Below are 72,089 nucleotides of genomic sequence, written 5' to 3'. Positions count from 1 at the left end.
GCTGGACCCAGCTGAGTGCACATGTGCACACACACTCTCACTAGATCCTATCTGACAGGATGCCCCTTGTTCGTCTTGGTGCTACATAACCAAGCTCAGAGCCTGACCCAGTAGACTCTGCTGGACACATGAATCATTCTGACTTCTAATACTGCTAATAGGTAAGCACACCCAGACTGTGCACCAGCCTTTGTCTTAATCTCCCATAAAGCACCATTTATGTATTACATGTGCAGAATGCAAGAAAATGAATGTGAAGTTAACGAGTATTACAGTTTCTCATTAAAATTTACAGTCAGCTGTTATAGTAACACCCTCACGTCTGGTGTGTGGTTAGGAAAGAACCTGTATTTGGACCAAAACAAGAGCCCCTCAAGAAGGTTCCATTATATCAGAAACATCCTGGGGCATTGTGGGAATTTTTTGAACAGGCCAAGCCAGGAAAGCATAGTGAAACCCATACTGAGGATGTTTTGGGGGAATCTTAGAGCTTTCATGGACACCTGAAGTTATTCCTCTTATCAACAAGCTATGTTACAGACAGAAAGTAATCCATTGAGGAAGTGGGATTTCATGGTTTCCAAGTTAGTGTTCACTTTGATATCCTGGTGCTGGGGGTTACTGGTCTGTTTTTGGTTTGAATTCATCTACCACCTGACCTGCCTCTTGAGAAACCTATATGCAGGTCAGGAAGCAACAGTTAGAACTGAACATGGAACAACAGACTGGTTTCGAATAGGAAAAGGAGTACATCAAGGCTGTATATTGTCACCCTGCTTATTTAACTTCTATGCAGAAACTCTGGGCTGGAAGAAGCACAAGCTGGAATCAAGATTACCGGGAGAAATATCAATAACCTCAGATATGCAGATGACACCACCCTTATGGCAGAAAGTGAAGAGGAACTAAAAAGCCCCTTGATGAAAGTGAAAGAGGAGAGTGAAAAAGTTGGCTTAAAGCTCAATCTTCAGAAAACGAAGATCATGGCATCTGGTCCCATCACTTCATGGGAAATAGATGGGGAAACAGTGTAAACAGTGTCAGACTTTATTTTTTGGGCTCCAAAATCACTGCAGATGGTGACTGCAGCCATGAAATTAAAAGATGCTTACTCTTTGGAAGGAAAGTTATGACCAACCTAGATAGCATATTGAAAAGCAGAGACATTACTTTGCCAACGAAGGTCCATGTAGTTAAGGCTATGGTTTTTCCAGTAGTCATGTATGGATGTGACAGTTGGACTGTGAAGAAAGCTAAGCACTGTAAGAATTGATGCTTTTGAACTGCAGTGTTGGAGAAGACTCTTGAGAGTCCCTTAGACTGCAAGGAGATCCAACCAGTCCATCCTAAAGGAGATCAGTCCTGGGTGTTCTTTGGAAGGACTGATGCTAAAGCTGAAACTCCAGTACTTTGGCCACCTCATGCGAAGAGTTGACTCATTGGAAAAGACTCTGATGCTGGGAGGGATTGAGGGCAGGAGGAGAAGGGGATGACAGAGGATAATATGGCTGGATGGCATCACCCACTCGATGGACGTGAGTTTGAGTGAACTCCGGGAGTTGGTGATGGACAGGGAGACCTGGCATGCTGCAGTTCATGGGGTCACAAAGAGTCGGACATGGCTGAGCGACTGAACTGAACTGACTGAACCTACTTTATGGCTCTAATAAGGAATTGTTGGTCTGGAGAGTTCCTATCAATATCAAGGGGAATTCACATACATGGCTTTGTTGTTTGTAACTCTCACGTACTCCCAAGAGTATGAGAGGCAAAGATGGGGTGGCCAGGAATGTCAAGAAACTCTGATAATGGCATATTAGTAAGAATTGTATAACACTGAGCTAGTTAGTTAGGAGGAGAGATGCTCATTAGGAAGGAAGAATTATTTTTCAGACTCCTGTAGAGCCAATTATTCAATGATAATCAAAATGTTCAGTTTTATATAAGATTTAATGGGAGGAGATGACCATGTGGAAAGAGATTTTACCCAGACTGAAAGCGTGTTTATGACAGAGGGCCAAGTCTATGCCATACTCTCCATGCATAGCACTGTGTCAACCACACCATCCAATATCAACAACTGTTTGTTGATAAACGGAACACAGTGATTATTCAAGAAGGGACTTTACAGGAGTCAGAACTGTCTGAAAAGTATAAGGGGCTCCTGGGGGGTGGTTATCAGTTCTGTCACTATATATTTATTATCAGAGTTGGACTAGTCACCTGTCAGGTGATCTGTTCATGTGAGAAATGCCTAGATACATAATTTTCTGAGATGCCGCAATGATGTGCCAGAAAGATGTCTGCTATGATGGACACACTATAATATAAATCACTAATCATATATCAGTCCTTGGAGACCATTGTGTTAGTGAAATGGATTTGGGATTGGAATGGCAAAGACCCTGAAGTGAGAAAGCGAGCTCTGACTGGGGAGGAGAACATAGTAGGGGAATAGAGATCCTTGATGAAAAATGTACCTTTAGAACTGACCAATTATAATGTTGCCCAGAAACCAAATCTCTTTCCCCACAGGACCTGTAGGCTGCTCTGCCAAAGTCTTAGTAGAGTACCTTCTGCCGAGTCTGGTGGGACTAGAGAGGAACTTCTACCCCTATCAATTGAACACATTAGTTGTCATTTTTCTATTATCAGGCTTTCCCCACACCTTTATCTGTCAAGAGTTTGACAGATATCTACTTACAGTGTACACATTCATCTATCCCTCACTCTTTTCCCCATTACTGGAAAGTACACTGTAGTGGATTTCAAGTGATGTGCTATAAACAATCTCTGTAAAAGAAGGGGTCTGATGACTTTCCTCTTAGAGTCTTTCCCTTTTATAAGGTATCATTACACAATGTGCAGCACAGGCATAGTGCAGGATAAAGATATAAGACCTATTTTCTAATCTAAGGGAACTTTGGATCCTGATGTGGAGAGTAACACAGGTAATAACACAAGACAACAACCAAAGCCACTTGACTGGGCAGAATATGGTTGTGTTGAAAGACAAGAGGAACCAGTAAGTTTTACTAAGATTTAGGAGAGGGAGAAATCCCAGGGAGGGATTCCAGGAAAAGTTGGGTTCTTATTGATAGAAATTGTTACAATGGCCATACTACCCAAAGCCATCTACAGATTTTAATGTGACCCCTATCATATTACCCATGAGGTTTTTCACAGAACTAGAACAAATAATCCTAAAATTTACTGGGAACCATAAAAGACCCAGAATTGCCAAACCAATCCCGAGGAGGGAGACACAAGCAGGAGGCATGACCCTTCCAGACAATATCACAAAACTACAGTAATCAAAACAGTGTGGCACTGGTACAAAAGCAGGCATACAGATCAATGGAACTGAACAGAGAACCCAGAAATAAACCCACACACCTATGGTCAATTAATCTTTGACACAGGAGGCAAGAATATTGTTGTTCAGTCACTCAACAGTGTCTGACTCTGCAACCCCATGGACTGCAGCATGCCGGGCTTCCCTGTTCTTCACCATCTCCTGGAGTTTGCCCAAAATCATGTCCATTGAGTCGGTGATGCCATCCAACCATCTCATCCTCTGTCGTCTTCTTCTCTTCCTGCCTTCGATCTTTCCCAGCATCAGGGTCTTTTCTAATGAGTTGGCTCTTTGCATCAAGTGGCTAAAGTATTGGAGCTTCAGCTTCAGCATCAGTCCTTCCAATGAATATTCAGGGATGATTTCCTTTAGGATGGAATGGTTTGATCTCTTTGCAGTCCAAGAGACTCTCAAGAGTCTTCTCCAACACCACAGTTCAAAAACATTAATTCTTTGGTGCTCAGCCTTTTTTATGGTCCAACTCTCACATCCATACAAGACTACTGAAAAAACCATACCTTTGTTGGCACAAAGGAATGTCTCTGCTTTTTAATATGCCGTCTCAGTTCAGTTCAGTCACTCAGTCATGTCTGACTCTTTGTGACCCCATGAATCACAGCACACCAGGCCTCCCTGTCCATCACCAACTTCCAGAGTTCACCCAAATTCATGTGCATCGAGTCGGTGATGCTAGGTTGGTCATAAATATCAGATATCCAGATGACACCACCCTTATGGCAGAAAGTGAAGAAGAACTAAAGAGCCTCTTGATGAAAGTGAAAGAGGAGAGTGAAAAAGTTGGCTTAAAACTCAACATTCAGAAAACTAAAATCATGGCATCCGGTCCCATCACTTCATGGCAGATAGATGGGGAACAGTGGAAACAGTGGCTGACTTTATTATTCTGGGCTCCAAAATCACTGCAGATGGTGATTGCAGCCATGAAATTAAAAGACGCTTACTCCTTGGAAGGAAAGTTATGACCAACCTAGACAGCATATTAAAAAGAGAGACATTACTCTGCCAACAAAGGTCCATCTAGTCAAGGCTATGGTTTTTCCAGTAGTCGTGTATGGATGTGAGAGTTGGACTATAAAGAAAGCTGAGTGCCAAAGAATTGATGCTTTTGAACTGTGGTGTTGGAGAAGACTCTTGAGAGTCCCTTGGACTGCAAGGAGATCCAACCAGTCCATCCTAAAGGAGACTAGTCCTGGGTGTTCATTGGAAAGACTGATGTTGAAGCTTAAACTCCAGTACTTTAGCCACCTGATGCAAAGAGCTGTCTCATTTGTAAAGACCCTGATGCTGGGAAAGATCAAGGGCAGGAGGAGAAGGGGATGACAGCGGATGAGATGGTTGGATGGCATCACTGACTCAATGGACGTGGGTTTGGGTGGATTCCAGGAGTTGGTGATGGAGAGGGAGGCCTGGCATGTGTGGGGTTGCAAAGAGTCAGACATGACTGAGCAACTGAACTAGGTTGGTCAAAACTTTTCTTCCAAGGAGCAAGTGTCTTTTCTGCAATCACGATCTGCAGTGATTTTGGAGCCCAAGAAAATACACTGTCACTGCTTCCATAGTTTGCCTATCTATTTGCCATGAGGTGATGGGACCAGATGCCATGATCTTAGTTTTTTGAATGTTGAGTTTCAAGCTAGCTTTTTCACTCTCCTCTTTCACCTTCATTAAAAGGCTCATAAGTTCCTCTTCACTTTCAGTGGTTAGGGTGGTGTCTGTCATCTTTGTATCTGAGGTTATTGATATTTCTTCCAGCAATCTTGATTCCAGCTTGTGCTTCATCTAGCCCAGCATTTCTCATGATGTACTCTGCATATAAGTTAAATAAGCAGGGTGACAATACACAGCCTTGACGTACTCCTTTCCCAATTTGGAACCAGTCCATTTTTCCATGTCTGGTTCTAACTGTTGCTTCTTGACCTGCATACAGGTTTCTCAAGAGGCAGGTAAAGTGGTCTGGTATTCCCATCTGTAAGAATTTTCCAGTTTGTTGTGATCCACATAGTCAAAGGCTTTAGTGTAGTCAATGAAGCAGAAGTAAATGTTTTTCTGGAATTCTCTTGCTTTTTTTATGATCCAACAATATATAATGAGAAAAAAGATGATCTCTTTAGCAAGTGGTGCTGGGATAGTTGGACAACTGCATGTAAATCAATGAATTTAGAACACACGTTCATACTATGCACAAAAATAAACTCAAAATTGCTTAACGATCACAAAATTCCTAGAAGAGAACATAAGCAAAATATCCTCTGACTTAAATCATACCAATATTTTCTTGGATCAGTCTCCCAAGCAAAAGAAATAAAAATAAAAATAAGCAAATGGGACCTAATCAAACTTATAAACTTTTGCACAGCAAAGGAAACCATTAAAAAAGCAAGAAGACAACCTATAGAATAGGAGAAAATATTTTCAAATGATGTGTCAAACAAGGGTTTAATCTCCAAAATATACATACAACTCAACAGCAACAAAACAAAACACAACCCAACAAAAAAATGGGCAGAAGACACAAATAGAAATTTCCAGTGAAGACATATACAGATTGCCAATAAGCATATGAAAATACGCTGAATATCACCAATTATTAGAGATATGTAAGTCAAAATAACAATGAGGTACCACCTCATGCTGGCCATCATTAAGAAATCTACAAATAATAAATGCTGAAGAGGGTGTGGAGAAAAGGGTTCCCCCCCCCCCCACACACACACACATACTGTTAGTGGGAACATAAGCTGGTGCAGCCACCATGGAAAACAGTATGGAAGTTTCTCAAAAAACTAAACATGGAGTTGCCATCTGATCCAGCAACCCTACTCCTGGGCATATACCCAAATAGCTACAATTCGAAAAGAAACATGCTCCCCTATGTTCATATTCACAATAGCCAAGAAATGGAAATAACCTAAATGTCCATCAACAGATGAATGGATAAAGATGGAATATATGGAAAGATGAATGGATATATACAATGGAATATTATTCAGACATCAAAATAACAAAATAATGCCATTTGTAGCAGCATGGATGCACCTAGAGATTATCATAACATGAAGTCAGAAAGAGAAAGACAGACAGACAGATACCATGTGTTATAGCTTATATGTGGAATCTAAAAATATGGCACAAATGAACCTATCTGCAAAGCAGAAACAGACTCAGAGACATAGAAAACAGATTTGTGGTTGCCAAGGGGTCGGGGAGAGAGAGGGATGGACTGGGAGTTTGGGATTGGTAGACACAAACTATTACATTTAGAATGGGTAACCAACAAATACTGCATAACACAGGGAACTATGTCCAATCTCCTGGGATTAAACCATAATGGAAAATAATTTTAAAAAGAATTTATATATGTGTATAACTATTTCACTTTGCTGTACAGCAGAAATTAGCACATTATAAATGGACTATGCTTTAGTTTAAATATGGACAAACAGAAAGAAGAAAGGCACAAGAGCTTCCCAGAATTGGTGGAGAAAGCACATTGTGTACGAAACCATGAGTACTGAAGAAGGTGAAGAGCAATCTTGGTGTTTTATTTTATATGGGTGAGTTATGTGGCCAGATACCAGATATCTTTAAAAGTCAGGCTAAGGACATAGGGCCTTCCCATCAGTGTAATGGTGATCCTTTGAAGGTTAAGCAGGGTAATGCCATATAAATAGCTTTTGGGGGAAAATAATCTGGTAGCCTTGAGCAATATGGACTTACTGTGTGGGACAGAGTTATAAGGCAGAGAAGCTAGACAGAAATGTCTTATTCCAAGTTGGCTATTTTTCTGCTGGAAAATAACCCCTCAGCTTCCAACAAACTGCCTTTTATTATGACACAAAAGCCATAAAAGTAGTGATGTATATAAAAGCAGTACAGGATGTTTTTAGTGGCTTTATGAAATAAAAACAGCAGTAGATAGTTAAAATCGGAATGCCCTGCATCAGGTTATAACCATCTGAGTTTGGGAAGTTGCAACAGCAATGCAATCATATTTTTATAGCTCTAGCTTCATCTTTTCACTCAGGTAACTGAACTATGAGTGGGTGAGAAGGGAAAATCCAGCCAATCAATGCCATTAAAGAGCAGAGGATGAGAGTTGTTGAATTTCAGCGGTCATAGAATTTACCAGATTGATAAAAGAATCATTATGTTCCCAAATGAGAAATATATGTGCTATGAATAAGGCTAAGATTGACACTTGGGAAAACAGGGTCCCTAACGAAATAATACCATTGGTAGAAAAGCAGTCACATCAGGCCTTTGTTTCATACCTATCTCAATTCTGAGGAGGGTGATTTTCACAAATTCATTGCTGCAGACTCTGGGGTTCAGACAATTTGAGAAACTTGCCCATGACCAAACAGTGAAGACATGGTATCCCAGGATATATCCCAAGATGGGTGCCATCTCTCATGTTGTACATTTGAATGCCACATGAAGTTTTTCATAGATTTTGATTTTTCTTTGCTGGTCTGTGAGGGTTCAGTATCTTTTTGAAGCAACCACTGTGGGTCTCAGACTGGAGTGTCTCATTTGTTCACCTGAGACAATCCTGCTGGGGAGTTTTAGAAAAGACTGCTTTCTGTGGGCAAAGCTGACAGTTTAGGGTCTTCCGTAGGATGGGGATGGAAGTAGACACCTTTGATGATTACACAATCAGCTGAAGAATGGTTCGCTCAAGAAAGTGATTTGCTTGGTGCAGGGCGTTCTGACAGATATGGGTATTAGTGGATATCATCACATAATCCATACCATGAAGACTTTGATTTTGCCCCCTACTTCACCCAAGTTTGAGGTCATAAAATGGTATGCTAACTTAAATATTACTATATCAAGGAATAAAGGATAGATAGGTATTTGAATATACAAAATGCTTCTAAAACTAGTTAATTTATTTTGCTACCATCATGACCCACAGAGGAATCTGAGGCCTGGAGTGTTACAGAATCTGAAAGGCAGCTCACAGGTTGAAAGCTCGATCAGGCTAACTCTTACACCTGCTCTTAAATGACCTCATAACCCTTGCTATACACATTCTCTACTTGCACAAATGCACAAAGATGGTTTTGATTCAGTAGCATTCAATTCTATGAAGGGGGGAAATATTTATATTTCTTTATGGGTTATGTTAATAAATAAAATCATGTAGTTGAAGTCAGCTACCATGTTGAAGTACTTCCGAAAAGCTATAAGAAAGAGAAGGAAATACGAGAGTAGAAGTGTTGGGATTGAAAGTATAGGCTCCATGATGAGCCAGGGTTGACCTCTTCACTCTATGATTTCCTAACTGTGTGGGTGAGAGTTGTACTTGCCTGTAAGGTGGTTGTGGGGATGAAATGACATGGTGCCTATGTGCTGCTCAGCTCTGGGCTTCAGTTCAGTTCAGTCGCTCAGTCACGTCCGACTCTTTGTGACCCCATAAATCGCAGCACACCAGGCCTCCCTGTCCATCACCAACTCCCGGAGTTCACTCAAACTCACGTCCATCGAGTGGGTGATGCCATCCAGCTATCTCATCCTCTGTCGTCCCCTTCTCCTCCTGCCCCCAATCCCTCCCAGCATCAGAGTCTTTTCCAATGAGTCAACTCTTCGCATGAGGGGGCCAAAGTACTGGAGTTTCAGCTTTAGCATCAGCCCTTCCAATGAACACCCAAGAACTGATCTCCTTTAGGATGGACTAGTTGGATTTCCTTGTAGTCCAAGGGACTCTCAAGAGTCTTCTCCAACACCACACTTCAAAAACATCAGTTCTTCAGTGCTCAGCTTTCTTCACAGTCCAACTCTCACATCCATACATGACCACTGAACAAATCATAGCCTTGACTAGATGGACCTTAGTCAGCAAAGTAATGTCTCTGCTTTTCAATATGCTATCTAGGTTGGTCATAACTTTTCTTCCAAGGAGTAAGCGTCTTTCAATTTCATGGCTGCAGTCACCATCTGCAGTGATTTTGGAGCCCCCCCAAAATAGTTTGACACTATTTACACTGTTTCCCCATCTATTTCCCATGAAGTGATGGGACCAGATGCCATGATCTTCGTTTTCTGAATGTTGAGCTTTAAGCCAGCTTTTTCACTCTCCTCTTTCACTTTCATCAAGAGGCTTTTTAGTTCCTCTTCACTTTCTGCCATAAGGGTTGTGTCATCTGCATATCTGAGGTTATTGATATTTCTCCCAGCAATCTTGATTCCAGCTTGTGTTTCTTCCAGTCCAGAATTTCTCATGATGTACTCTGCGTATAAGTTAAATAAGCAGGGTGACAATATACAGCCTTGACGTACTCCTTTTCCTATTTGGAACCAGTCTGTTGTTCCATGTTTAGTTCTAACTGTTGCTTCCTAACCAGCACATAGGTTTCTCAAGAGGCAGGTCAGGTGGTCTGGTATTCCCATCTCTTTCAGAATTTTCTACAGTTTATTGTGATCCACATAGTCAAAAGCTTTGGCATAGTCAATAAAGCAGAAATAGATGTTTTTCTGGAACTCTCTTGCTTTTTCCATGATCCAGCAGATGTTGGCAATTTGATCTCTGGTTCCTCTGCTTTTCCTAAAACCAGCTTGAACATCTGGAAGTTCACGGTTCATGTATTGCTGAAGCCTGGCTTGGAGAATTTTGAGCATTACTTTACTAGCGTGTGAGTTGAGTGCAACTGTGCGGTAGTTTGAACATTCTTTGGCATTGCCTTTCTTTGGGATTGGAATGAAAACAGACCTTTTCCAGTCCTGTGGCCACTGCTGAGTTTTCCAAATTTGCTGGCATATTGGGCTTGGAACCTACTAAAAGTCCCCATCATGATAGATATCACAGTAGTCATAGAGACAGTATAATATGAACTGAACACTTATTATGTGCCAGGCATTTTTGTAAGTGACTTATGCACATTTACTCATTTGGCCCTCATGACAACAATAGGTATTCTTATTTTCATCTCTTTTGTAAAGATAAGGTGACTGAGGCACAGAGATGTTATGCAATTTGTCTAAGGCCTCACAGCCAATAAGTGGTACCCAGTAGTGGGACACAATAGCCTATATTCTTAGCCACTATGCTATGTGTCTTCTCTAGTTGTGCAAGACCCTTAATAAAGTCCAGAGTGGGCAAGGAAGTGCCCAGTTCCTACAATTAGAGACCAAATGTGTAGGCCACTGGAAAACAAGCCAGGGAAAACTTTAGGGTGCAAAGGAAGGGCCACATCCCACTGAAAGCATCAACATGGCTCATGAAAGACAGGATTTGAGATAGGCCTTGAAGGATGAGTCAAGACAGATACAGTTGGACACACAGAGAGAATATTCAGGTAGCATGATATACAAAAGGAACATTCTTTTATGTGGGAATACTCAGTAAAACTCTATAAAATTGTGAACATTGGGTTATAGAGCACCTGACTTCCCCTGAACTATTCAGCATGATGCTGGTGTAGGGTTCAGACAGACCTACGTGAAATTCAGCTCTGCTGCTCATGAGCTGCGGCTTTGACCCCTCTCTCTCAATATAGCTCTAGCTCAGTCATTTAGTTGTGTCTGACTCTTTTGCGACCCCATGGACTGTAGCCCACCAGGCTCCTCTGTCCATGGGATTCTCCAGGCAAGAATACTGGAGTGGGTTGCCATTTCCTTCTCCAGGGGATATTCCTGACCCAGGAATCGAACCCTCATCTTCTGCATTCACAGGCAGATTCTTTACCACTGAGCCACCTGGGAAGCTCCCTATCTCAGTATATCAGTTAGTAAATGGGATTATCATACCTCAGAGCACCGCTATGATTCTCCATGACATGCTGTAGATAAAGGGCCAGTGGTGGGTTTCAGTAGTAAAACTGGCTTCCAGGTCAGGTCCTTGCCGTGGCTTACAGGTGAGACTTGGGAGCATTCAGAGTGAGAGCTGCTGGGTAAACTTGAGTTTTCCCAATCAAGTGTTCTATCCACTGTGTATATCAGTTTGATTCGGAATTCTTTCTCTGCACACCTTTGGAGTATCTAGACCCACATCAAGTTTGTCTAGGAAACACAACCTAAATCACTTCTGGAGATTTTCTTCCCCTTTATTTTTCTAAAACTTTTACAACTTCTATCATGGAAGACTGTTTATTATTTCTGAAGGGTCCATTTCTGAGAATAGCCTTATGTGCCTAGGGAAAGGCTGGGGCACACCACTTCTGACCTGCTCACATGACATGAGCCTCCTAAGGAGATTTGCCAAATAAAATACAAGATGCCCAACAAAACTTGCATTTAACATAAATTTAACAAATATTTTAAGTAATACTGAGGATATACTAAAATGTTTTGGATATGCTTATACTAAAAAATATGTTCATTATCTAAAACGCAAATTTAACTGGGTGTCATACGTTTTTATTTGTTATGTTTGATAACTCTAACCCTAAGGTCCAGGGAGCCTAGTAGGGTGGGATATCAGTTTTGGAAATCAGATCTGGGTGTTCAGATCCTCGTTCACTTATTGGTTATATAATCTTTCACTTGGGCTCTCCAGATGGTGCAGTGGTAAAGAATCTGCCTGCCAGTGCAGGAGATGCAAGAGACATGAGCTCAATCCATGGGTTGGGAAGATTTCCCTGGAGTAGGAAATGGCAACCCTTTCCAGTATTTTGCCTGGGAAATCCCATAGACAGAAGAACTAGATGTGCTGCAGTCCATGGGGTTGTGAGAGAGTCAGACATAACTGAGCACATGCACACACACATACACACAATCTTTCACTTAATCTCTCTCAAGTGAAAGCCCTTATATTAACCATGATGATTATTGGTGAAGATATTCCTCTTAGAAACACTGAAAAGATAAAGTGAAGTAGCATAGGCCAGTACAACTGGTATACTTCCCAGTGCATAACAGAAGTGCCATACATGTGAGAGTAACTTTATGTGTTGTTTGCAAAGTTTTCTGTCAACAGTGCTATTCCCTGAAATTGTTCAGACTAATTATGGCTATAAAGAAAGCTGAGTGCCGAAGAATTGATGCTTTTGAACTGTGGTGTTAGAGAAGACTCTTGAGAGTCCCTTGGACTGCAAGGAGATCCAGCCAGTCCATCCTATAGGAGATCAGTCCTGGGTGTTCTTTGGAAGGACTGATGTTGAAGCTGAAACTCCAATACTTTGGCCACCTGATGCAAAGACCTGATTCATTGGAAAAGACCCTGATGCTGGGAAGGATTGAGGGCAGGAGGAGAAGGGGACGACAGAGGATGAGATGGTTGGATGTCATCACAGACTCAATGGACATGGGTTTGGGTGAACTCCAGGAGTTGGTAATGGACAGGGAGGCCTGGCATGCTGTGGTTCGTGGGGTTGCAAAGAGTCAGACATGACTGAGCAACTGAACTGAACTGAATTATGGCTACCTTTTCTCCAAGGCCATCCAATGGGTAGGTTGTAGATCTGAGGTTATAACTCAGATGTCCAAACTCCCACTCCAGGGCTTTCTCTAATGTCTCTGGTAGCCTCTCTCACATGAGTAATTGTTGTCTTCAGTCAACTGAAGGAAGACTCAGAATGAAATCAAATCCCAACATTTGCAGAATGGTTCATTGCCATGGCTTGCTTTAGAGTCTGTGAGAGCAGGATTCCTTAGGAAAGTATTTTTCTCTTATGATTGTGTTCCCAAAGATGGGAAATCCATTTTAAGTGAAGGAATGAGGGGTATGGTGATGGAGCCAGGATCACTCTCACCCAGCACATACAATGTACAGCAGTGCTATCAGAGAACATGAACTATGAAGACACGAACTCCAGAACTCAACACCAAACCCTCAAAATTTTTGCTATACCCAGTTTACAAAGGATGAAATTGAGGCTTGTTGGAGTTATCTAACCTTCCCCAAATCACATAGGCTGTAAGTGGCATAGCTGGGATTCAAACCCAAGTTTGACTCCCACCAAAGCCATTTCTTTTCTTTTCCTTTTTTTAGCCATTTCTTATCTACTGCCCAAGGGTATTTCTTGTTTTTCCCAGTTTTTCTGAACAATCATTAAAAAAAAAAAAGTATCTGTTTCATGAACCAAGAACATGCCTCTCCTGGCTCCTTTTCCTCCCATTCCAACCCATGAAGAGGGAAAAAGAAACAGGGTCTTGTGAAATTTCTACTGTATCCTTAGGGACTGCAGCTACAATGCTTAGATTGCTCAGAATTTTGCCTTCCACATTTCCTCAGCCACGAAAGTCATTTCATTGCCATCACAACCCCAGCATAGCTGGTCCCTTGTTCTAAGCCTGAGAAATCCCCTCAGGATCTTATTTCATGCAGAGGGACAGTGCCAGGCCCCGGAGGTACTAGTGATCAAGAGGAACAGAATCTGAGACAGGCCTGTCTCATTTATTACCATGTGGCCTGGAAAGGGAAACCTTATCTTACTGATGATGACGATCTGCCTCTCCAGCTAAAGGCTACCTGTTCTGACATGATCCATACTCAGAGCATAGGGTGACCTGATGCAGCCACAGAAACATAGGAAAGGTCTACCAGCTGAGTGCACCTGGATAACTATTATCAGTGTCATGGTACAGTGAGTTCCAGGCACTAGGCGGCTGCTTAATCAAGAGGGAAAAACATTAATTGCCCTCTTCCTCTTTAACCCCCTCCACACCATAATCTAGTGAGAGAGACGGACAAATAGAGAGTATGAGAGGTTCTGCGTGAGAACACAGGGAGCCTGGAGGGAAAGTTGGCTGTGAGAGAGCAACCTCAGGGTCGCTTTCTAGAGGGGATACCACTTAAGTCGATCCTTGAGGAATAAGAAACCATGTTCCAAGTATAGAAACTAGACAGCATGTTCTGAAGAACAGATACAGAGTGACATCATCAAGATAGTGATGTCATCAAGATGGTGACATAGGGTGCTTTGGACTTTAGAGAACCTATGAGAAGACCACTGACCACTATCTATGGACAGGACAGTAGTGTAAAAATCCTAGAACATGGAGGTGAGGCTGAAGTTTGTCCCCACAGAGAAGGAGATAGGGCACATTAGAAGATTATGGAGTGCCTACACTCTGAGCGCACTGCCTCTCCCTCAGGCTGGTGCAGCACCACACTGAGAGGGCCCACCTCCCTGTGCACCAAGCCTACAGTTCCTCCAGTTTTGTGAAAGCACCAAGGGTGGATGTTCAGCTACCCTGGCATTGTAGAATGCTTCTCAGGAGGCCGACTTGCATCTCATTTTATATAGATTGTGGGTCAGTCTGTGAAATCTGAACACTGGGCATCAGGTAGTGATGGAAAACAATGAGGCTTATAGCAACCAGTGCTCAAATTTTGGCAAACCAAGTGCCTACTGCAACAGTGCCTCAGTATAACCCAGAGGCACCGCTTATCTGGCCATTGGTGGCCCAGTCTGAGCAGAGAATTGCATCAGGGAGTTGGTCTGCCTGATTCAAGAATCCAAATAATAAGCTGTGTTGGTCCTAAAGCCAGTTCAGCCATGCCTTTTAAGCAGGGAAGTTGATTCATAGACCCTCCTACTGCTGAGTGTAGCTCCTATTCCTGCCTGAGCTGGAAACCTGGCCAGTGCACATGGAAAGAAGCTTAGCCCAGTAGCACTTTAGTAGAGAGTGTTGCCAGTGACTCTGCCTATCTGCAGACCCAAGTCAGTGGCTTGTTCCAGCCAGAGGGCTTCGTCCATAGTCATACCTAATTTGGCCCCCAAACAAAATTCCTAGCCAGTCCTGGGGTCTGTTCTGTGGCCCCATCTGGACAGGGAATCAAATTTACAGCCTTACCCACAGTTGAATATATCCTCCCACTCACCTAGCCCAGGAAGCTTAACCAGAGTTACTGGAAATCTGTAACACATCCTGCAACCCTGAATAGAGTGGAGTCTGGCTAGTGGCCTTGCCTATCTGCATAGTCAGGTGCATAGAACGTGTCTGCATAGTTCTGTCTAATTTGGTCCCAAACAAGGACCTTAAGGGCTATATGGTGGTCCTGCACAAGTAGGAAAACTAATTCAAAGCCCTGACACTGCTGAAAATAGCCTTCAGCCTGCTCGACCAGAAAACCTAGCCAGAGCACATGGAAAGCTGTGTAGCCCATCCTATGGCTTTCCATACAGTAGCACATGAACAGAGAGCACAGCCAGTGCCTCACCCAGTCTGAAGGGCAAAGCCTGTGGTACCTTCTGCCTGGGGAATTCTGTGTGTAGTCCTGCCAAATATGGGTTCTTTAACAATCAACTGTGATGATCATGGTTCCCATTCTGGTCCTCCACCTGACAACAGAGGATTGTTGAAGCTAATTCATAACCCTACCTACTGGCTGAGTATAGTACCCAGTCTTACCATCTAGAAAGCCTGACCAGAGAATCTAGGCCACTGCAGAGCACATCCTACAGCTGCACTAAACAAGAAGTCAAGCAAACAGTCTTATCCAAATGTTCTTAGCCAGCAGCACCCCCATCCAACTTTAGATCTGTTTGCCCCAAATAGACCCAGATAGCAAGCCCCACTGCCCAAGGATGCTACCAGCTGACATGTCCAGAGGCCTAAGCTGAGCTGACTATAAGAACTGTCTTGCCAAAGTGAAAATGTGAAGTCTAGAAAAGGGGACGACTTATCTCAAAGGCAGATACCACTTTAAAGAATCAAGAGTCATGAAAAATCAGGTTTACATGACAACAAAAAGAAACCAATAAAACACCAGTAACTGACTCAAGGAATGAATATCTATGAACTTTAAACTGTGAGACAAAAATTTCAGAATAATCTTCTTAAAGAAATTTAAGGACTACAAGAACAGACAGACAGTGTAAAGAAATTAAGGAAACAATGCATGAACAAAACAAGAAGTTCAACAAAGAGATATAAACCATCAAAAAAAGAAAAAAAAACACTCAAAACATTAATTTCTACAGATGAAGGACACAAATATTGAACTGAAGAATTCATAAGAGCTTCAACAGTGGACTCAGTCATGCAGAAGAAATAATCAGTGATCTAGAAGACAAGGCATTTGGAATTACCCAGCCAGAGAAGCATAGAAGAAAAAGACATGAGAAACCATTAAAGGAAAAAAAATAAGCACAACATGGGAATTCCAGAGGGAGAAGACAAAGAGAAAGAGACAAAGCACTCTTAAAGCAAGATCTGAAAACTTCCCAAACTTGAGGGGGGACAGTCATACAGATTCATGAGGCCCAAAGGACTCCAAACAGGTTAAACATGAGTAGGGTAACACCATACATTAAACTGTCAAATGTCAAAGTAAAAAAAAAAATCATAATAATTCTGAAAGCAGCAAACATATAAAGTGAAGAAAGTTACAGACAAGGAAACCCCATAAGATTATCAGCAAATTTCTTGATAGAAACTCTTCAGACTAGGAGAGAATGGAATGATATAATCAAAATATTGAAAGAAAAAAGTTGTCAACCAAGAATTATCTACCCAGCAAAGTTCTCCTTCAGGAATAAAAGACACATAACAATTTTCTCTAACAAACAAAAGGTGAAGGGGTTCATTACAATTAAACTGGCCATAAAAGATATGCTAAAGGGAGTTCTTTGAGTGGAGTTAAAAGACATTTATTAACATTATTAAAAATATATGAAGGTAGTGTAAAATTCACTAGCAATGGTAAATATATAGTCAAATCAGATTCTCTAATATGGAAAGAGTGGTATGCAGTTCACTTACAACTCTACTTTAAAAATGAAAAAAAACAATGTATTAAATATTTCTGGAACTATAATAGTCTGTTATTAGATGTGTAATATAAAGTGTGTAAATTATAATATCAGTAAACTAAAATGAGGAGGGAAGTAAAAATGTAAAGTTTAGAAGTGCTATTTAAGGTAAGTTATCAGTTTAAAATAGGGTGTTATAATTATATGTATAATGTATTATAGGTAAGCCTCATGGTAACCACAAATTAAAAAGTGTAGTACCTACACAAAAGATCATGAAGTCAAAGCATACCTACCAAAAACAGTCATCATATCAGAAAAGACAACAGCAGGAAAAAAGGGAACAAAGGAACTAAAAACAGAAAATGTTTAATAAGATGGCAGTATTAAGTCCTTATGTGTCAATCACTACTGTAAGTAAATGAATTTAATAAATTAAATGAATAAATGAATTTAATAAATTTAACTTATTAAACTTAAGAAATTTAATTCTCAAGTCAAAAGACTTATAATGACTGAATGAATTAAAAGTAAGATGCAACAATATCCTGCCTACAAGAGACTTTCATTAGCTTCAAAGACATACCTAGACAGAGAATGAAAGAATCAAGAAAGGTATGTCACGCAATAGTAACAACATAAAGGTGGGACTAGCTATGCCTTTATCAGACTTTAAACTACTAATGGTTACAAATACAAAACAGGTCATTATATAATGATAAAAGAGTCTAGCTTTCAAGAAGGTAAAGTAACTAAATATTCACGGACTCAACATTGGAGCCTCAAAATATATCATGCTATACTAACAAGACTAAAATAATGGGCAATAATAATAGTTGTGGATGTTAATATGCCACTCTCAACAATGGATTCTTCATCCAGACAGAGAATCAATAAGAACACAGAGAATTTGAACAACACGGTAGACAAAATAAATCTAACAGACACAGAAAACATTCTGAAAACAAGAATATACATTTTTTTTCAAACATACAAAAGACATTTTCTAGGATAGATCATATGTTAGACAATAAGACAAGTATTAGCAAATTGAGTAAGACAGAAATCATATGGAGTGTCTTCTCTGACTTATATAAATGATACATGATATAAAACTTGAAGTCAGTAACAGAAGGAAAATTGGAAGATTTACAAATACATGTAAACACTTTTTCTGAAAAACCTATGGATCAAACATTAAGTTAAAAAGGAAATTAAAACATATCTTAAGAGAAATAAAGATAAAAAAATCAAAACCCATGGGATGCATAAATAAGAGATATTTATAGCTGTAAGTGCATATTTGAAGTAAATAGAAAGATCTGAAAAAAAAAAAAACATAACCTAACTTTATACCTCAAAGGACTAAAAAAGAAGAACGAAGTTAGCTCAAAGTTAGCAGAAGGAAGGGAATAATAATGATTATAACAGAAATAAACTAAGAACAGAAAAACAACAGAAAAGACTAAGAAAACTAAGGGTTGGTTCCTTGAAAAGATCAACAAAATTGACAAACCTTTACATAGACTTATGAGGAAAAACCAGAGAGGACCAATATTAACAAAATTATAAATGAAAGAAGAAACATAACTGATACCTCAGAAATAGAAAAGGGTCATAAGAGGGTACTATGAACATCTATATGACAACCAACTGGACAGCCTAGTTGTCTGACCCAAGAATTGAACCAGGGTCTCCTGCATTGCAGGTGGATTCTTTACCAACTGAACTATCAGGGAAGCAAAGCAACTGGAAAACCTAAAAGAAAGAGATAAATTTCTAGAAATTAGAGCCTACCAAGGCTGAATTAGGAACAAAGAGCAAGTCTAAACAGACCAATTACTAGTTAGGAGTTTGGATCAGTAATAAAACAAAAAAAACAAAGTTACTGTCAACAAATCAACATCTAGCCAGGGCTAGATGGCTTCACTGATGAATTTACCAAACATTTAAAGAAGAATTCATTCCAATCCTTCTCAAACCTTCCCAAAAAGTTAGAGGAAGAAACACTACCAAACTCAGTTTACAAGGCTAGAGGAGCCTTGTGGGCTATAGTCCATGGGATCACACAGTTGGACCAACAACAACAAATTACATTGATACTAAAGCTACATGAGAACACAACAAGAAAACTCCAGACAAGTATCTCTGATGAACATAGATGCAAAAATTCAACAAAATACATGGAAACCAAATTCAGCAGCACGTTTAAAAGGATCATATACCATGACTGAATAGGATTCACACCCAAGATACAAGGGTGCTTCAACAGACACACATGAATATATGTGGTACATCACAATGATATAATGAAAGATAAAAATCATATGGCTGCCTAAATAAACACAGAAAAAACATTTGACAAAATACAATAACCTTTTATGAAAACTTTCAACAAATTAAGTATAGGAGCAATGTACGTAAGTGTAGTAAAGGTCATATATGACAAACCCATAGCAACATCATACTCAGTGGTGAAAGGCTGAAAACTTTTCTCTAAAATCAGAAATAAGACAAAGGCTCTCATTTTCACCACTCCTATTCACCATAGTAGTGGAAGTCTTAGCCAGGGCATCAGACAAAGGAGAGAGGGAAGAGAGGAAAGGAAAGAAGTCATAGAATTAAGAAGGAAGAATTAAAATTGTCTCTATTTGCATTCTATATTTATATATAGAAAATCCTAAAGACTACTAAAAACCCATTTGATCTAATCAACATAATCAGTAAGTTGCAGGATACAGTCAACTTATAAACTTATTAGCATTTGTATACATTAACAATGAATTACTTGAAAAATAAAGAAAACAATCCTATTCACAGTAGCATGTAAAAGAATATAATACCTAGGAATAAATTTAAAGAGGTGAAATGTCTCTGCACTGAAAACTATAAGACATTGATGAAAAAAATTGAAGTCAAATAAATGATAATGTGTTTACAGATAGGAAAAATTAGTATTTTTAAGATATCTATACTATCCAAAGCCCAGTATTGACTCAGTGCAATTACTGTCAGTGTTCTGATACCAATTTTATAGAAGTAGAAAAAATATAGATCCATAAAAGATGCCCAATAGCCACATCAGTCATTAAAAGTCAATGCTAGAGGCATCACAATTTCTGATTTCATGGTAATTATAAAGTAATAGTAATCAAAACAGAATGGTATTGAAATAAAAAACAGACACTTAGACTACTGGAACAGAATCAAGAACCCAGAAATAAATCATGCATATACAATTAATTACTACTTCACAAAGGAGTCAAGAATATTCCATGTAGAAAAGTCAGTCTCTTCAATAAATAGTGCTGGGAAAAAAATGGACATTCACTTGTAGAAGAATGAAACTAGACCCCTATCTTCCACCAGTCACAAAAATTAACTCAAAGTGGGTTAAATACTTAAATGTAAGACATAAAACCATAAAATGCTAGAAGAAAGCATAAGGGAAAAACTTCTTGAATCCTGGCAATGATCTTAGGATATGATAGCTAAAGTGCAAGCAGCAAAATAAAAATCAAGTTGGGTTACACTGAACTAAAAAGCTCCCACACAGCAAAAGAAATAATCAACATGATGAAAAGGAAGAAGTATTTACAAATAATGTATCTGTTTCAAAGTTAGTGTCTGAAAGAGATCAGAAACTCAGAAAACTCAATAGTTAAAAAAAAAAAAAACTCAACCCATTTTTAAAGTGGAGATATTTTTCCAAAGAAAATACTCAAATGGCTAACAAATACACAAAAGTGCTCAACACCACTAATATTACAGAAATGCGAGTCAAAATCACAATGAGACATCACCTTGTGCCTGTCAGAATGGCTACTATCAAAAAGGCAAGAGGTCGTAACAAATGCTGGTGAGGTGGTGGAGAAAAGAGAACCCTTGCGCACTGTTGGGGGGAATGTAAATTGGCATCAGCTCTACGGAAAACTGCATGGAAGTTCTTAAAAAAAAAAGTCAAAAATAGTAATTTCAAATCACCTAGCAATCCCACTTCTGGGATATGTCCAAAGAAAATGAAATAACTATGTCAAAGAGATATCTGCCCCTCAGTGTTCACTGCAGTATTATTTACAATAGCCAAGACTTGGAAACATCCTAAGCGCCAATCCACAGATGAGTAGATAAAGTATATGAGGTGTGTGTGCATATGTATACATACAGACTACACCTAAATAATATTCAGCCGTAAAAAAGAAGGAAGTCCTGCCAGTTGTGAAAACCTAGGTGGACCTTGAGGACATTCTGCTGAGTGACATAAGCCAGGGAAAGACAAATACTATATGATCTCAGTCGTAGAATCAAAAAGAAAAATCCTAAATGAGTAGAATGAGATCAGATTTATAGTTACCAGAGGCAGGGGGAATTGGGTGAAAGTATCCAAAACACACAGACTTCCTCTAATAAATGCTGGTGATGTAATGTACAACATTATAAATATAGTTAACAGGGCTGTATGATATATTGGAAAGTTACTAAGAGTAAATCTTAAACGTTCTCATCACAAGGAAAAAAGATCTGTAACTATATACAATGATGAATGCTAACTAAACTCACTCTGGTAATCATTTTACAATATGGACATGTCAAGTCATTTTGCTCTACACCTTAGACCACTTTGCATGTCAATTATATCTATAATACTGAGGGGGGAAAAGAGAATACATGCGAAGATCTAGGGTTCAAAGAGACATTTTAAAACCTTTTCACATTCAAGTCTCTCCTGATGATAGGAGCCCCGCCTCATTTCGTATCAAACAAATACACCCACACAGCTCATATTACACTCTCAATTTTCACTTTTGGCAAAATAAGGTTATTTCTATAACTTCATCTTTTGTATTTATATAGAATTCTGTAACTTGAATTATCTTTGACTAGTTACAATGTATCGGTTTGTGGATGTGTAATTAAATGTTTATTCCTTTTGATTTGTTTCCAAATATATAATCCAATCCATCTATATTTCCAGACCTTGAACACTTTTGCAGGCTCTTGACATCCCTGGGTATCAAGGGCCTCCTGTTTACAAGGCTGAGAGGATGAGTCAGTTCTGAGAAGGAATGGGACATTTTCAGGGAATTGTTTGGGATTGTTTGCCCAAGGAGCAGACAGTGAAGAGGGGTGGCGAGGGTGGATACTTCTTGAAAGATGAGGGGAGGTAAGCAAGGGCAAGGACATTTAAGTGCTTATATTTCAAAATGAAGACTTTAGTCCAAAATAAATGGAGAGCCACGGAAGCTTTTTAAGCCTGGGAAGACAACTCCCAGTTGCATATGGGTTGGTGGTTTAGAGGATGCCCTGAAGATGGGGGACGGTGAGGAGGCTGCTGCTCACCTCTGATCTTGGAAGCAGCAAAGAGACATCCTAGAGCACAAGGTGAGGACGGCCAGAAGCCAACAAAAAGCAGGTGGAGAAGCAGAGGCCTGGAGAGGAGGTGGGTCTGGGAGCCCAGTGTGGCCACGCTGAGGGTGGGACTGTTGGTGTGAGCAGCTGTGTGACACATGGGATCTTTTAGCAGCCAGGCTGCTGGAACCTCTCATGGTTCCCAGGCTGTAACCAGAGGCTGAAGGTAGCCCATTATCACCATGGGGCTTTTCCTTTTGGAGGAAGGCAACTGTGAGAACCAGGAATCTGACCTATGACCCTGGCTGATCCTAAGGCCTGCTGAGTGTACTGGTTAAAATGTCAGCAGCCATCTCCTCCATGGGAAACATCTTTCTTTCTCAGCCCCTGGCCTGTGCAGACCCCAGGAGGGAGCCAAGAGCTCATGGCTGATGCCAGTGTCCTCATTCCCTGCAGTTCCTAAGTCTAAGCTCCACAATTGATGGTTGACATGAACAGCACTAAATGAGCCCAGCAGATGTGTAAAGAGAGCATCTTACTCTCAGGCAAAGAGGTCTGTCATCCTGTGTATAGCAGAAATAATCATGCGGATGATACTGACACCAGTGAATATTTATCATGCATTCACTATGGACCGGACGTTGTGCTGAGCACCTTATGTGTGGCTTCTCATTTAATTCTCATGACTTTATGAGGTAGGTTCAGGGAGGAATAGATAAAGCTAGGATTCTTAGCCAGCTGCCAACTCTAGGGCCCATTCATGTGATGTCTCTCAACTCTCATCCTTTTGATTCATCTAATTCAGTGACTTTTTAACTGGGAATGATTTCTGTGCTCCTTAATCCCCTATCCCGTGGATATCTGGCAAGATCTGAGACATTTTGGATGGTCACAACTGGGGTTGGGGTGTTGCTACCGGCATCTCATAGGTGGAGGCAGAGATGCCCAGAATAGCCCGTAGAACAAAGGATTATCCAGTCCCAGATGTCAGGAGTTGAGATACCCTGACCCAGCACCAGGGGCTAGATAAACATTCAGTAATGTCTGCACAGCTTTGGGGTAAACACTTTGCTTCACCCTCTTCCTTTCTTCTACCTTCAGCTGTTTACTCATTTGTTCCTTCATTCAAGAAACTGCAGCCCTCTTCTGAAGATTTTCATAGCTTCCCTGATATAAACAGGTGGCTTGTCTTGGCTCAGTGTGCCTTTTAATTGGAAAGGAAATCACACTTTTTTCTCTTCACCTGGCTGATAACTAAACTTGGGTTGAGAAGGTATTCTCCCTGGAAAAACATTGTACGTCAGTGCTTCTTTAAAAAAAGAAAAAAAAAAATCACAGGTTGGGGTAATTAGCTGGAAGTCTAAGGACAGTGTTGATCCCAAAGCTGTGTGTGTGAGAGAGAGAGAGATGCCCTAAGAAAATCAGTCTGATCCCAGAGAAAACAATTAGAACCACGTGGTTTTTCATTCACCACTGTCTTCTGAAGCACTGCCAAAACATTTGAGATGAAGACAAAGGGATCATTCATGCTCAGCAACCCACCCTGGGGGACAGCAGAGTGCCCCGGATGGAGAAGGGCAGGCGGTCTGCTGGCTCCCACCATTAGGGCTTTATTAGTGGGGCAAACACAATTTAGAGAATCAATGAGGGGTCCAAACACTGCTCCTGGTCTGAGAGGAAGCTTTCCAAACAGCACCTGCTGTGCCCAGGGAGCTTGCATACAAGGGCTCCCCACCTAATTAGTGTCCTCCTGAACGTGCAAAAGCAGAAACCCACAAGGATTTCCTGTGACTATTTAATTACAGTTGGGTGTCTTTTGTCTTAAAACTGGCTGGAGTCTGCTAGTCCACTGCAGTACCAGGGGGGAAGATGTACAAAACCTCCTAATGAGTTGGCCTCTCTGTGTTTCTGTCCTTCTCTGAGGGTGAGAGAATTGTCTGCTTCGAAAACTGACCAAGTGGAAGTAGCGACCTATTGAACTTGAGGAAGCTCTGGAAGTAATGAGCTCTCATCAGCAGAACAATTCAGACCTGGGTGGAAGAGTCTCTTGGCACAGAAACAGAGAGAAAATTCAAGGATGAAATTCAGAAAGAAGAGGGAAGAGAGATTCCACTAGATTTAAGATGCTCCCTAGATCTGAGATTTTAAGCTTCCAAGTAAACAAGTCTTATGTATAAAAAAAATGCCTGGTCCAGTGGGGGAGCTAAATGATAAGTTGACTGAACAAATGAAAGAAAAAAGGCCTGGGGGACACTTCAAGAAATGAAGATTTTAGCAGAAATCCCCCATGCAAATACAAAAATTCCTCAATGAATTTTTAAGTTAGGGGTCAAATCTTCATTTGAAGTTGGTTTCTGGTTATAAAGAGTCCTTGGCTTCATAGGACCAATGACTTTTCTGTCTTTTATGCACTCTTGTTTTATACACTCTACACTTCAGGGAAAATCTTTGGGAAATAGTAATTTTGAGATCTTAGGAAAAAAAGCATAAGCCCAAGGAAACGACTGTTATTCTCTCCCTTGGAGAAGATTAGTGGGTAAGTGCTGAGTTGTAACAACTTGCATAGAGAGCTGAATATAAAACCCCAAACAAAGGGCAGTCAAACCCAGGGCAGCAGTAAAGACAAGGAAATTTCCTGCTTTTTATTTAAAGCAAAGTGGCTCAGGAGGGTGTATGGGAAGTGAAGTTTAACAGTGTGAAGTTCAGAGGTCTACATAAAGTCCCCTGCTCTGCCAGTGACTTACCAGGTGGCCTTGAGGAATTGCCTGTTTCTCACACTTCTCTTCTGTAGGATGGAAGCAGTAATATCTGCCTAGCATAGCATTCCAAGTGTGTCTGAATACCAGTAAGATTGTACTGCACCCACGGATGCTATTTAAAGACTGTGTAACTCTCTAGCAAACTCTTATATGGTCATCTTTGTGCGGTCCTCTTGTGTCAACGCTTAACCTTAAACAGCCGGTTTGGAACTTGCAGTACCTCTGCAAGAACACCTCACTGTAGAAAGACTGTTACTTCTATAGTAACTATTATTCTTCATCTAGCAGAAAATGAAATAGGAATATAACTTTCACTGTCAGGATACATACACGGTCAAGTGGCACTAGAGCTGAAGAATCTGCCTGCCAGTGCAGGAGACTGCAGAGACCCAGGCTATACCCCTGGGTTGGGAAGACCCCCTGGAGAAGGAATGGCTACCCACACCAGTATTCTTGCCTGGAGAATTCCACGGACAGAGGAGCTTGGCAAACTACAGTCCATGGGGTCACAAAGAGTCAGACACGACTGAGCAAATGGACACACACACACACATTTTATTTACAGATATTGCTGAAAGAGCCATAAAATGGGAGAAAGGACTCTGGACCAAGCAATAGGGAACGTGGGGACTGGTGCATTCTTTTCTTTCTTTCTTTCTTTTTTTTTTTGGTTCTTTCCTTCCTCTCTCTCTTCCTCCCTCCTTCCTATATTATTTACATGATTGTCATATATTGAGTCTTATGATAAAAAATTAATGAGACTGATTCCCTGATCTCAAAGACTTTGGAACTTATTGGTGGTGAAAGTCAAATTGACAGAGAACTGAAGCAGAGCATCAAATGCATCTGAGAAAGGCTGGGTTGGGGTGGGATGTCTAGGGGGGCTTCTTGGGGAAATAAATGCCAGGTTTGGATTTTGAAAGGTAAATAGGAGTCTAGAAGGAAACAAAGGGTGAGTAGAAATACAGGCCAAGGAAATTCCATGTGGTTCCACAGAACTGAAGCGTAACGTGTCCATGAGCACATTCTAGGGAATAAAACCACAGGGATAGAGAGATGCCTGACTGTGAAGGGCCTTCTATGACATGAGGTGCTTTGGTTTCTCCTAAGAGTTATAGGGAACCATGGAAGACCTTGAAATCAGGGTACTGATGTGATCCAATTATTTTGAAAAATCATTCAGTGATCTACTGGAGATGGAATTGCAATGGGGAGACCAGAGGCACGAAGACCAATTTGGGGGCTGCTGCAGTGCAGTAAAAGACAATTGCCAGGATGCAGATCAAGGAAGTAAGGAAGAGAAAAAGGGGGCATCCGAGCTGAATGGTGGCACCTCAGACAAAACCACTGGGATGGGCATCTGAGGTCAGGGGAGAGCAGAAGGCTTCCTTCTCTGTTCCACCTCAAGCTTTTTGACCCCAGGCACATCATTCTGCCTCCTTTAACATTATTTTTCTAATGCATAAAACAGCAAGTTTATATAGCTCACTTTTAGACAGTGATTGTGTTTATGGACCATATGTCTTCATCATCTGTTGGAGAACATTCCAGGTAAAGTGATAATTGGTTTAGTTGGTTGGTTTGCTTAAAGAGATGGGACAGTATTTTAAGAAGATGAAGTTGGACTTCTTCCCTTTCTTTGTGTAGAAGCAAGCAATTCCATTATCTTGTGTAGATCATAGCAGGTCAAGTAAGGAAACGGCTTTATTATAATAGACCAGTCATCTTGAAAGCTTACAAACTTACTACAATTAAAAAAAAAAAGTCATTCCTCTGTGGATTTCCATTGGGCAATGAAGATAATGTGCAGTCTCACCCCGGTTAAAACCTAATGCACCAGAATTGATACCTTGAATTCCTTCTTTTTCCTTTGTCTTTTATTTTCTCCAGTTGCACCCTTATCTACATGACTTCATCCACTACTGTGATGTTGTTTAATCACCTATGATTCAAACAGCTATTGTTTCAGACAGCTGCCGTCCACTGAGACATATTTGCAGACTCCAGTGGGCTTTGGTTTCCAGATAAAACCTTTCTTTTGCATGTAGAGTTTCTTGAATATTTATTTCGCTGTGTTGGGTCTTAGCTGCGGCATGTGGGATCTTTGTTGTGTCATATGGGGTTTCTCATTGTGGAGTGCAGGCTCGGTTGTCTTGTGGCATGTGGGATCTTAGTTCCCTGACCAGGGATTGAACCCAAGTCTCCTACATTGCAAGATGAATTCTTAACCACTGGACCACCAGGGAAGTCTCTATAGTTTTTCCACTTTAAAAGACAATTCCTTTGCAGCCCTCTGCTTTCACCATTCCTCACTCTCATTTGACCTCAGCTGAGAACTCAGTCTTTGAAATGTCCTCTCTTTCCAAAGATTAAGGCTGTTAAGGGGAGGGATCAAAACCTATGGCAAAGTTTTCCTTTGCAGAAACCAATGGCTCTGTTCAGCATCAAAACCCAAAGGCTTATCTTTAGAAACATGGATCACTGCCTCTTTTAACCCTTTCAACTCTAACTCATTGTGAGATGTATGGTATGTTAATGACTGAACCTTAGTTTTCTCACTTACAAAGTGGAAATAATCATACCTATCTCATAGAGATTTTTGCAGATTCAGTCTCTAATACAGAGCTTGGAAGACATGTGTATCTGTCAGGATAGATTAGGTCTTGCTGCAATAACATTCAAACCCTGCTTCTTGGTGGCTTAAAACCACAAAGGATTAATTCTTTAAAAAAATTAATTTATATATTTGACTGCATGGAGTCTTAGTTGTGGCATGGGAGGATCTTTAGTTGCAGCATGTGAGCTCTAGTCCCTTGAACAGGGACTGAAACCGAGCTGCCTACATGGGGACCATGGAGTCTTAACCACTGGACCACCAGGAAAGTCCATGGAGTCTTAACCACTGAATCACCAGGAAAGTCCATGGAGTCTTAACCACTGAACCACTGGGAAAGTCCTAGGGTTATTTCTTGCGCAAGCTTCTTGGCCAATTGAATCAGGGCAGGGGGACTCTGCTCTCTGTCGTCCCACCAGGATCCAGTCTGTTAGAGATGCCATCATCTTATGGAATCAACATCTCAATACCAGGCTTCAGGGTAACTCAGATGATTCATAGTCACATTTCACTAGATAAAGACAGTCATGTGGCTTTGCTGAACCTCAAAGGTACAAGGCCGTATAATCCTTACATGTCTCTGGACAGATAGAATAACTAGGAACACTGGTATGGGAGGAATGATGGCACCATGGTGGTGATGCAGATCATTCTTGACTTTGTTCCCCCCTCATAGGTATAACTAATTACTATTTATGAACAATATACCATTTTGAAAACCTTAGAACATAGGCACGAGGCAGGAGTATACCCCCTGCACCACAGACACTGAGACAAATTGTATTAGGAAGGTAAGAGAACCTCCCTGATCCTATGGTTTCCTGAGGGGGCAAAATGAGGGCTCTCGTAGACATCCTGCCTCCCCAACATTGTGAGCTGCCTCTGAGGAGGCCCACTTGGGTCCCATCCCATGGGAATGGTGTGGAAATCTGCAGGGCTTGACCATGGGCAAATGGATTGTGATGGAGAAGAAGGGAGGGTCTTGCAGCAACCAGCATTTAGATCTTGGCAGATTGAGTTCCTATTGTGTGTGTGTGTGTGTGTGTGTGTGTGTGTGCACGCATAAGCTTGTGTGCACTCAATCATGTATAGTTCTTTGCAACCCCACAGATTACAGCCCACTAAGCTCCTCTGTGGAATTTTGCAGGCAAAAATACTGGAGTGGGTTGCCATTTCGTCCTCCAGGAGATCTTCTTGAGCCAGTGATCTAAACATGTCTCCTGTGTTTCCTGCATTAGCAGGTAGATTCTTTACCACTGCGCCACTGGGAAGCCCCAGGTTCCTAGTACCAGTGCCTAAATATTGATAGAAGTCTCAACCAGTGACTTTGCTCCTCTGTAGAGACAAGATGGTAGTGCAGTCTGATCAGGGAATTTGGTGGGGCACAGGCCTGCTTGATTTGGCACCCCAAAAGAGGAGTCTTGCTATCTTAGAGCCTGGTCTTCCTCTCCTTGTAGGCAGGGGAGTTAAGTCATACCTTGCCCATTGCTGAGTATAGGTCCTGGCTATCCCAACCAGGAATCTGGCTGAAACAACCAGGAAGCTACTTATCCTAGCCAACACTGGAACTAAGAGCTTAGCCAACAGCACTAACCATCTTCAGAACAAAGCCAGTGGCCTCTTTTGGTCAGGGAACTTGAGGGTACAGCTTGGCTTGAGTCAAGTCCCCAAACAAAAAGCACAGTTGCCTTAGAACAATTCTGCTGCTCTCCCAGACTGGGGAGTTAATTCATAGTTCTGCCCACTGCTGAGTATAGTTCCTCATCTGACCAGGAGGTTTGACCTGAGACCCAGGAAGCTGCTCAGTCCAGCAACACTGCAGATGTGACCTCAGCCAGCAGGTATGCCCATGTGCAGAACCAGTTGATGCCCCAATCTGGCCTGAGAGCTTGGTACACAGTTCTGCCTATTTCACTCCCCAAACTAGAGTCTTACCAACCTTGGGGCCTGCTCTGAAGCTCCTGACCTGCATTAGTGAAGGTAATCCATGTCTGCACCCACTGCTGAACCCAGCCTCCAAACCTGCCAAGCAGGAAAGCTCAGCAGAGCTTGTAGAGATCGCTGTAGCCCACCCTACAGCCTCAACTACAGCAGCACTTGAATAGTGAGCCTGACTAGTGACTCAGTGCCTGCAGAGCCAAGACAGTGGCCCCACATGTTCAGAGAGCTTAGCACACATTTATGTTTGAATTGACCCCCAAAGAAATGAAGATTTGTGAACTGTCATACAAAGAATTCAGAATATTCCTCTTAAAGAAATTTGCTTAACTTCAAGAACACACAAACAACAAAACTAGGAAAACAATGCATGGGAAAAAGAGAGGTTCAGAGAAATAGAACCCATTCCCCTCCTAAAAAATGATAATCCTGGAACAGAAGAATACAGTGATTGAACTGAAGATTCAATAAAGAGTTTCAACAGCAGTCTTGACCATATCATTCAACCAGCATGACCACTGAACCATTCAACCAGAAGACAGGACACCTGAAGTTATCTAGTTAGAGGAACAAAAGGCAAAAAGAATTAAAAAAAAAAAGTAAAGAACGCCTACTGGACATAGGTGATAACATTAAAAGAAAAAAATAATTCATATTAGAAAAACCCCAAAAGGAGACGAGAAATAGAAAGGGACAGAAACTGTATGTAAAGCAATAATGGATAAAATGTTCAAACCCAGAGAAAGAAATGGATATCCAGATCCATGAAGACCAAAGGATTCTAAATACTTTAAACCTGAATAGGGCTTCACTGAGACACATTCTTATTAGATTTTCAAGTCAAGGAAAAAATAATTTTTTGAAAGCAGCAGGCGAAAAGGGACATGTTGTGTACAAGGAAACATGATAAGACGTTAGGCAGAATTCTCAACAAAAACTCTGCATGCAAAGAGAGAATGGGATGATATATTCAAAACACTGAAAGTCGGGGGAAGGGGAGAGGAATCTGTCAACCAAGTATTCTATACCCAGCAAAGCTGTACTTCTGAAAAGAAGGAGGGATAATGACTTTCCTGAACAAACAAAAGCTGAGGAAGTTCATTACCACTGCTGTTGCTGCTGCTGCTAAGTCGCTTAGACCTCACTTAATATAAATTCTAAAGGGGTTTCTCTCAGTGGAAGAAAAAAGGATGCTAATTAACATCATAAAAACATGGCTACATCAAACTCAATGATGGTGATAAATATATAATCAAAGTTAGATTCTGTAAATTAATTAAATTACAGCTGTGTAATTAAATTACAGCTCTAGATAAAAAGTTAGAAAATAAGTTAAAAAGCATTAATATAATAATTTGATACTGGATACATAATATAAAAATATGTAAACTGTAATATCAACAACTTAATATGTGAGGGGGAGGAGAAGTAAAAATGTAATGTTTAGGAATGCTATCAAGTTGTTATCAGGTTTTAAAAAGATGTTAAAAATAGAATGCTCTAATTTTAAGCTATTTTATATAAGCCTCATGACAACAAGAGAAACCCAGGAGTAGCTATGCACAAGAACAAGATAAAGATGTCAAATTATGTTTATACATAAGACATTAAATCACACCAAAAAAGACATAAGGATCAGAAAAAAAGAAACAGTGGGTCTAGAAAACAGCCAGAAAACAATGAACAAAAGGAATAAGTCCTTACTGATAATAATTACTTGAAACATAAATGAACTAGATTCTTTAACTGAAAGACACAGGATGGCTGAATGGATTTAAAAATAAAGATTTAACAATATGTTAAGAGACTCATTTTAGCTTTAATGACACACACAGACTGAGAGTGATAAGATTTAAAAAAAAAAAAAGATATTTCGAGCAAAAGTAACCAATAAAAATCATGTTCTGTGTGCTCAGCTACGTCTGACTCTTTGTGACAGCATGGATTCTGGCCCACCAGGCTTCTTTGTCCATGGAATTTTCCAGGCAAGAATACTGGTGTGGGTTGTTGTTTGCTACTCCAGGGGATCTTTCCGACCCAGAGACCGAACCCACATCTGTTGAGTCTGCTGCATTTGTGAATAGATTCTTCATCACTGTGACACCTGGAAAGTCAAAAAAAAAAAAAAAAAAGCATGGGTAGCTATAATTATATAACACAAAATAAAACAGGTTAAAAATGCTAAAAAGAAGGATCATTTTAGAATGATAAAGAGGTCAATTGATCCGGAAGCTAAATCAATTGTAACGATCTATGCATCTGACATCAGAGCACCAAAATATATAAGCAAAAACAGAACTAAAAGGTGAACTATACAGAAAAATAACAATAATTGGAGATTTTAAAACTCCATTCTCAACAATAGGTATGTTATTGGACAATCAGTAAGTAAACAGTAGATTTGATCAAGCAGACCTAACAAGCATATACAGACTGTTTTACCCAACAGTAGTGGAATACAATCTTCTAAAGCACAAGCGAATTTTCTATGATGGAGCATATGTTAAAAAACAAAACAAGTCTCAACAAATTCAAGTATTAAAATCCTATCAAGTATCTTCTCTGACCACATGATATGAAACTAGAAAGCTAGAAATAAAGAACAAGAGGAAAACTGGAAATTCATTAGTACATAAAATTAATCACCACTTCTGAACAGTGAAGGGATCAAAGAAGAAATTAAACGGTGAACAAAAAAGCATCTCGAGACAACTGAAACTGGAAACACACATACAAACTTACGGGATGCAGAAAAACCATTCCAAGAGACATAAAACACAACAAACTGTTATGTATAAATTCATAAAATCGTTTTCTAAAATACTGGCATAAAGAGATATGTAGCCCTGTAGAACAGAATTGAGAACCCAGAAAAGAAACTCCACATATATGTATGGTCAACTAACATTGACCAGGGAGCCAAAAAAATGCAATGGATAAGAGACAGCCTCCTTAGTAAATGGTGCTGGGAAATGGATATTGACATGTAAGAATGAAACTAGACTCTTATCTTACACTACTCATAACAATCAACTTGAAATGGATTAACGATGTGAATGTAAGACCTGCAACCATAAAATTCCTAGAAGAAATATAGAAAAAAAGGTCCTTGGGGTGGATCTTGCAAATGAATTTTTGTACTGTATATAATAGCTAACGCATAAGCAACAAAGTAAAAAAAAAAAAACTAGAGGGACTACATCAAACTAAATGGCTTCTATTCAGCAAAATAAAAAGACAACCTATATCATGGGAAAGAATATTTGCAAATCATGTATTTGACAAGGGGTTAATATCCAAAATATATCAAGTCACACAACTCAATAGCAAAACTAAATAATCTGATTAAAAATGGGCAACCAACTTAAATAGAGATTTTTCCAAAGAAGATATTCAAAAGGCCAACAGGTACCTGAAAAAGTACTCAACATTAGGGAAATTTAAGTCAAAACTACAATGAGACATCACCTCATACCTGTTAGAATGGCTACCATCCAAAAAAACAGGAGATAACATGGTGACAAAGATATGAAGAGAGGAAAACCCTTGTGTACTATTGATTGGAATGTAAATTGGTACAGTCACCGTGAAAACCAACATAGAGGTTTCTCTGAAAATTAAAACGTAAACCAACATATGATTTAGCAATTTCACTGCTGGGTACATATCCATAGAAAATAGAATCATTATGTTGAAGAGTAATCTGCATCCCCTTGTTCACTGTGGCATAGTTTATAATAGCCAAGACATGGAAACAACCCAAGTGTTCACTGATACACAAATGGATACAGAAAATGTGTGCACGTCCATATACTATACACATGTTATACATATATATGTATGTTTATATATATATGTGTACACACAGTGAGATACTATTTGGCCTTAACAAATAAGGAAATTCTGTCGTTTGCAACAACATGGATATACATTAAGGGCACCATGCTAAGTGAATTCAGTCAGAGAGAGAAAAATACTGATCTTACTTATATGTGGAATTTAAAAACAAAAAAACTCAGTACCAAACTCATTAAAACAAGAGATCAGAACAGTTGTTATTAGAGACAGGGGGTAGGAGTGGGGAAGTTGGATGAAGTTGTTCAAAAGGTACAAACTTCCAGGTATAAAAATAACAAGTATTGGGGATATGGTGTGCTATTTTATGACTTCAGTTTATATTGCTGGTGGTATATTTGAAGGTTGCTAACATGGTAGATCCTTAAAGTTCTTATCCTAGGGGGAAATAGCTTTTTCCCTGCGGTCATGCTGGTGCGGCTTGTGGGGTCTTCACTTCTGGAACAGGGCTTGAGCCTGGTTCCTCAGTGGTGGAAGCACTGAGTCCTAGCCACTGTACTGCCAGGGAATTCCCCAGGTTGCTTTTTTTATATGTATGACACACATTAACTAAATCTATTGTTTTAATCATTATGCAATGTGTATGTCAGGCCATTATGCTATTCGTCTTAAACATATACAATGCTCTACGTCAATTATATCTCAATAAAAATGAAAGAAAAAAAAGACACACTGGTTTGTATAAGAACACCTAAGTTTCTAAACAATGGAGCCAGCTCCCATTATAAAAAACTTGTCAGTATACACAATAAGGGGCTTCTAAAACTCAAACACATATGCTTATGAAAAAAGATTTGGAGTGTGAGTGTGTGTGTGTAAAGTATACCCTATACCTGTATGCTGTGTGTGTGCGTGAAGGTGATAAAGTAAGGGGAGCATCAGAAATACACTGACAACTACTGATTTGGGGTTGTGTTCATGGTATGCCATTTAGGTTCTGTCCTCACACTACCTGAAACTTTCCATTTCATTCATGTTCCCCTGTTCTGGATGGTGAAACCATTTAAGAACATTTTTCTTTAAATTTAACAACTGCACTGTATATCACTTATGCTCTCAACCACTGCTAATGTGTCTTATATAAAATAGTAAGCAGAAAGGAGGAGGATAAATGAAAAACAACAAAAAAGCAATGTGTCTGGTTAGAATGGCCATTGTTAACAAGTCTGTACATAACAAATGCTGGAGTGTGTGTGGAGAAAAGGGAGCCTACCTACATTCTTGGTGGAAATGTAAATTGATGCAGCCACTATGGAAAAGAATGTGGAAGCTCCTCAAAAAACTAAAAATAAGAGTTGTCATATGATCCAGAAGTCCCACTCCTGGACATATATCCAGGAAAAACTATAATTTGAAAAGATACATGCTACCAGCCTCTGGGGTGGGAGAAGGTCTCCGGCAGTCACAAAAGTTGAGACTTGAATAGAACTATTCATACAATGAATAGTATGTTCATTGCAGCACTGCTCACAATTGCCAAGACATGGAAACAACCTAAATATCCACCATCAGATCAGATTAATAAAGCAGATGTGGTGTATGGATGTGTGTGTGTGTGTGTGTGTGTGTGTGTGTGTGTGAAAGTAAAAGTGTTAATCACTCAGTTGTGCCGACTCTTTGTGACCCCATGGACGAGGCTCCTCTGTCCATGGGATTCTCCAGGCAAGAGTACTGGAGTGGGTTGCCATTCCCTTCTCTAGGGGATCTTCCGGACCCAGAGATCAAACCTGGGTCTCCCCCATTGCAGGCAGATTCTTTACCATATGAGCCAACAAGGAAGTCCTTACATATAAACATGTACACACACATTCGGATACATACAATGGAATGCTACCCAATCACAAAAAAATGAAATAATGTCATTTGCAGCAACATGGACAGAGCTAGAGTTTATCATACTAAGTGAAGCAAATCAGAAAGACAAATATTATATGATATCACTTACATGTGGAATTAAAACTTAAAATTCAGAAAACTAAGATCATGGCATCCAGTCCCATCACTTCATGGCAAATAGATGGAGAAACAGTGGAAATAATAAGAGGCTTTATTTTGGGGGGCTCCAAAGTCACTGCAGCCATGAAATTAAGACACTTGGCTCCTTGGAAGAAAAGCTATGACCAACCTAGACAGCATACTAAAAAACAGAGACATTACTTTGCCAACAAAGGTCCATCTAGTCAAAGCTATGGTTTTTCCAGTAGTCATGCATGGATGTGAGAGTTGAACTATAAAGAAAGCTGAACACCAAAGAACTGATGCTTTTCAACTGTGGTGGTGAAGACTCTTGAGAGTCCCTTGGATTATGAGATTAAACCAGTCCATCCTCAAGGAAATCAGTCCTGAATATTCATTGGAAGTACTGATGCTGAAGCTGAAACTCCAATACTTTGGCCACCTGTTGAGAAGAGTTGACTCATTTGAAAAGGCCCTGATGCTGGGAAAGATTGGGGGCAGGAGGAGAAGGGAATGACAGAGGATAAGATTGTTGGATGGCGTCACCAACTAGAGGGACATGAGTTTGAGCAAGCTCTGGGAGTTGGTGATGGACAGGGAAGCCTGGTGTGCTGCAATTTATGGGGTTGCAAAGAATCAGACATGACTGAATGACTGAACTGAACATGTGGAATGTAAGATACAGCACAAATGAACCTACCTACATGTCCAGTCAATCACCATGAGCATTCAATTGTTCTTCCTAAATACCGGCAGAATCTGTGAACTACTCCCCTCCTCTGTCACTACCACATTCCAGCCAGCCAATGTTGATTCGTTGATTCTCATCAGGATAACATCAACAGCCTCCTGACAGCCTCTCTCCATGCACCCCTGCCCCGTTCAGATGCATTCCCTACACTGCAGTCAGAGCTATTTTAAAGATGTGACTGTGTATAGACTGTTCCTTGTTTCAAAATCTTCAATGGCTTTTCATTCAAGAATAAGTTCTAAAGTCATTCAGTCAGTTCAGTTACATCCGACTCTTGGCGACCCCACGGACTGCAGCATGCCAGGCTTCCCTGTCCATCACCAACTCCCGGAGCTTACTCAAACTCATATCCATCAAGTCGGTGATGCCATCCAACCATCTCATTCTCTGTCGTCCCCTTCTCCTCCAGCCTTCAATCTTTCCCAGCATCAGGGTCTTTTCCAGTGAGTAAGTTCTTTGCATCAGGTGCCGAAGTATTGGAGTTTCAGCTTCAGCATCAGTCCCTCCAATGAATATTCAGGACAGATTTCCTTTAGGATGGACTGGTTGGATCTCCTTGCAGTCCAAAGGACTCTCAAGAGTCTTCTAAAGCCTAAAGTCGTTACTGTGCCTTAAAAGGCTATCTGTGATCTCTCCACCTCAGCATTTCTTGCCTTATCTACCCAGCCATCCTGGGACCCACAGTCAGTCCTGCTTTCTGATGCTTCTGTTAACAGGCACTAAGCACTTACCTTGGATGAAAGTAGCAGTGAGCTTTAGGTAACAGGGTGTGCATATGTTTTTTCTCCTCCTTTTCTGTTTTCTTAAATATTCTTCATGGAATCAGAACCTCTGTTAACTACAATATTTTATTGTTGTTGTTTAGTCATTAAACCATAACTCATTAAGCCATGTCCAACTCTTTTGCAACCCCATGGATAGTAGCCTGCCAGGCTCCTCCGTTCATTGGATTTCTCAGGCAAGAATACTGGAGTGGGTAGCCATTTCCTTCTCCAGGGGATCTTCCCAACCCAGGGATCAAACCCACATCTCCTGCTTTGGCAGGCAGATGCTTTACCCCTAAGCCACCTGGGAAGCCCAACTATAATATAATTGAAACTAAATGAATGAATGAATGAAAGATACTTTTCATGTTCCCACTAGACTAGGAAGATTTGTAAAAGGCAAATTATTTCTAGGGTTGGCTAACCAGAAGAGGGATTTCAAGCAGAATGTCTGCCTGTGCACAGAAAGAAAAGCAGGGACTAAGTATCTGTGTCACGCATTTATAATTATGAAATAATTATAAAATAAGTTGAGAAAATATTACCATAAGGCTGGCAGGATTCAGAATAAATCTTCACAAAAGAGCATTAAGCAGTTGCTGTGACAAGATTGAACAAGTGAACGAATGCCCTCCTATTTTTCAAGGTTTGTGGGGGCAAGTGCTCCCTTCCTGCTCCCCAAGGCTCATTGTAGCCCCCTGCCTCGCACTCCCTGGTGAGAGTGTTCTCAATATGAATTGCTGGTGGTGGACTCAGAGGGCTCCACTGAGGAAACAAAATTCTGGATATCTCACAGTTCTATTGCTGCCAACAGAAATTTTAATCTATAAAGGAAATTTTATTTTTTCCTCTTTTCCTGATTCTTTTTATAATTCAGCAGAAAAAGCAGTTCTCAGATACTATCCCATCTACAGCATTTGAATCTATTCACAATTATTTAAAAGTGCTGCAAGTGGTCATTGACTTTCGCACGCGTCCCCTCTTGGGAGTGATCTCTTTGGTGGTACCCGCCCCTTTCTCCCTTCCAACCCCAGTCACGGCTCTCCTGGTCCAGGGCTCCATCACAGAGGATGCTTTCCCAGACAGCTGATATCTAGGATGCAGCCTGGCAGCAAGTATCCAGGATGTCACTGGACTCCTCCACTGGTCTGACATAGCAGTGCATGCTTTAATATTCAGCTGATTTCAAGGCAGTGGCCATGGTCTCAGCAAGTGAAAGGGATGCAGCTTCTGTAACCACATGCTGACTTCCCAGGTGCCGGCAGCAGATCTAGACAGCAGCCCCATTATTACTTCCCTGAGGACATATTCCTGGATTCTCCCTGATCAGTTCAGATTGCCCTATTATACACTGTCATAACGACATGCTCTCATTATACATTTATTTCATGATTTCTGTGTTTTTCTCTTGTTAGAATAAGTTCCACGAAGATGGGAGTTATAATCTTTTTTATTCATTCACTCCTTCCCTTTATGTTTTCCTTCCTTCCTCCCCCTCCCTCCTTTTCTCTTTCTTCCTTCTATATAATATAGAACAACCTGACAAACTCTAATGGTAAGGCAGGATCAAAATGATCTGTGAATATCTTCTCAACTGCCAGGGCAGAAAAGCAACACTGTTCCAAAGGAACTAACATAATTCAATCTGTACAACCAAGTAATGATGCCCAACACACAATTTTACAAATTATTAGATGCATGAGAAAGCAGGACAGTGGTGAAAACAGTCAATAAAAGTAGACCTGAAATGTCCAGAAGCTGGAATTAGCTGGCAATCAGTTTAACCAAGGCAGGACTTCCCTGGTGGTCCAGTGGTTAGGAATCTGCCTGCCAATGCAGGGAACATGGGTTTGATCCCTGGTCCAGGAATAGTCCATATGCTGCAGGGCAAATAAGTCCTGTGCATCACAACTACTGAGGCCGCAAGCTGCAGCTACTGAAGTCTGTGCCCCTAGAGCCCATGCTCTGCAACAGATAAGCCACCACACTGAGGAGCCTGTGCATTGCGACTGGAGAGAAGCCCTCACCTGCCCCAACCAGAGAAAGCCCTCACGTAGCAATGAAGACCCAGTACGGAAGAAAACACAATTTTTAAAATTAAAAGCAAATAAAATAAACCAAGCATTCTGGGAAATAAAGACAGTATAGAAGGTTGCAGCTTCCCTGTCCTCCCACAATGGTCCATGACTAGAGAGCTACCCACAAATACACCTAAAGACATTTTGGCAACACCATCGAACAAAATAGATGAGAAGAACGGCAGAAGAGGAAGGCAGCTTTATTTTGCCTGCCTCGTCCCATGTCCCAGGCTGTCTTTGTTCAGCTCTGAGAAGGAACTTCCCAGCTAGTAAAAGTTCCTCTCACCAGGAGAGGAAGAGAGGGGTGAGTGACTAGCTTCTTCAGCCTTTCTGAGCACTGTGTGAAGGTCCAGCGTAGTATTTTCCATCCTAGATAAGCAAAGAGAGCCGGCTAGGGAAAAGAAAGAAGAGGCTGTTATTAGCAAACACACAGTGGGAATGATTTGGTCAAGACAGATCTTTCTTTCAGACAAATTCAGCAGCTTCCACCACATACCAAGTTATGGACTGGCTATGCAGATCTTGCCAGCTGCCTTACAGGTATTTATGTTCACTAACACCAGTTGTGATTCAATCCTTCCCTGCTCCCTTCACACTCCTCATACCCTGCCAGGGCCTGCACCCACCCTGGCAGCCATCTAAGGTCTTTGTAGCAGTACAAATATAAAACGACAGCCACTTGGATCCCCTCTCCTCATCAGAACCCAGGATCTATGCTCACAGCCAGCCAGGCTTTAGGAGCTAGGTGAATACTGATTTTTGAAAAAGATCAACAAAATTGAAAAACTTTTAGCTAACTAACTCAGGAAAACAGAGAGAAGACTCAAAAATCAGAATTAGAAATGAGAAAGAAGACACTGAATTTGATACTGCAGAAATATAAAAGATCATGAGAGACTTGTGTGAACAGTTATATACCAATAAACTGGGCAACATAGAAAAACAGATACATTCCTAAGAATGTACAACCTCCCAAGAGTGAATCACGAAGAAATAGGGAATCTCAACAGACAAATATCAAGGAAGAAGATAGTACTAGTAATCAAAAACCTCCCTAAGCAGAAAAGCCCAGGCAGATTGTTTTACTGGTAAATTCTACAATATTTACAGAAAAATTAATGCCATCTTTCACTAACTCTTATAAGAACTGAAGAAGAGAGAACACTTCCAAACTCATTTTATGAGGCTATCATCAACCGGATACCAAAGCCAGAGGATACAAGGAAACTACAGACAAGTATTCCTGATGAATATTGATGCAAAAAATTCTCAACAAAACATTAGCAAACTGAATGCAACAACACAGTGAAAAGCATTGTTCACTATGATCAGGTAGGATTTATCTAAATTGAGGATGCAAGGATGGTTCAATATGCAAAGCGGTAAATGTGAAACACCACATTAACAGAATGAAAGATGAAATCATGATCATCTGGATAGACGCAGAAAAAGCACTTGACAAAGTACTGTGTCCTTTCATGATAAAAATGCTCAACAGATTGGGTATAGAGGGCATACACCTCAAAAAGTAAAGGACATATATGATAAACCCATAGCCAGCATCATTCTCAATAGTGAAAGTTTTGAAAGCTTTTTTCTAAATCCAGGAGCAAGACAAATGTGCCCACTTCCAGCACTCCTATGCAACACAGTACTGGAAATCTTAGCCAGAGCAATTAGGCAAGCAAAAGAAATAAGAGGCATCGGAACAGGAAAGGAAGAGGTAGAAATGTCTTTGTTTGCAGATGACATGATTATATATGTATTAAGTCCTAAGTTATATATATATAGTGTGTATATATATATATAAAATCTCCACCAAAATCATAACTAAATCAATAAATTCAGTAATATTGAAGGATATAAAATCAACATACAGAATACAGTTCAGTTCTGTACACTAAGAATAAAACACATAAAAAGAAAACAATCTTGTGTATAACAGCATTAAAAGTAATAAAATACTTAGCCTTTTTTTTAACCAATCCATTGATTTTTAATGTATGAAGTGCAACATTTTCAAACATCAAGTCAAAAGTGTATTATAAATCTATTTTTTGGCACTTTAACATGTCTTTAATGCAAATGTCCATTTTAGTATTCATTTGGTGCCCAAGCTCCAATGAATCATTGGAGTGGAATTTTGCTGCATACCAGGACCCTGAGCTAGGGGTGGGGGCAGAAATTAGCAGAAGACTCATGACTTAATTCTGGTACTTCTTGGTTGCATGGCCCTAAACCATTTTCTGGATTCCTTGTGCTTTATTTTCATCCTATATAAAATGAGTCTTAATGGTACCTGTTCCTCAAGTGCTTAACTCAGTAAGGTATAGGCCACAGTGCTTACTCTCCTGGTTTGGGTTCATATAAGCATGGTCTGTACTAACCCAGTATATGACCTCCTGGGCATGTTGCGTGTTGCGTGTTGCTGAATAACTGCTAACATCTGTGTCTAAACATTGGTATACACTCAGGCCAAGAGTTTCAAGAGATGGTTTGCTTTTATTTCCATTACTCTGGGAGGTGGGTCATAGAGGATCCTGCTGTGATTTATGTCAGAGAATGTTTTGCCTATGTTTTCCTCTAGGAGTTTTATAATTTCTGGTCTTAATCCATTTTGAGTTTATTTTTATGTTTGGTGTTAGAAAGTGTTCTAGTTTCATCCTTTTACAAGTGGTTGACCAGTTTTCCCAGCACCGCTTGTTAAAGAAATCATCTTTTCTCCATTAGCTTCCAATTAAAATAAATTAATTTACAAAAAAAAAAAAGAGAGATGGTTTGATTCTGAATTTTGCAACTCATGATGTTCCTTGAATCTCCAAATTTTTCTTTTCTTTCTCCCTAATGTCCTACTATGGGTTATCTTAGAAAAGTCTGTTGAGGAACTCCAAGCTTGGTGAACCCCAGTTCTCATACACAAGATCTATCCTCCGAGAGCTTAGTAACAACATGGTAACAGGAACAGAGCTGGCACGTGTGTGGCCAGCCTATGGCCCAGCCTGTCATGTTTGGAGGAAGAACAACAGCATGCATGCTGGCAAAGGGCCTGATGGTGAAACAGACTTAGTCCCCAGTTCGTGAGAAACTCCATGCGCTGCACTGGGCTTTCTTAGCCCTCAAAATCCCAGCTTTGCCTCCAGAGCTGCTTAGTCTCCAGAACCATTGTCCCCAGTCAGGTGGGAGGACTTCAGGCTTGAGAGGGTGGGCAAGAAGAGATCTAGAAAAGCCAGGCATCCCAGACACATGCTGCAGGAGGGAAACGAGATGAGGACCAGGCTTCTTGCTTGCTATTATTTTAGGCCAAGTGACAATCAACACAGAGTCACAAGAGAATCTGACCATGAATTAGCAAACTCAGTTATGTTCCCGAAACATGAGGCTACAGAAATCTGGTCTGTTTTCCCAGAGGGCCTTGCCAGGTGCTAGCAGCTAGGTTTAAAAATGTCAAGTGATGTCACAGATGGGTTTTCCTTCCTTCACCCACTCCCCTTTTCTGTTACTTCCCAGATCTCCCCATCTCCTTTTCTTTTTCCCTTGGACCACTCCCTGTGCCTGTCCCAACAGAATCATGTGGAACTGAAAATAGTGCTGTGCCCTCTTGATTTGCTGCTGGAAGGGACTTGTTTGTTCCAGAGGCAAAGGGGCTGAGAGAAAGCAGCTGGTGTCTGGTCAGATTTGCTTGTGTTCTGCTGTGATGGTGATGAACTGTTTTCCTTTGGCCATCCTTCCTCATGGTTGGGGCTGAGGGCACTCTGTTCTGAGCACACTGCTTCTTTATTACTTTTCTTTGGGTCTCTCTTTGCTGGTTTATTTTCTATCACATGCCACTGTAAGATTCATTTAGGGTGAAAGTAATGAAGGCTGTTTTTTTTTTTTTTAAAATCAGCATCCTTGATAAATGTTCTTAAGGCTCTGAATGTAGAATACAGGGCTAGACCCAGATGTATAAAGTATATCTTTCCTTCTCCAGAGGATTACAATCTACCTAAACAAGTAATCAAATTTAATTCAAGTTCATACAGAGTGGACAGGGCAAAGAGTAGGGGCGGAGTAATCACACATCTTGGTCATTGCCAGGTGCTGGGTCCCTAGGATGCATCTTACATGAGTGGTCCATCCTAACACCCCTTGAGAAGAAGGTGGTCCCCATTTTTCCCACAAAGAAAATGAAGTCAGGGAGGAGAGATGGCTCTTCACAGGGTGTGATGTGGCAGGTCTCATCTGCCACTCTGTGAGGGGGAAAGTAAGAGGGTTAAACAATAGGAATTCAAGGCAGAATTATTAATATTAGAGAGCCAAGGTCCAGCAGTGATTCTCAAAGCGTGGTCCCTAGACCAGATGCATTAGCACTCGCTTGGAACTTGTCAGGTAGGCACATTCTGAGGCCCCACCCACACCTACTGAGCCAGAACCTCTGGGGGTTGGGGCCTGACAATCTGTGTTTTAACCTGGTCATTTTAACCAAGTTATTCAGAGACAGGAAAATGTTGACAAGCACTGACCAGGGAAAAGAAGTCCAGCTGGGCAAGGAAGCAGGCACCCAGAGATGGAGACAAGATGATGGCGCAGGACTGAGTAGCGAACTTTGAGAAGGCGGCATGCAAACCTCACCGGGGAGGATGGGCCTGATTAGCACACTCTCAGCAAAGCCTGGTATCCTGCCAAGGACAGAACCTGAGGCCTCAGCTGGTTCTCTTACACCCAGGGCCTTTGAATCATCTCATTACAATGAATTCAGCAGGCAACAAAGGTTGTGACTACCTTAAAATGATCTGTTTGGGTGCTTATTAAGCATCTAACCATGATGAAACGCATTCAGGTCTTGGGTGGAAGACCATTTGTCCTTCAATTTTATTTCTACATTAATTATTGTGAAGTAGAGTTTAAGTGTGCACCATGTCCTCTGATTCCAGCTAAAAAGATAAGCACATTTGTATTTGTGTGGACAAGCCTGTAGATTTCTACCCGTTGTCATAACCAGGATAAAAGCAACACCTTTAAATAACAGTTCCCCTACATGATGAGATTAAAACTTGTTCTTATTGCTGTTAACAAGAATACTCATGGGTTGGTTATGCAGAGGAACAGAAAGTATTTCTATTGTTGCTTGGAGTTGTGACATCATCTGTTGCCTAGTAGCTTTACTTGGGGCTATCTGTCAGAAAATTGATAAAAAGACAGAAACACAAAGGATTCAGAAGAAATGTTCCCTGAACTCTATTATGAGAATTTCTTTTCAGGTGTTTATCCCCACATTTTCTCCTTGGAAAACATTAGTTTTGGGTAGAAAAACATACCAAGTTCAGTTGTGGGGTTTTTGTTTCTGAGCTACACATTATATAACTTAGAATCAATCACTCTTTGGTTCTAATAAAATGTACCAGTTGACCTTTAAACTTTTTTGGCATCTTGAAAATGAACGGTTTCTATCTGGATCACAAGGAAAAACCAGAAAAACTCAATCCTGACATCATTACAGCTTGGCATTTTGCATATATATGTTCAAAGGATGTGTGTCCATGATGTACCAGAAAACATCACGCTGGTGCTTGTTTCTTCACCGTTTACTGTACATCCAGTGTCCAGGATAGTGTGCAGCCCAGTGTACAGCTGAATGTACAGTCTAGTGTACATTCAGTGTATAGTATACACCCCAGTGTATGGCGTACAGTCCAGTGTACACTCACTGTCCAGTACAGTGTACATCCCAGTGTACAGTCTAGTGTACAGGTGTACATCTATGTACAGTCCAATGTACGGCCCACTGTATAGTGTGCATTCCAGGGTACAGCTGGAGCACAGCTGGCATATATCTGGAGCACAGCTGGCACACAGTCAAGTGCACATCTGGACACATCTGGTGTACAATCCACAGGCACATCTCGGTGTACACAGTGCAGTGTAAAGTCAGGGTATGTCCAGTGTATATTCCAATGGAACAGTCTGATGTACAGCCCAGTATACACCAGTGTATGTCTAGTGTATATCCATGTACAGTCCAGTGTACAGTCTGTGCCTGTCTCTTCCACATTTATAAAATCTTATGAATGGCTCTTACAGTCATTCTTACAAGAAATGGCAAAGAACAAATAATGAATAGGTTCAAAGAAGAAAGGAAAAAAGGAACAAAATTTAGGCAAATTGAAAATTGGATTGCTTGATACTGAATTCAAGTCAGTGGTGTGCCAGAGCTCTCTTGTTGTCCTACACAAGCAGTATTCAAAACATCAGGAATTTTGCCAGCTGATTATTAGGCCCTTTGTAGCTTGAAACTGTGGGGAACAGTTACACCTGGGAAATCAGCAAGCTCTACAAGTCAGGGATTTTATCAGTGAGTCCAGGTTCTAGTGGACAATTGACATTCATGATTGTGGTACAGTTAGTCCAAGTTCTTGTCCATCCAACATATGATGCTACTAAAACTCCCAGATGCCAGTGACAGGCAGTTCATGTCCTAAGTATCTCCCTGGTATGTCCCTTTTCGCTCATCCTGCCATCTCTTCCTAGTTCTGTCTTTATTGTCTCTGCCTTAGATTACTGCTATTGCTTCCCAGCAGACTCCACCCCTGGAACAATATCATGGTTAAAGCTATACCACTAGAGGGACTTCTCTCATGGTCTAGTAGTTAAGACTCCATGCACCCAATGCAGAGGGCACAGGTTCAAATCCTGGTTGGGGAACTAAGATCCTACATGTTGCAATGTATGTGTGTTAGTCAGTCATGTCCAACTCTGCAATTCCCATGAACTGTAGCCCGCCAGGCTACATGAAATTCTCCAGGCAAGAATACTGGACTGGGTCACAGCTAAGCCAAAAAAAAAAAAAAAAAAAAACCAACCTACCACTATAATAAAGTTTAGTATGAACCCTGCTAGTCTGGAATCTAAGAAAATAAGACCATTATCTTTGACTACTGGGAAAAATAGTGTGTAACACATTCCTATATAAACAGGGCATTTTTGATTGACTATAAAGTAGGTGCTTTTATTTTCCCTCTTTTGATGTAGGTTTCTACACATTGAATCTATGACCATAGGTTTTATTTTCAAAATAGTTGGCCATGGCTAGGTTACAGCTTGTAACTGTGACAGTGACAGTAATATGCTCACAGTGGTGTTGACCCCATGACTTTTAACCTCAGGGTTGTCCTGCTCTAGCCAGCTGATCAAAAGCAATTTGTCAATGAAAACATCCACCAGAGGGAATGTTCCTATGGGGCGTGATTAGACCTATTTCTGTCTTCACTCCACCCTGAGCTTAGTCTGGGGGAAGAAGTCTTCCAAGGTGCCTCAGCACTGATTTTCTGTCACCCAGGCTGGTGTAAGTGTATCTATAATTAACGCTGGTAGACATGCAGAAATGCAAGAATGCCATGTTTTCTTCTAAGCCATGCAGATTCATTAAGAAAGTAAAACATTGATGCATCTCCTGCACGGTTTCCTCCTCTGGGTTGTGGAAGCTCTCTGGCTGTTGGCACAGCACTCTGGGCCAGGAAAGTTCAGAGAATTACTTCAATAACATGACAGCTTCGTCTAAAATGTTTAAAATGGAATTCAAGGTTGGCTTCCCTCAGAGGCATTCATTGAAAGTCTGTGCATGATCTGTTCTTGCAGTCACTTAACAGTGTCTCTTATGTTTGCTGGCCAGTGACAGCATTCCTCAAGATCAGTAGGATGAACTGGGCTTACTGGGACGTGTGTAGGCTCCTGTGGCTCATTCTGCATCTTGTTCCAAGCAAGAACAGCAGCTGCCACCAGGCCATTGGGGATTGCCACCATAGGCGTAAGTGGAGGTGTCTTAGAAGTCAACTTAACCAAGGAGAGGAAAGATCTGTACACTAAATGCTGTAAGACTTTGCTGAAGACAAACAAATGTAAAGATACCCCAAGTCCATGGATTGGAAGAATACTGTTTAAAATGTCCATATTATCCAAAGTCATTTATAGATGTAGTGTAATCTCTATCAAAATTCCCATGGCATTTTCCACAGAAATAGAAACAAGTCCATGCCCTAATTCTCATGGATCCACAAAGGGCATCAAATAGCCAAAGCAATCTTGAGAAAGAACAAAGCTAGAAGCATCGTATATTTTTATTTTAAACTAAACTATAAAACTATAGCATTCAAAACTGTATGGCACTGGCATAAAAATAGACATATGGAACAGAATTGGGAGCCTAGAAATAAACCCCTATATATATATGGGCAACCAATATTTGACAAGAGTACCAAGAATACCCAATGAGGGAAATAGAATCTCTTCAATAAATGATGATTGGAAAAGTGTATAACATACAGAATAATGAACCTGGATCTCTATCTTTCACAGTGACAAAATCAAGTTCAAATTAAAGGCTTAAATTTAAGACTTGAATCCACAAAATAATTATAAGTAAAATAGGGAAAAATCTCCTTGACATTAATCTCAGCAGTGATTTTCTGGATATGATAGCAGAAGCACATGCAACAAAAGCGAAAATAACCAAGTGGGACTATAACAGACAAATGAGCAGACTGCAGGAGACAGTGGAGGACACAGGGGCCTGGGGGGGGCACAGTCCACGGGGTTGCAAAGAGGTGGACACGACTTAGCAACAGAACAACATCAAACTGAAAAGGTTTTGCATAGCAAAAGGAAAAATAAATAAAACCTAAAGGCCATCTAAGGAATGAGGGAAAATATTTGCAAATTATACATCTGATAAGGGCTTAATATCTAAATTATCTCAATACAATCTGATAGCTAAAAATCTAATAGATTAAAAAATGGACAGAGGGACTTAGTAGACAGTCTTCAAAAGAAGACATATATATAGCTACTGGTACATGGAATGCTGGTCAACATCATAGATCATCAGGGCAATGCAAATCCAAACCACAGAGAGATATTACCTTACAGTAGTTAGAATGGCTGTCATCAAAAGACAAGAGGTATGTGTTGGTGAGAGTGTGGGAAAAGGGGAACTCTAGTGCAATGTAATGTAGGAATGATGTAATGTACTCTAGGAATGTAAATTGGTACAGCCACTGGAAAACAGTATGGGAGTTCCTCTAAAAATAGAAACATAACTATCATATCATCCAGCAATCCTACTTCTAGGTATATTTCCAAAGAAATTAAATCAGTCTCTTGTAGAGATATCTGCACTTCCATGTTCATTGCAGCATTATTCACAATAGCCAAGACATGGAAACAACCTGTGTCCATCAACTGATGAATGGATAGGAAAAAATGTGTTTATTTAAACATAGAGAAAAAAGGAATATTATTCAGCTCTAAGAAAGAAGTCTCGGTGTTTGCCAACAATTTATGCTAAGTGGATAATTCAGAGAGAGAAAGATACAATACTGAATGATATCACTTATATATGGTAGCTAAAAAAGACAAACTCAGAAAGAAACAGAGAAACAGAGAGTAGAATGGTGGTGACCAGCATTTGGGGGTTAGGTGCAATGAGCAGATACCGGTCAAAGGCTACAAACTTCCAGTTATAAGATTAACAAGTTTGGGGCTCTAATATAGGAGCATGGTGCTTATGCTCTACATTATATACTTGAATATTAGAAGACAGTAGCTCTTAGATTTTCTCAGTACAAAAACAATATGGTAACTATGTGCCAGATAGATGGCAGCTGATGGTGATAATCATTTTACAATTAACAAATGTATCTATCAAATGAAGATATTGTTCACCTTAAACTGGCACCATGTTACCTTGTTAATTACATCTCTGTGAAGCTAGGGGGAAATGCCTTTGCACTTTGTTAAAAAATAACCAATAAAAAATGTTAGAGATAAAGATAATAAGTAGATAATTTCAGGAGATATAAAAACTTAGAAAAGGCTCAAATAGAGATCTTACATGGACAGCACATCAGCTAAAATTAAATAAAAAGAATTACCGAGTAACAGAAGATTGGATCCAACAAAAATAATTCATAAATGTATAGACACATTAACAGTAATCATTTTAGACTAAGAACAGAGGAAAGAAAAACTGGGCCAAAAACCCCATAGCTGTGTCCAAGAGGGTAGGAAAGTGAGAGTTAGGGGGACAAAAAGTGTATCCTGGAAAAAATGCTGGCCAAAGTTTTTCAAAGTTTGAGCAAAACCATCAAACCCACAAATTCAATAATCCCAGAAGACCTCAGGCAGAACAAATACAAAGGGAATCACACCTGAGCACATTACAGTTAAACTGCTGTCAAACAAGGTAAGAGATAAAGCTTGCAAGCTTAGGGGAATGGAAGGTGTGGAAATGTCTACAGGAGAACTCGGAGAAGAAAGACAGCGGATTTACTATTTAAAAAGAAAGCCGGAAAAAGCGTGAAGACTGGAAGGTAAAGGAATGACATCTTAAAAGTGTCATGGGGTGATGTGTGGGGAGGGACCGTTATATAGATGGCTCCACCAAGTGCGAAAATATCCTTTTTAAAATGACAGAAAAAAATAAAGACTTTTTCCCCAGTAAATAAAAGCTGAGAAAATATATCCAGACTCATACTACAAGAAGTGCTATAGGAAGTTCTTCAAGTTGAATGTGAATAATACCAAATGATCAATTAAATCTGAAGAGCACTGCAAATAGTAAATATGAAAAGCTGTATTTTCTTTTTCAAATTTTATACCATATAATGAACTGTTTAAAGTGAAAAATAATAACACAGTTGAGGCTGATAACAAAGTATTGGTAAAATATGTGATGATAGCACGAAGACAGGGTGGGAACATACTATTTTAGGCTTTTTCATTATATGTGAAGTGATATAAAGTTAATTCAAATTAGGTTTAGATAAGCTAAGGATGCATATTGTTATCAGAGTAACAATTTTACAAAGACTAACTAAAAATGAAAATGCCAATAAAGGAGGGAGGTTAAAAAAATTCAGAAAGTTGATTATACCAAAACCAGACAGCAAAGGGAGGACAAAAGAACCAAGAAGTGAGAGTACAAATAAGCAATAAACAGCCTGCTGGTATAATTGACACAAACTATATTGATATTTACGTCAAATGGAAAGAAAATACACATGCCAATTTAAAGGAAGAGATGGTCACATCAGACAAAAAGAACCACCAAATACATGTTTTTAGGAGATCTCCTCTGTCCATGGAATTCTCCAGGCCATGATACTGGAGTGGGTTGCCATTCCCTTCTCCAGGGGATCTTCTTGACCCAGAGATCCAACCAGGGTCTCCTACATGGCAGGCAGATTCTTTACCATCTGAGCCACCAGGGAAGCCCTTTTATGAGATACAGGTAAGTATAACCACATGGATGAGTTGAAAGCAAAAAGAAAGAAAAATGGTGAACAGAACCTTAATACCCTATGTGGCTGTGAAGAAGCTCATACTGCATATCAGGCAAACAAGACTTAAGACAAGGAGGACTGCCCTAAGCAAAGAATAGCATTTAATCCCAACCTGAGCATACTGATATTTTGTAGAACAAATACCAGCAGCTGCAAAATGCATGTTCTTTGAAAGTGCGTGTAGCACGCTCACAAAGATAGACCAGATGTTGGCCCTTAAAGTGAAGTGAAAGGAGCTCAGTTGTGTCCGACTCTTTGCAACCCCATGGACTATACAGTCCTTGGAATTCTCTAGGCCAGAATACGGGAGTGGGTAGCCTTTCCCTTCTCCAGGGGATCTTCCCAACCCAGGGATTGAACCCAGGTCTCCTGCATTTCAGGTGGATTCTTTCCCAGCTGAGCCACAAGGGAAGCCTGCTGGCCCTTAAAAGATGTCCCTAAAATCATCTACTGGTTGGAATTACACAGAGCATATTTTTGTACAAGAGTAGAACAACATTTGAAGTCAGTAAGATTTCTGGAAGATATCTAGAAAGGTCTAACATACTTGCAAATTAGTAGAAATCACAAAGGGGGGTGGTTAAAAATATTTTGAAAGAAAGGATAATGAAAGCACAATCGATCAACATTCGTGGGCAGGAACTAAAGAAAAATTTAGAAATGAATGTGCAAACTGTAAATGCTTATATCAGAAAAGGAGATAGGCTTAAAAATCAGTGATTGAAGCTTCCACCGTATGAAGCAGATAAAAGTGCAAATTAACCACAAAGGAAAACAAAGATCAAGGAAGATCTTTCAAAGATCAGGAAATGATGAAGATGAGGTCAGAAATCATGACAGAAAACAAACCAACAGTGACCAATGTTGAGTTGTCAAGTCCACAAGGCCAAAGTTTGTTCTCCAAAAGGATTCCTAGACCAATTAAGGACAAAAGGAGAAAATATAAATGACAAATATTGTTATGATAGAGGAGAAATAACTACTGTATTATTGGTCCCCAGACTGCCCAGGTTTACTGGGATGTCTCAGCATATAGACATATTCATGGCAAAGTGTTTTGTTTGTTTTACAGAAAAAGGATATAAAACAAAATTAACAAAGGGAAACATTTCATGGAGTGATGTTCAGAGGAAACCAATGTGCCAGCAAAAATGGCACTGATGGCATTCCTATCTGTAGGGCAGGAACAGAGACACAGATATGAGAATGGGTCTGCAGACACAGGTGAAGGAGGCGGGGTACAAACGGAGCGAGCAGCACTGACATGTATACACTTTCATGCGTGAAACAGGCAGCTAGTGGGAAGCTGCCCACAGCAAAGGGAGCACAGCTCAGCGCTCTGTGATGACCCGGAGGGGTGGGATGGCGGAAGGGAGGCTCAGGAGGGAAGGGACAGATGTATACTTTGGGCTGACTCACATTGCTGTGTGGCAGAAAGCAGCACGACACTGTAAAACAATTATCCTCCAATTAAAAATAAATTAAAAAATAAAACCATGCTTAGTTCCCCCACAATGACTTACAACAGCGTATGGAATGCATCTGATGAGCTTAATAGAGATGCAGTGTCCAGGGATTTGGGGGGCTGGTCACCTATGCAGCCTCTGTCTGGCATGTAACAAAATTCCAGGGGGATTTCCCTGGTCATCCAATGGCTAATGTTTTGTGCTCCCAATGCAGGGGACCTGGGTTCAACCTCTGGTCAGGGAACTTGATCCCACATGCTATAACTAGACCTGGTACAGCCAAATAAGTATTTCAAAAAATTCCAGAAGGAAAGTACATATTTATCACGCACCATATTGTCTATACAGTTTAGGACAACGAGGACCCTCTTGAAATCCAAGTTTCTAGATGCCAGGCAGGGGCCAACCTTGTAAGCAGCTCTTTCAAATGACAGCAGTCAGATCTACTGTGTTACCGCTATTTTCTGCACAATTAGATACCCTACAAATACGACAGAACTGACCATTTTACACTAATATCAGGATGGCAGAGGAGAATAACAACAAACCCCACAAATATTACAAAACTAACAACTTTGTGTCATTTTATTATTTGTCCACTGAAACAAAATGGTCAAGTTTCTTGGCAGTGACAACATACCAAAGCAAACACAGGAAAGATTTTGAATGGGAATATAGCTTTCAAGCACTTTCACAGCATCATCTTTCAGGATTTGAAACAGCTCAACTAAAATTCCATCACCTCCACTGGCTTTGTTAGTACTGATGCTTTCTAAGGCCCACTTGACTTCACATTCCAGTATGTCTGGCTCTAGGTGAGTGATCACATCATCGTGATTATCTGGGTTGTGAAGATCTTTTTTGTACAGTTCTTCTGTGTATTCTTGCCACCTCTTCTTAATATCTTCTGCTTCTGTTAGGTCCATACCATTTCTGTCCTTTATTGTGCCCATCTTTGCATGAAATGTTCCCTTGGTATCTCTAATTTCCTTGAAGAGATCTCTAGTCTTTCCCAATCTATTGTTTTCCTCTACTTCTTGCATTGATTGCTGAGGAAGGCTTTCTTATCTCTCCTTGCTATTCTTTGGAACTCTGCATTCAGATGCTTATATCTTTCCTTTTCTCCTTTGCCATTTGCTTCTCTTCTTTTCACAGCTATTTGTAAGGCCTCCTCAGACAGCCATTTTGCCTTTTTGCATTTCTTTTCCGTGGGTATGGTCTTGATCCGTGTCTCCCATACAATGTCACGAACCTCCGTCCATAGTTCATCAGGCACTCTATCAAATCTAGGCCCTTAAACCTATATCTCACTTCCGCTTTATAATCATAAGGGATTTGATTTAGGTCATACCAGAATGGTCTAGTGGTTTTCCCTACTTTCTTCCATTTAAGTACAAATTTGGCAATAAGGAGTTCATGATCTGAGCCACAGTCAGCTCCCGGTCTTGTTTTTGCTTACTGTATATAGCTTCTCCATCTTTGGCTGCAAAGAATATAATCAGTCCGATTTTGTTGTTGACCATCTGGTGATGTCCATGTGTAGAGCCTTCTCTTGTGTTGTTGGAAGAGGGTGTTTGCTATGACCAGTGCGTTCTCTTGGTAAAACTCTATTAGCCTTTGCCCTGCTTCATTCCATACTCCAAGGCCAAAGTTGAGCTATTTCAAATCCTGGAAGATGATGCTGTGAAAGTGCTGCACTCAATACGCCAGCAAATTTGGAAAACTCAGCAGGGGCCACAGGACTGGAAAAGATCAGTTTTCATTCCAATCCCAAAGAAAGGCAATGCCAAAGAATGCTCAAACTACTGCACAATTGCAGTCATCTCACACACTAACAAAGTAATGCTCAAAATTCTCCAAGCCAGGCTTCAGCAATACGTGAACCATGAACATCCAGATGTTCAAGCTGGTTTTAGAAAAGGCAGAGGAACCAGAGATTAAATTGCCAACATCTGCTGGATCATCAAAAAAGCAAGAGAGTTCCAGAAAAACATCTATTTCTGCTTTATTGCCTCTGCTAAAGCCTTTGACTGTGTGGATCACAATAAACTGTGGGAAATTCTGAAAGAGATGGGAATACCAGACCACCTGACCTGCCTCTTGAGAAACCTATATGCAGGTCAGGACGCAACAGTTAGAACTGGACATGGAACAACAGACTGGTTCCAAATAGGAAAAGGAGTACGTCAAGGCTGTATATTGTCACCTTGCTTATTTAACTTATATGCAGAGTACATCATGAGAAACACTAGGCTAGAAGAAACACAAGCTGGAATCAAGATTGCCGGGAGAAATATCAATAACCTCAGATATGCAGCTGACACCACCCTTATGGCAGAAAGTGAAGAAGAGCTAAAGAGCCTCTTGATGAAAGTGAAAGTGGAGAGTGAAAAAGTTGGCTTAAAGCTCAACATTCAGAAAACGAAGATCATGGCATCTGGTCCCATCACTTCATGGGAAATAGATGGGGAAACAGTAGAAACAGTGTTAGATTTTATTTTGGGGGGCTCCAAAATCACTGCAGATGGTGACTGCAGCCATGAAATTAAAAGATGCTTACTCCTTGGAAGGAAAGTTATGACCAACCTAGATAGCATATTAAACAGCAGAGACATTACTTTGCCAACAAAGGTCCGTCTAGTCAAGGCTATGGTTTTTCCTGTGGTCATGTATGGATGTGAGAGTTGGACTGTGAAGAAAGCTGAGCACCGAAGAATTGATGCTTTTGAACTGTGGTGTTAGAGAAGACTCTTGAGAGTCCCTTAGACTGCAAGGAGATTCAGCCAGTCCATCCTAAAGGAGATCAGTCCTGGGTGTTCACTGGAAGGAATGATGCTGAGGCTGAAACTCCAATACTTTGGCCACCGCATGCGAAGAGTTGACTCATTGGAAAAGACTCTGATGCTGGGAGGGATTGAGGGCAGGAGGAGAAGGGGACGACAGAGGATGATATGGCTGGATGGTATCACCGACTCGATGAACGTGAGTTTGGGTAAACTCCAGGAGTTGGTAATGGACAGGGAGGCCTGGTGTGCTGCGATTCATGGGGTTGCAAAGAGTCGGACACGACTGAGCAACTGAACTGATAGCTTTTAAAGAAATCAAATTAGGGGGGAAAGATGACAAGAAAACCGTAGATTCATATAGTTACTCTTGTAAATTCTGTAAAATGTTTTAGGAAGAAATAGCATGAATCTCACACAAACTCTTTCAGAAGACAGAGGCTCAGGGAGCATATCTGACTTGTTTCATAAGATCAGCATTACTCTGATACCAAAACCTGACAAATATATTATTCGTGAATATAATTATGGTCCACTGTCCCTCATGGTTATAAATGCATGGTTATAAATGCATACTTAAAAGTATGCTAGAAGATTAACCCAGAAATATATAAAAGGAGTAATGCATCAATGGGATTTATTCCAGCAAGTCAAGATTGATTGATTTAGGCATGTTAAACCAATGTAACTTAACCCATTAGCAAGATAAAGAAGAAAAATTACATAACTGCCTTAATAGATGCAGAAAAAGCATTTGACAAAATTCAGTTCCCATGAATGATCATGGAAGAGGAGTAAAAAAAAAAAAAAAAAAAAGACCTCAGCAATCTAGGAATAGAAAGAACTTTGTTCCAAGCTAATAAGAGACATCCATTTTAAACCTATAACCAACATTATAGTTTAGGGAGAAATATTGAATGTGTTCTACTTGAGACTGGAGATAAGACAGGGTTTCTATTCATACCACTTCTGTTCAACATTTTGCTGCATATTTTAGCCAGTGCACTAAAGAAAGAAAAATAGGTGTACATTAGAAAGAAAAATCTTTATGCACAGATGACATGATTGATTTTACAAAGAAAATCCTAAGACATCTTAAAAAGAAAAAAAAAAAACCCTACTAAAATTAATGTCCACGTAGCAAGGTCACAGAATGCAAATCAACATAGAGGAATCAGTTCTATTTCTATTGATGGGATTGGCATCCAGTTTCTAAAATGATTTTCAGTGACCCCTTGCTTCCCACTATTTACTCCCTGTCTAGTCAGCTCAGGCGGTAAAGAATCTGTCTGCAATGCAGGAGATCCAGGTTTGATCCCTGGGTTGGGAAGATCCCCTGGAGGAGGACTTGGCAACCCACTCCAGTATTCTTGCCTGGAGAATCCCCACGGACAGAGGAACCTGGTGGGCTGCAGTCCATGGGTTTGCAAAGAGTTGTACCTGACTGAACGACTAAGCACAGCACACAGTCTCTGCAGACACTGAATCAGGGCTGCCTTAAGTGACTGATGGGATAAGGCAAAAATGACAATGTGTAGTTTCTGAGGCTGGTCACAAAAGGCATTGCAGCTTTTGCCCTGGTCTTTTGGATCACTCTGTGTGGAGGAAGCCAGCTATCCTGATACGAAGATGGCCAAGCAACCCCACAGAGAGGCCCACACAAGGGGAGTGATCAGCATCAAACCACCAGGTATGTGAGGAGCTTATGTGTGACGGGCTCACCTAGCTAGGGTCAAGCCTTCAGACGACTGCAGCCTGATCTTACTTTTTCCTGCAAACTTAGGAGAGACTCTTGAGTTGAAACTTCCCATCTAATCAGTTCTAAATCTCTGACTAACAGAAACTATGAGGGGAAATAAATGATGACTGATTTTTTGAGCCCTGTTGGAAGGTGTATTGTATAGCAACTGATAATGAATATAGAGATTAGAAAATGAAATATAAAGTAATACCATCTATAACATCAAGAAAGTATTTGAGGATATAACTTTATATGTCAGGTTTTATGCTATAAACTACAAAACACTGTTTGGGGCGGGGGGAAGACCTAAGTAAAAGACTCACCATGTTCATGGATTGAAGATTCAGCACTGTAAGATGTCTTCCCCTCCTCATTGTTCTATAAAATTAATGTCTTTCTTATTAAAATTCCAACAAGCCTATTTGTACTAATTGACTAGTGGATTCTAAAATTTTTATGTAAATACAAAGGAGCCAAAACTATCTTGGATAAAGAAGATAGAAGACTTACAGTATCTGAATTTTAAGACTTAAAAGAATTCAGTAATGAAGAGTGTTACTGTATGATGAGGACAGACAAATCAACCAAGTGTTACCAAATGGAGAATCTGTAAATAAATTCATACATATAGATGTCAAGGCAAGTCACTGGGGAAAGAAAGGTCTTCAAGAAATAGAATTGGAAGATGTTTCTAACAACTTTTTTTTTAAGATTTTTTTTTTCTTTGAAGTGAACCATTTCCAAAGTCTTTACTGAACTTGTTACAACATTGTTTCTGTTGTTTATGTTCTGATTTGCCAGATGTGATTCATGTGGAACCTTAACTCCCCAACCAGGGATCAGACCTGCACCCCGGCATTAGAAAGTGAAATGTTAACCAATGGGGTCCCAGGGAAGTCCCTCTAACAACTCTTAAACAAAAGAAACAGTGTTAGATCAGTTATTTACTAGATGCCTTCAGAGGTCTGCAGCCCGATTTTACTTTTTCCTGCAAACTTAGGAGAGACTCTTGAGTTGAAAAAAAACATGGGAAAATTCAATCCTTACTCATACCATTCACAAAAGTTAATATGAGATGGATAGTATACCTAGCATACCAGCTAAAGCTAGGTAACTTCTAGAAGAAATGTAAAATAATATCTTCATGCTTTAAATGGGATGAAAATTTCTTAGCTGGGACTCAAATAGCACTCAACATAAAAGGGAAAAAAATAAACTTTAGTAAAATTAAAATCATCTGCTCTTGAATAAAAGTAAAAAAATATATATATCAGACTGGTAGACACATTTGCAATGGGAGCATTTTATCCAGGATATACAAGAATTCATGCAGTTCATTTTAAAACAATAGCCCATTAAGAAAATGGACAAATGATTTGTAAAATAATACACACATAGCCAATAAGTATATGAGACGATGTATCACACAATTAGTCATTAGAGAAGTACAAATCAAAACCACTGGGAGATATCACTTTGTAGACAGACATCAGAACAGCTAAAATTAAGAAGACTGACAGTACCAGGGGGTTGGTAAGGATGGGGGGCATCTTGCAATTTGATGGGAATACAAAATGGTTCAGCTGTGTTGAGAAATAATTTGGTAGATGCTTATAAAGATACAGCTACTCTGTGACTCGGAAATCTCACTCTTCTTTAGCCAAGTGAAATGAATGAATGATTATTTCCACAACAACTGTACAGGAATACTCATAGCTTTACTTGTTATTGCCCAAACTGGTATCAACCCCAGTGTCCACCGACAAGGAAATGGATTAACTGTGATACATTCTTTTAATAAAATACTCTTCGGCTATAAAACAGAACCCATTTTTATTGCACACTACAGCAGAGACAACTTAAAATCATTCTTCTGGGAGAAAGAAGTCAGACAGAAAGTCATACTGTATGATTCTATTTAAATGAAGCTCCAGAACAAGCAGAACTCACCTGGTGATGACAGAAATCAGTGTTTGCTCCTGCAAGGGAGGTGGGGTGAATACTGGCTCGAAGGGGCAGAGGGGAGCCACGCTGGGTGATGGGGAAATGTTCTGTATTTTAACTGGGACACTAGTTACAGGAGTGATCTGTTTGCAAAACTCAAATTAGCTGCACCCTTAAAAAACAAAACAAAACAACTGTTGTATGTAAATAGTTCAGTTAGAAAAAGTAAACACCAAAACACTTTTATCCTTGGGGTCAGGTTGGCTAAGGGAGAAGCTGGGACATTCCTGGTTTGGGGTTTTTCAACCTGGAAGTCTCCATTCGGAATCATGACTGTTCTTTTCTGCCCACAGTCCCCAAAGACACCCTCCCCTTGGGAAGGGGTGACCTCTGGCTTGGCACGTCTCCTTAGCCCTCCCTCTGACCCGCAGGGCTCCCGGCCTGCCCACCCTTTTCTCCACTTCTGACTCCATCCCGGACTCACAGATATAAAGCCTCCCAGCTGGAACAATTTTCTTCCTTCTGCCCCTGAGCTCTTGCAAATTTCAGGTTGATTTGTCTCTAGGGAACAATCTCCACTTAAAGTCACAGCCACCAAGAGGCTTCTCTAATATCAAAAGCATTCGCGGAGCTGAAAGCCATGTTTTCCTTTCCAGGCTAACTTGCCTGCAATCACCAAGCCTGCCTCGTCCTGTTGCACTTTTATAGCGAGTGCAGGCAAATGGGGCCCACTTTCCCTAAAAACTTCTCTTCCTGACAGGTGATCCTGAACCTCATTTGTCATCCTGAGTTGTTGCTATCCAACGCAGAGACAGAAAGGCAGGCTCTGGCTTCCTGAGTCCCCATCAGCTGTTCTGGGGCACAGGGACATCTCATGGGACCACCAACCCCTTTGGCAGACAGCACCATCTCCCTTCCCAGCACATCCTGCGTGAGAGCCTTTCCCCCTTCACAAACCATCAGTCATGATATTTTCTCCCGGGCCAACACCTGCCTTATTAGGGATGTGCTTCACTCAGCGAGCAGAGCCCAGGCCTCCAGCCTGCCCCAGGGCTGGCTGAACCCAAGAGATGATAGACAGTCAGTTCAGAACATCAAAACCGAATTGCAGAGATTTGCAGACACGTGTCCTTGAGGGAGGTGTTAGGATCCAGGGATATTTTCAGAGTCACCTGACTGGATGTGATTTGGGGGCTTCGTTAGTCCTTGTTCAATGGCATAATCCAAACTTCCTCCATCTTGGCACGTGTGGTTTGCATTTTGGGGAGCTCCCTCTGCACTCACACAGGGCTCAGGGAGTTTGGAACTCAGATAACAAAAGTTCTTAGAAGGTCCACCTGCATTCTTTGCGTCAGCTCACTGCAGATCAGCGAAGAAGGGCAGGGATTCCTGGCTGCCTGCATCTAAGGCAATAGATGGTAAGGATAGGAAATGCTGCCTGGAGTTTGCACACAGGGGGAGAACACTGAGCCTGGAGGGGCAAGGGGTTGAAAAACATCTTGCTGTAATGAGAGAAACAGTCATGCAGACTGTCTTTCCAGACATACTGCTACCAGGAAGCCTGGAGATGTTCTGGGAACCTGATTTCCTTGAGCTTTTCCCAGGCTGGAGGCTCCAGGGGGTCCAGACTGAGGCCATGGGAAGGCATTAAACTGTGTGACTCGGGCATAAAGAACACACATTTCTAGTTCAGACCCCACAGCTGGGTTCCAAATGCTGATCAGGAGTCCTTCCTTCCAGGGCTGTTGACCAGCACATGTCCAGATCTGTCTGCTACGTGCCCTCCTCATGTGACTTCAGTGGTCTTCCCTGCTTGCAAAGGCCTGGCTCCTGGAGGCTGACTGTGACTGGAGAGGGGGACAGAAAGGCAGTTGAGACCAGCACAGGTTTAGAAAATGAAGCTGGAAGGTATGGCAGGCAGCCACTGGGCAATACAAAGCAGAATCAAAAATAAAACCCAGGCTTAGGGGTGAGAGAGTTGTGTACTTGAATCCCAGCTCTGCCATCGGCCAGCTGGGTGGTTTTGGGAAAAAAAAAAAAAAAAACCGACGTCTCTAAGTCTATTGTTTCTTTCTCTGTGAACTGGGGAAAATATATGGTATCTGGTGGCTGTGTGAATCCAGGTAGGTAATGGATATAATCAAGTGCTCAGCACTGGGCTTAGCACATAGTAGCATGAGTAAGTGGTTGTCTTGGCTTACCAAGTTTAAGTTTGACTCATTACGCCTGAGTTTGAGACCAAATTTCTGTCGTTTCATAGCTATGCTGCCTTGGGCTACTAAGACAGAATCTTTTAAAAGACTTCATTGTCCTTACTTATAGGACAAAGAAAGTGATGTCCAACTCATCAAATTGTTGAGCACCTCCGAGCAGCTCTTCCCAATCGCCTGCCGCGTGGAGTACTGCTCTCAGACTTTAAAGTGCTTTTGCTAAGGCACGGGTCATGATCAGCATGTCTGTGATGGGGTCTGAGAGTCTGAATTTGTAACTCACATCCAGGTTACGCTGATGCTGCTGGGCCATGGACCACACTTTGAATAGCAAGGATATAAAGTTAATCATTCTGAGAGAGAGAGAGAGAGGGTGTGTGTGTGTGTGTGTGCCTTTACACACGTGCATGTGAGTGTATACGTGTGTGTGCGCTCATTTACACACATGCATGTGAGTGTATACGTGTGTGCACGTGCCTTTACACACGTGCATGTGAGTATATACGTGTGTGCGCTCGTTTACACATGTGCATGTCAGTGTATACGTGTGTGTGTGTGCCTTTGTCTCCTATGTACAGGGCAGGGACCAGGCTGGACTGTCTTCTCTCCATTCCTCACAGATGGGTCCACCACTGTCAAGACAACTTTCACAGGCAGGAGGCTCCAGCTCAGGCTTTGAGACTTTGAACGAAGTCCCCCACAGTGACCTGGAGTGGAGAAGCCCAGCTCCATCTGTTGGGCAGCCCCATGATTCCATCTTGGATCTCCTCCATGTCCCTTCACCCTCAGAGTCCAGTGTCCCTAGGTTGCCTTGCCCATACACATAACTCTCTATTCACCACCCTTCAATGGACATGAGTTTGAGCAAACTCTGGAAGTTAGTGAAGGACAGGGCCGCCTGACATGCTGCAGTTCATGGGGTTGCAAAGAGTTGGACATGACTTAGCTACTGAACAACAACAATCCCACCCCATGTTGGCTTCTAGAACTCTCTCCTAGTCTTTGTGCCCAGGATCCAGTGTCCCTCCATCCGATGCTGCCATCCTCTGCTCATGGACCATAGGCTGCCCTCCTGGGTGGGGAACGTACACTGAGTCCATACATCCGTGGACATAACTAACCCTAATCTATCTGCTGGCTCAGGACTGACCTTTCCTCTGTCAGAGACCTCAGAGCCAGAAAGCCAGTTTAGCCCTTGTTGCCTGTGGAAGCTGAGTCTGACCCTGCAACAGACCCTAGCATCCTCCCCTCTGACCGCTTTCAGGCCTGCAGGATTCCCCTCCAGAGTGACCCCCTGTCATGCCCCAAGATGTGAAGCAATAAACCATAGAGTCACCCAGCTGCTGACAAAATGACTGAAGAGCTGGTTCCTTTCCAGGAAGAGAGGGAGAATGAAAAGAAAAGCTCCTTTGGATGCTTACAGAGGTGTCTGAGGTAGTGAGGGGTGGGTGAGGCAGAGGGTATCCTGTAAGTCAGAGAGCTTCAAATCCCGTGCCTGTCTGCGGCTCCTTCCACACACACACACCCATCACATGTGCACACACATATCCTCACACACCTGCAGCATCCGTCATACATACTCACACATACACCCTCGTACACACGCCCTCACACCTACCCTCACCCGCGGCTGTCAGCCTCGGGCGCAGTCTGTTCACAGACTCGCCTCTTCTCAGAGCCGCCAGCACTCCTGTTGGTCTCTGCCTTCTGTCTCATTCTGCTCTGTCTCTTTCAGTCCTCCTTGCCTGTCTTTTCATGGCCTTTCCCTCTGTGCCCTTGACTCTGTGTCTCTGTCTTGCTCCTCTCTCCCGGTCCCCTCTTCCTGTTACCACTCTTCCTCTCCTGCCATGCCTTTCTCTGAGCTGTCTGCTCTCTGGAGTCACTCTCTCTTGTTCTCTCCCAGCATCTCTGAGCTTCTTCGTCTGTCTCTCTCTTTCCCCAGTGTGTGCGTATATTTTGTCTCCTCAAATACCTCAACCAGGCTGGACAATGAGAGCAGGGAATGGCCAGCTGTCTTCCTCATCAGAGCCTGACAATCTGGACTTAAGCCCTTTGAGTCAACCCAGCAGGCCCCTCTGCTTCCTGGCAGGAGAAGAGCTGGGAGGTCCTTCCCGAGTCGTCCCATCCCCGCATCATCCAGTGGGCATGGGTCAGACACAGCCCATCAGTGATGCAGACGGCTAAGCGGGATGGACACACACACGTATCAGCTTCCAGATCTCATTGTAAACACACCCTCCAGCCCTTTCTACTGTCAGTTCTGAGGAGGATCATTTCCTCTGCCTTTACTGTCTGCCCTGAGGGAATTCTCTGAAGGGTTGGCTCCTTTCTGCTTTCTTCAACCCTTTTCAAATAATTTACAATGACTGTGAGTGATCTTTGTTAGAAGAGAAAAAAAGTCATGAAATAAATAATTAGTGTGTCAAACTTAGTCATCTTTGGACCCACTTTTCATGATTCTGTGATAGCTCCTGACTTTGCGAACTCAAAAACAAAAGAATGTTATGTGTCAATTATAGCTCAATAAGGGGCTTCCCTCGTGGCTCAGCTGGTAAAGAATCCACCTGCAATGTGGGAGACCTGGGTTCGATCCCTGGGTTGGGAAGATCCCCTGGAGAAGGGAAAGGCTACCCACTCCAGTATTCTGGCCTGGAGAATTCCATGGACTGTACAGTCCATGGGGTTGCAAAGAGTTAGACGCGACTGAGTGACTTTCATACACACATAGCTCAATAAAAAAAGAGAGAATGTTAGCACGCATGGGTGAGTGTAGGCTTCTATGCTGTGGAAAGTCATTCTACACAGAAAGGGCCTCTGCTTCTCTTTTGAGCTTGGAAGGAGGAATTTCAGAGGTGATTGATATTTTTTAAGTGTTTCACAAGAATGATAGATTAGGTGATTAGCACCTGCCCAAGCCATCATTTGGCTCCTCCCAGTTTCTCCAGAACTCACTTCATCTGCTTAAGCGGAGCTTTTAAGTGGTCCAAAGATGCCCAGTGAAACACCGAAACCCTTGAATTTTGCAGGTGGCATCAAGAATATCAAAGATGCCCCATGTGCAAGGAGACTCAAGTCATTTTACAAAAGGGTAACAATGCCTATAGCATTTGCTGATACTTTCTCTTATATCCTCCTTCATAGCATCACAAAAAAACAAAATGCCCTGTCTAATTCCATCCGCGGGCCTTGGCTATTACATTATCCCACAATTAGCACAACAACAGGTGATCTGGGCGGGTGGAGTGATATTGCTGAGAATGACCTATTATTATCTGCAGATTACATTTTCCATGGAAATTAAATGAGTTCTGTCAGAGCGCTGGGGCTGGGGAGAGAGGAAAATGCCTCATTGTTCAGTTCCACGAGCTGGAGGGACTGCACGTGGCGATAAAGAGACCTGTGTTTGTGCAAACAAGGCGTGGGCTTCCAGTTTGAAAGATGCATTTGTTACACCAAAGCTTGAAATAGGAAATGTGTGTGGGCAGAAACAACAGGGATGAAAGGGGGAGAAAACTAATTATTACTACCGCTGCATTGCGTAGTGGGGTATTTATATAACGTGTTAAACTTCTTCTGTTGGGAAAATGTTTGTCATATCAGTGAGAATGAAACTTTACCCTGAGAAGGGGTGTTCTAAGGCTTCATGCTTTTAGCTTAGTGTTGTTTTTTTTTTCTCCTTAAAAATTATCTTCTGCACTTTTCTCTTCTCTCCACTTGTCTTTCAGTGAACACTCTCCTTTTTCTCCATAAGTGTGCCTTTTGTTTTTCTTTCTCAGGCATATGGCAGTTATTAGTATCAAGTAAAGAGCGACTTAGCAGCAGCAGCAAAGAGTGAAAGGAAAAATAGCCTTGGCCTGAAGCCACAGTGATCTGGGGAAACAATATTAAAGCTGAGAAATCTATAAACGGTCAGAGACTCATAGAGACCTTAACTTGGACGGGAAAACATACCTTCAGCCAAGTGTTCTGAAATGCGGAGGAAGAAATGGGGTGACCTCCTTTTGGAAAAGGAGTTGAGTTCTGACTGATGAAGGTGTTTTCTCATCTGTAAAAGGAGAGGGACAGGTATGAATCAAGTCTCTCAAACTCTTCTACTTCTGATAGTCACACAAGGCTGATTAGTATCTTGACTCATCTACCCAGCAAATATCAACTGACTTACCATTAGCAAGCATTGGTGAAGACTGAATCTGGGAACAATACATACAACTAATGAGCTAACTCCTAAACAAGCCCTTTTTACCAAGCACCCAATAAAACTTTACCCCTTCCCCCCCTTTTTTTTGTGCATGTCTCCTTTTAATTTTCTTTGTATTTTTAGTTAATGTTCAGGGACTTCCTGGCGGGCCAGTGATTAAGACTTTGGCTTCCATTGCAGGGGGTGTGGGTTCGACCCCTAGCCTGGGAGGTAAGATCTCACATGCCACAGAGCCAAAAAAAAAAAAAAAGAACACCAAAATGTAAAACAGAAGCAGTATTGTAACAAATACTAAAAATGGACCACACCAAAAACAAAATCTTTTAAAAAAGTAATGTTTAATTGAGGTGATGTTGATTTATAATCTTATGTTTTATGTTGATTTATAACATAAATTCTATTATGTACAGCAACATATGTGTACATATGTTAACTTCTGTGTATACAACATGCTTACCACCAAAAATTTAGTTTCTAGCTGTCAGTACCACAGGGAAAAGAATGAAACTAGACCACTATCTCACGTCATACACAAAAATCATCTCAAAATGGATTAAAGCCTTGAATGTTAAGACTGAAACCATAAAACCAGAAGAAAACATAGGCTGCATGCTTTTTTGACATTGGTCTTAGCAACATCTTCCTGGATACATCTCCTCAGGGAAGGGTAACAAAAGCAAAAATAAACAAATGGGTTTTCATCAAGCTAAAAGCTTCTGCATAGCAAAGGAAACCATCAACAAAAGGAAACCTACTGAATTGGAGGAGATACTTGCAAATCATATATCCTATAAGGTGTTAATATCCAAAATATATAAAGAACTTGTACAGATCAACAATGATAAAACAACCCCTTCCCCTTTTTGAGGCACCTTTTTCTTGAGTAGGAAGACTCTTGCCATCTCTCCATGGCTATGCATCTTTGTGTCTCAAATAGGGACAGAAAGACCATGATTGTATACCCAATTCAATTCATCAGCACAAGGGTATAGCGGATCTGGAACAAGGTTGCAACTAAGCCATTTGAGTTGTTGGGGAGTGAGGATCCTCTATGTATGTTTTAATAATGACTAGTAAAAACCAGATTTTTGTGCTCATTCTCTTAGTCAAGAGGTGCTGCAGACACACCGAGGAATTTCTGTTTTGTTTTGTTTTCCTTTTTGGATTTTTTGGGAACATAATGTATCATCAACAATATAACACATATGGATTGGGAAGAGAAGAACATCTTTCCCCATCCACAGTGGAAATGATGCTGGTATTGTGCATTCTGGCTATTAGGGGATGTGAATCTTTTCAGGAAATTGCTGAAATGCTGTATTAAATGCTCAAGGGAGAATAACACTATGGTATTTAAACTTATGTGAATCAGAATCACTTGTGGCGTACTAAGATTCTGGGTGCATGTGTGCTAAGTCGCTTCTGTCGTGTCTGACTCTTTGCACTCTATGGACAGTAGACTGCCAGACTCCTCTGTCCATAGGATTCTCCAGGCAAGAATACTGGAGTGAGTTGCCATGCCCTCCTTCCCAGCCCTGGGATGGAACCTGCATCTCCTGCATTGTAGGTGGATTCTTTACCCCTGAGCCAGGGAAGCCCAAGATTCTGAGTACCACCTTCTCATTCACCTGGTCTCGTTCAGTTGGTCTGGGCTGGGGCCAGATAATCTGTGTGTGTGATCTTAAAGGTGGTCTTACAGGTATTCCTTGTCCAGGCTGAGAGAAACAGCCCTGATACAGGAGTGAAGTACTTGAATTCTGCCCATATTAGCCGAGTAACTGTATACAAGGCCCTACAACATTTAGAGTATGTCTGCTGAAATCCCAAGGAAGAGGATGGCCATGAAGATTGAAAGTTAATCTCTATTAGGGCTTCCCTGATGGTCCAGTGGTTAAGAATCTGCCTTGCAACATAGGGGACACCAGTTAGACCCCTGGTCTGGGAAGATCCCACATGCCACAGAGCAACTAAGCCTGCGAGCCGTAACTACTGAGCCCACAGTCCTCAAATACTGAGGCTCATGTGCCCTAGAACCTGTGCTCTGCAACAAGAGAAGTTATACAAGGAGAAACCCACGTGCCATGACTAGCCAAGTCCCTGCTTGGCGCAACTAGAGAAAAGCCCGCACACAGCAATGAAGACTCAGCACAGCCAAAAATCAATAAAAATAAATACATAAATTGGCACATAAAAATTAAATAAAAATAAAAATCTATATAAAGCAATTATGTCAGTCTCAGTTGACATTTTGTGCTTATTAATACCAATTCATTACCTTTATCCTGTGAGAAGGGTAAGAGGTTCTGGGGTGTAAATGGCACCCATTGACAGTTCCCAGGCATATCACAGAATGGTAGAAATGTATGGAAGGAGTCCAGAGTCGCAAATCGAATAAGGCCGTGAGGCTAAGGCATGGAATTGGAAGCGAGGCATTTAGCTTAGAAAAGCTGAGGAAGAGGATCATGCTGATAGGAGATGGTGCAGAGAAATTCCAAAAGCAAAACACTGTAGAGGCCTTTATGACATCCCAGTGTGATCTGGAGCTGACCTGTCAGGCTCATTTAAAAAGGTCAGAAGAGGGTAACCACAAGTTTTATGGTAACTGCAAAGACTCCAGGTGACTATAAACAGACCATCATGCACTCCAGAAGGATCTTATCTGTGAATCAACACCAACACATGTGTTTTTTTTTCTTTCTTTTCTGGTATGAATCATACTTGATTATTAGCTAACTTCCTAGAACAGTTCTAGAAAAGGTCTACATGGCTTAGGTTTGAGTCAACAGTTTGTTCCCAAATGAATCCTAATGAAAAAAAGTCACATTCAAGCTCTGTGAACGAAGTCACTGAGTTAACATTCACTTTTGTAGCTAGCACATTCTAAGATAAAAGTTTGCAGTTTTCTATATAAAGAAACTAATTAATACTGAATATGTAGAGTGAATATAGTGAATATAGTAGATATATATACACACACAGACACATATATAGTTTTAAAACTACTTTATTGATCCAGCCCTGTCAAATCACTTTACAGATAATTTTCTCATTTTGGCATCAAGGTTGTTGATGTTATAAATGCATCTTTCCATTACCTTATTATTTCTAACATTTCAAAACATGCTTTTCATCTGTTTCCAGCTATTAGTTTAGGGATATACATACCATTTATAATGAGATAGTTTCCTATATTTTAGAGGAGAATGATGATTTACATGTAATACAAATTTCCATGGAAGAATAAAAGGGTTGTTTTTACTTCATTGAAAAATGAGTATTGAAACAGGAAAATAATCTGGAGTCTCACAGGTGTAAATATACATTTTCATAATACTAGCCCCACTGCCCAAGTGTGGACCAGTCTTATTCATCCTTGAAGTTTCAGTTCATTGTCCCTTTTCTTAAACAATTAAAAATGCTTTATTTAGATATAATTTACTTATCATATAGTTCCATTTAAAATACATAACTCAAGAGTTTTTAGTATGAAATTGTATAACCATCACCATAGTCTGAATCACAAAACCCATTTATCACTCCAAAAAGGAAAACCCCTACCTCTTTAGCAGTCTTTATTATCTCCCTGTTTTAGGATAACCATTGACCTATTTGCTGTCTCTATGGATTCATCTATTCTGGACATTTCACATAAATGAAATCATGTAATACATGTTCCCCCACCCCTGGCCTTGCATTTAGCATATGCTTTCAAGGTTTATCCAGATTATAGCCTGTATCAAAACTTCATCCCTTTTCATTGCTTTTTATCACAAGAGTATATCACCTTTTATTCATCCATTCATTTTCTGTTGAATACTTGTTTTTTTCCACTTTTTGGCTTTGTGAATAATGCTGTTATGAACATTCATGTACAGATTTTTGTCTGGATATATGTATTTATGTATCTACCTAACAGTGCATTCTGAAGGAGATCAACCCTGGGATTTCTTTGGAAGGAATGATGCTAAAGCTGAAGCTCCAGTACTTTGGCCACCTCATGCGAAGAGTTGACTCATTGGAAAAGACTCTGATGCTGGGAGGGATTGGGGGCAGGCGGAGAAGGGGACAACCGAGGATGAGATGGCTGGGTGGCATCACCAACTCGATGGACGTGAGTCTGAGTGAACTCCGGGAGTTGGTGATGGACAGGGAGGCCTGGCGTGCTGCCATTCATGGGATCGCAAAGAGTCGGACATGACTGAGTGACTGAATTAATAGTGGAATTGTTGGGTCATACGACAATTCTATGTTTAACTGTTAAGGGAATGTCAGACTATTTTCTAAAGTGACTGCATCACTTCACATTCCCACTGGCACTGTATAAGAGTTCCCATTTCCTCATATCTTTGCCAACACTTGCTAATTTCTGTTCTATTATAACCATCCTTCTGGGTAGGAAGTGGTATCTTATTGTGATTTTGATTTGTATTCCCTAATTACTAATGACATGAACATTTTTCATGTGATTATTGACATTTGTGTATCTTCTTTGGAGAAATACACATTCAGACAATTTGGCCACTTTTTAACATTGGATTTTTTATTATTGAGTTATTAATTTCACTTTAGATATTTCATTCATAGTGTACAGAAATACAATTAATTTTTAGGATATTGCTCTCATATCCTGGAACTTTGTTAAATTAATTTGCTACTTCTAATGGGTTTTAATATTAAGTAAATTCCTCAAGGTTTTCTATGTATAAGATCCTGTTACCTTCAAATATACTTTGACTTTTCCTTTCTAATCTGAATGCTTTTGATTTCTTTGTCTTACCCTCATGCCCCACATAGAAACTCTGGTATGATGTTAAACAGAAACAATGAAAGCAGTCATCCTTGTCTTCTTTCTCATTTTAGGGGAGAAAGTATCCTGTTTTTCTCCACTAAGTTTTAGCTATGGGTTTTTCATAGATATCCTTTATCAGATTCAGGAAATTATTTTCTATTCCTAGTTTATTGACTTTTTTTAAAAAAAATCATGAAAGAGTGTTGATTTTTTCAAATCCTTTTCCTACATCTATTGAGATGATCATATTGTTTTTATCCTTTATTCTATTAGTAAAATGTATTGTGTTAACTCAATTTTGGATGTTAAATTTGCCTTTTTTGTATAAATCCCACTTGGCTGTGGTGTGTAATTCTTTATAATGTTTCTAAGTTTGGTGTGCTAGTATTCTGTTGAGAATTGTTGCACCTGTATTCACAAGAAGTGTTAGTCAGTAATTCTCTCATGATGTTATTGTCAGATTTTGGTATCAGCCTATTATTGGCCTCATGACCATATGGTATCACTTACATGTGGAATCTAAAATATTTATGACACAAATGAACATATCCTTGAAACAGAAATAGACTCACAGATACAGAGAACAGACTTGTGGTTGCCAGTGGGGAGAACTAGTGGGGAAGGAAAGGATTGAGAGTTTGAGATTAGCAGATGCAAACCATTATATATAGGATGGCTAAACAACAAGGTCCTGCTATATAGCACACAGAACTATATTCAATATCCTGGGATGAACCATAATGAAATGAAATGTGTGTGTGAGAACACAAACACATATATAACTGAATCACTTAGCTATACAGCAGAAATGAACACAACATTGTAAATAAATTATACTTCAATAAAATCTTTAAAAGACCCAGAATTGCCAGAGTAATCCTGAGGAAAAATAACAAAACAGGAGGTATAACCTCTCAGACTTCAGACAATACTACAAAGCTACAATAATCAAAATAGCGTGGTACTGGCACAAAAATGGATGTATATGGAACAGAATAGAGAGCCAGAAATAAACCCACACAGCTATGGTCAATTAATCTTGAGCAAAGGAGGTAAGGATATACAATGGAAAAGACAATCTCTTTGGCAAATGGTGCTGGAAAAGTTGGACAGCCACATGCAAATGAATGAAGCTAGAACACACCCTCACACTATATACAAAAATAAATTCAAAATGGCTTAAAGACAAGATAGGTCACCATAAAACTCCTAGAAGAGAACATTTTCTGACATAAATCAATGTTTTCTTAGGTCAGTTTCCCAAGGCAACAGAAATAAAAGCAAAAATAAACAAATAGAACCTAATAAAACTTACAAGCTTTTACACAGCAAAGGAAACCATAAACAAAATGAAAAGACAACCTATAATATGGAAGGAAATATTTGCAAATGATGCAACTGACAGGGCTTAATTTCCAAAATATACAAATGGCTCATACAACAACAACAACAAACAACCACAATCAAAAAATGGGCAGATGATCTAAGTAGATATTTCTCCAAAGAAGACGTACAGATGGCCAACAGGTACGTGAAAAGATGCTCAATATCACTATTAGAGAACTGCAGATCAAACCTACAATGAGGTGCCACATCACACCGATCAGAATGGCCATCATTAAAAGTTTTCAAATAACAAATGCTGGAGAAGTTGTGGAGAAAAGGGAGCCCTCCTACACTAGGGTTGGAATGTGGTACATCCACTATTGGCCCAGCCACCCTGGAAAACAGTACAGAGGTTCCTCAAAAAACTAGAAATAGTATTTCCATATGATTGAGCAATCCCACTCCTGAGCACATACCTAGACAAAACTACAGTTCAAAAAGACACATGCACCCCTATGTTCATAGCAGCACTATTCACAATAGCCAAGACATGGAAACAACCTAAATGTCTATTGACAGGTGAGTGTATAAAGAAAATATGGTCTCTCTCTCTATATATATATATATAAATATATATATATATATATGTTTGTGCATGTGTGTATGTATGGAACATAACTCAACATAATAAAAGCCATATACTATATGACAAACCAACAGCAAACATTATCCTCCATGGTGAAAAACTGAAAGCATTTCTTCTAAAATCAGGAACAAGACAAGGTGCCCACTCTCACCACTACTATTCATATAGTTTTGGAAGTCCTAGCCACAGCAATCAGAGAAGAAAAAGAAACAAAAGGAATCCAGATTGGAAAAGAAGAAGTAAAACTCACTGTTTGCAGATGACATGATCATCTACATAGAAAATCCCAAAGATACACCAGAAAATTACTAGAGCTAATCAATGAATATAGTAAAGTTTCAGAATATAAAGTTGATACACAGAAATCTCTTGTATTCCTATATATAACAATGAAAAAACAGAAAGAGAAATTAAGGAAACAGTCCCATTCACCACTGCAATGAAAAGAATAAAATATTTAGGAATAAATTTACCTAAAGAAACAAAAGACCTATAGATAGAAAACTGTAAAACACTGATGAAAGAAATCAAAGATGACACAAATAAATGGAGAAAAATACCATGTCTATGGATTGGAAGACTCAATATAGT

General features: G+C 40.6%; 1 long non-coding RNA gene across 1 annotated transcript; it reads right to left on the bottom strand.

Annotated features, from left to right (window-relative positions):
• Positions 1 to 31,475: 31,475 nt before the first annotated feature.
• Positions 31,476 to 58,501, bottom strand: LOC138419431 (uncharacterized). Its single transcript, XR_011248971.1, has 2 exons — positions 58,336 to 58,501; positions 31,476 to 31,780 (listed from the first exon to the last, which is right to left on the bottom strand). It is a non-coding gene; the product is annotated as an uncharacterized lncRNA (long non-coding RNA).
• Between the last annotated feature and the right edge of the window lie 13,588 nt (positions 58,502 to 72,089).

Source organism: Ovis canadensis, chromosome 14, assembly GCF_042477335.2.
Source record: "Ovis canadensis isolate MfBH-ARS-UI-01 breed Bighorn chromosome 14, ARS-UI_OviCan_v2, whole genome shotgun sequence".
NCBI lineage: Eukaryota > Metazoa > Chordata > Mammalia > Artiodactyla > Bovidae > Ovis > Ovis canadensis.
This window is presented reverse-complemented; position numbering and strand designations above follow the sequence as displayed.